This window comes from Talpa occidentalis, unplaced genomic scaffold, assembly GCF_014898055.3.
Source record: "Talpa occidentalis isolate TD23 unplaced genomic scaffold, MPIMG_talOcc4v2.1 talOcc4.9, whole genome shotgun sequence".
In the NCBI taxonomy this organism is placed as follows: Eukaryota; Metazoa; Chordata; class Mammalia; order Eulipotyphla; family Talpidae; genus Talpa; species Talpa occidentalis.
In genome coordinates, this window is record NW_023605305.1 from 73,644,541 (window position 1) to 73,716,629 (window position 72,089).

Sequence of the window (72,089 nt, forward strand, 5' to 3'; positions counted from 1 at the left end):
ATGAACAGTGGAGTGAGAGACCAAACGCTGCCCCTTGATGCCCAGACCTCACATTGGGTATAGGGTAGTGGTCTGAACTCTGCCCTGATATACTGAGTGTGGGGGTCTCTGGGAAGCAGGAAGAACAGAACGGCCATTTTGAGGGGAGCTCTTTAAATGTAGTAAGTCACACTGTCTTCTTTTCTTATCAGAGTGGCTGTAAAAAATAGGACAGCAACGCTGTTGGCCAAATGGTCAAGGGACCTTTGCCTTTCCCAGGATGGGGGTGCTGACTTCAGTGGAGCAGGCCTCTATCACATCCTGCCAGTGATGGCAGGAATTGGTAAGACTTTGTCCCTTGGTGTTGTAGACCCCAGCTCATGACATAGCAGACCTTACTTCAGCTACGAGTTCCTATAGCTGCAACTCCACCATACACTATTAGTTGGTAAAAGGACCTTCTCCCTTTCCCTCTACCCAGTAGTTTTCCCTCTCCCTCTACACTGTTGGTTAGAATAAATTGTTTTTTCTTCTTTTTTGCTGCACCAAAGTCCTTTTATTTTTTTTGTTTGTTTGTATTTGTGATGACTAGATCCAGAACTAGTGAGAGAGGTTCTGACCCACTAATAATTTTTAGACCTTTTGCCTGGTAATAAAATGGCAAGGTACTAGATAATAACTTGAAATTATATGACAAAATAAAGAGTTCTGGGAAAAGGATATAAAATATAAAAGATCATATTATTATATTTTTGAAGTAACTTTTTACTTCCTACATGATTTAAATATAAATACAATAAACAATAATTATAAACCTAAATTAATTGGCACACAGTATATAAACACAAATATTTTTATTACTTGTTTTTTATTTTTTTGGTTTTTTTTTTAGAGTAGCTTATTTATTTTTTTTTAAATAATAAATTTTATTTTTATATTCCCCATACAATTGCAGCCCCCCCATTCTGACCCCAATCCCTCCCCTCCGCCCGCCCCCCCCTAAAAGTGTCTCTGGTTCATAGTTTTTTGTTGATTTGATTTTCACTTTCTTATACTTATTCATTTTCCTGGTCCCTTATTTAAGTTTTCTAGATTCCTGCTATGAGTGAGACCATCCGGTATTTTTTTTCTTTTCTGGCTTATTTCGCTGAGCATGATCCCTTCCAGCGCCATCCATGTTGCTGCAAATTGCATGTGTTTATCTTTTTTGAATGCTGAGTAATATTCCATGGTATATATGTACCACATCTTCTTGATCCAGTCATCGATTTTTGGGCATTTGGGTTGTTTCCAAAGCTTAGCTATTGTAAACAGTGCTGCTATAAACATAGGAGTGCAGGTGTTCTTTGGAATTGATGTTTCTGTGTCCTTTGGGTAAATACCTAGGAGTGGAATTGCTGGATCATATGGAAGCTCTATGTTTAGTAGGTCCAAATCTCCACACAGCTCTCCACAGTGGTTGGACCAGTTTGCACTCCCACCAACAGTGCAGAAGAGTTCCTTTTCTCCACACCCTCGCCAACATATGTTGTTGCTAGTTTTTTTAATATGTGCCATTCTCACTGGTGTAAGATGGTATCTCATGGTAGTTTTGATTTGCATTTCCCTGATGACAAGTGAGTTTGAACATTTTTTCATATGCCTGTTGGCCATTTGCATTTCCTCTTCAGAGAAGTTTCTTTTAGCTCTTCTGCCCATCTTTTGACTGGATTATTTTCTTTGTTGTTGAGTCTCCTCAGCTCTTTGCAGATATTTGTGATCAGTCCTTTATCATTAGTGTTGGGTGCAAAAATGTTCTCCCAGTGGTGGGGTTTCTCTTTGTTTTTGTTATTGTCTCTTTTGCTGTGCAGAAGCTCTTTAATTTGATGTAGTCCCATATGTTTATCTTTGCCTCCACTATCACTGCTTTGGGTGATGTGTCTGTAAAGATGTCTTTGATGTGCAAATCACGTAGTGTTCGCAATATTTCCTTCTATATATTTTATGGTTTCAGGTCTTATGTCTAGTTCTTTAATCCATTTTGAGTTGATTTTTGTGTATAGTGTGAGGTAGTGGTCAAGCTTCATTCTTTTGCATGTAGCGACCCAGTTTTCCCAGCACCATTTATTGAACAAACTTTCTTTGCTCCAATGCATAGTCTTTTCTCCTTTGTCAAAGATTAGTTGACCATAAATCCGTGGGTTTTTTTCTGGATTTTCTATTCGATTCCATTGGTCTGTATGTCTGTTCTTGTTCCAATACCATGCAGTTTTGATTATGGCTTTGTAGTAGAGTTTGAAGTCTGGGAGTGTGATGCCTCCATTCCCTTCTTTTTTTTCAGGAGAGCTTTGGCTATTCGGGGTTTTTTGTGATTCCATATGAATTTCATCAATAATTGTTCTATTTCTTTGAAGAATGACATAGAAATTTTGATTGGAATAGCATTGAATCTGTATATTGCTTTTGGAAGGATGGCCATTTTAATAATGTTTATTCTTCCAATCCATGAGGCAGGGGATGTCTTTCCATTTCTTTGTGTCTTCTTCTATTTCTTTTCAGTTTTATAGTTTTCTTTGTATAGGTCCTTTACCTCTTTTGTTAGATTTATTCCCCAAATATTTGATTTTTTTTTTTCAATAAAAAGGGATGGTTTTTTTTGATTTCTTCTTCTTCAGATTTATTGTTTGTGTATAGGAAGGCTACTGACTTTTGCATGTTGATTTTGTATCCTGCCACTTTACTGAACTGATTGATGAGTTGAATTAGTTTTTCTGTGGACTTTTTGGAGTTCTCTAAGTATATTATCATATCATCTGCAAATAGTGATAGTTTGACTTCTTTCTTTCCTATTTGGATTCCTTGGATGTCTTTCTCTTGTTCTTATTTGCTCTGGCTAGGACTTCCAGTATTATATTGAAAAGCCAGTGGTGAGAGTGGACAGCCTTGTCTTGTTCCAGATCATCTTAATGGAATTGCTTTCGCTTTTCACCATTGAGAATGATACTGGCTGTTGCTTGTCATAGATGGCCTTTATGATGTTGAGGTATGTTCCTGTATCCCAGAATTTCAAGGCTTTTATCATGAATGGGTGTTGCACTTTGTCGAAAGCTTTCTCAGCATCTATTGTATTTCATATGGTTTTTATATTTCTTTTTGTTGATGTGTTGGATAATGTTGATTGATTTTCGGATGTTAAACCATCCTTGTGTCCCTGGAATGAATCCTACTTGGTCGTGGTGAATTATCTCATGGGTTCATTGTTGGATTCTGATAGCTAAAATTTTATTGAGGATTTTTGTTCAGTTGTTCATTAGGGAGATTGGCCTGTAGTTTTCCTTTTTGTGTTGTCCTTGTTCAGTTTTGGTATTAGTGTAATGTTGGGCTTCATAAGAACGTGTTTTGGTATTGTCCCTTCCTTCTCAATTTTTTGGAAGAGTTTGTGAAGGGATAGGCACTAATTCGTCTCTGAATGTTTGGTAGAATTCATTTGTAAATCCATCAGGTCCTGGGCTTTGTTTTTGGGAGGTTTTTGATTACCATTTCAATTTCGCTGCTTGTAATTGGTCTGTTTAGGTTTCTATTTCTTCTTTATCTAGCTTTGGGTGATTGTAGAGTTGTAGGAATTTGGTCCATCTCCTCTAGATTGTTAAACTTGTTTCCATATAACTGTTCATACAGTTACTGATATATTCTTTTGATTTCTGCTGTGTCCGTTGTGATTTCTCCTCTTTCATTGATGATCCTGTTTATTTTTGCTTTCTCCCTTTTTTCCTTTGTGAGCCGGGCTAGGGGTTTGTCTTTATTGATTTTTCAAAGAACCAGCTCTTGGTTTCATTGATCTTTTGGATTTTTTTTTAGTTTCAATTTCATTTATTTCTGCTTTGGTTTTATTATTCTTTTCTTCTACTGGTTTTGGGGTTTTTTTGTTGTTCTTTTTCTAGATCTTTGAGCTTCGAGATTAGGTTGTTTCTCTTGAGTTCTTTCTTGTTTCTTGATGTGAGCTTCTATTGCTATATAATTTTCCTCTTATTACTGCTTTTGCTGCATCCCATACAATTTAGGTATTGGTGTCCTCCCTTGTCATTCAAAGAATTTTTTAATTTCTTCTTTGATCTCCTCATTAGTCCAGTGGTCTTCCAGTAGTGTGGTTTTTAATCTCCATGAGGTAGGAAAGTTCCTTGCCTTCTTTTTATGGTTTATTTCTAGTTTTGATGCCTTCATGGTCAGAAAAGATGGTTGATATGATTTCAATCTTTGGTGTATCTGTTGATGTTTTCTTGTGCCCCAGTATGTGATCGATCCTGGAGAATGATCCGTGTGCGCTTGAGAAAAATGTGTACTCTTTTTTTTGGGGTTTTAGTGTTCTATAGATGTCTGTTAAGCCCAATTGCTCTAGTCCTTATTTAGAGCTTTGGTTTCTTTACTTATTTTTTGTCTTGTTGATCTATCCATTGTTGATAGTGGTGTGTTGAAGTCTCCCACTACGTATGTGTTTTCTCTGATGTCTGTTTTCAGAGAGGACAACAGTTGTCTGATATATTTTGGTGCTCCTTCGTTTGGTGAGTATATGTTAATGAGTGTTATTTCTTCTTGAAGTATTGTCCCCTTGATCATAATGTAGTGACCATTGGGTCTCTTTTTATCTTTTTGAGTTTGAAATCTGTTTTATCTGATATAAGTATAGCTGTTCCTGCTTTCCTTTTTGGTCCATTTGCTTGTAGGATTGTTTTCCATCCTTTAACTTTGAGCCTATTTTTATCTTTTGTAGCTAAATGTGTTTCCTGGAGACAGCAAAGGTTGGGTTTTGTTTCTTAATCCAGGCTGCAACTCTGTGTCTTTTTATTGAAGAGTTTAGTCCATTTACATTTAGAGTTAATATTGATATGTTAGCATCTGTATTTGCCATTGTGATTGTCTTTCCTTTGATTTTATTTATTTATTCTTTTAATAACTTTTTTTTGGCCTTCTTTCATTGTTATTCGTCCCTCTGAGGTTCTGGCTTTAGGACTCCTTGTAGTATTTTTTGGAGTGGGGGTTTAGTTGTAATGAAATTCCGGAGTTTCTGTTTTTCTGGGAAGGTCCATATTCTTTCTTCAAAGAGGAAGGAGAGCTTTGCGGTATAGAGTATTCTTGGTTGGCATCTGTTTTCTTGGAGTCTGTTGACTATGTCCCTCCACTCTCTCCTTGCCCGTAGTGTTTCTTTGGAGAAGTCTGATGTCAGCCTGATTGGCTTTCCTTTGAATGTTATCTGTTTCTTCCCTCTTGCCAGCTTCATTATTTTTTCCTTGTCCTGGATTCTTGGGAGCTTTACTATTATGTGTCTTGCTGTATTTTTCCTTTCGTCGTGGAAGTTTGGTGTTCTTCTTGCTTCTTGTATATCAGTTTTCAGCTCCTTCTTTACATTTGGGAAGTTCTCTTCAATTATCTTTTTGAATATTTTCTCTGTTCCTCTCCTCTCCTTCTGGTATTCCTATAACTCTTATATTTCCTTTCCTCATGGAGTCAGATAGTTCCCAAAGTCTTTCTTCGTTCTTTTTCCTTCGTACTTCTCTTTCCTTTTCTGTTTTGGTTCTTTTTATTTCTGTGTCTTCAAGATTACTTATTCGTTCTTCCATTTCATCTATTCTGCTTTCATTGCTTTTCCCAGAATTCTTTAGTTCTTCCATTAATTCTTTGATCTCCTGCATTTCTTTTACTTCCCTCTTTAGGGACTCAATTTCATTCTTCTGAACATTGTTTTCCCTCTCTAGGGACTCAGTTGCATTCTTCTGATCGTTGATTACTTTTCCCTTATCATTGTTTTCCTTTATGACTTCTGTCAGTTTTTTAATCATGGCAATTTTAAATTCTCTTTCTGGAAGGCTCAGAAGTTCTTCCAAGTTACTGTCGTTGCAATCTGGGGGCTGGTTTTTTTTTTGTGGTGTGCTTTTTCCCTGGGGAGTTGCTAGGTTGTGTGTGGTTCTTCTACTCCCTACTGTCTGTTTTCTAATTTGCCATATGCGTTGGGACACTGTGTTGTTGGGACTGGCCAGCATCTTGGGTGAGCTTCTCTGCTCCCCTCTGGTTCCTCTGGGAGCCATATGTCAGTTTCAAGCAGTCTTTACTGGAGAAAGGTCCCTGTTCTAAAATGCCAATGTGGGGACACACTCCCCTGTGCACCTGGTCTGCCCCGGCGGTGGGTTCCTGCTCCCCCTCTGGGCTTGGACTGCAGGCCAGAGGGGGTCTGGCATGGGCAAACTTCCCCCGCTCACCTCTGGCTCCCAAGGAAGCCTTCTGCAGGTAGTCTTTACTGAAGAAATGTCCCTGTTCTAAAATGGTGATGTGGGACACACTCCCTTCGCGTCCGGTCTCAGGCACACTCTTCTGCGCACCTGGTCTGCCCCAGCTGTGGGTGCTCGCTCCCCCTGAGGGCTCAGACTACTGGTCGGAAGGGGCCCGGCGTGGGCTAACTCCCCAGCTGGCCACTGGCTCCTCCAGGAGCCTCTGCTGGCTTCAAGTCGCTAGGAGGCGCCAGAGATCTCTCCTAGAGCCCTTGGGGAGCTGATTTTCCACCCTGTGGGACAGGGAACAGAGCGGGAATGGTAGGGTACACCTCAACAGCTTTGGGGTGCTGTGTCTGCCTTGTGCCCCACCGTCGTGGGGAACCCACGCCCCTAATTTCATGCCCCGGGTCTCAGTTCCAAAGCCCTCAGTTCCAGGGCGCGGGCTATAGCCCAGTTCAGTGGTGCGGGAATGGCGTCTTTTGAATCCCGCTCCCCTGCCTGGGCGCCTGGTTCCTGCTCACTCGGTGAGGGCCTCCGCGCGTCTCCCCACAAGCCTAGGTCGCAGGCGCGGGGACCTGGGCAGCTGCGATCTGGATCCGCGTTTGCTTTTCAACCGCACTGCTTTTCAGCGCGATCCTGATTCCGGTCCGCGTCTGCTTTTCCAGCGCGCTTTTCCGTGCAAGCTTACCAGGCTGCCCGGGGCTGTGTGCTGGTCCTGGCCTCCTCCTGGGGGGCAGGGTCTCTCTTTAATGGCGCCTGGAGCTCACCTCTGTGGCGGATCCTGCAGGATTCTCTGCAGCTCCCGTTCACGGGGTGTGGTGGCTGAAATAGTTCCTTTCCACGCACAGTCCCGCTTGCTGCGTAGTTTGTTCTTGTTGGTCCTTTTAGTTTGTTTTTTTTTGTTTTTTTCCTTTTTCTTTTTCCTCCTCTCTGCTGGTCGGAGAGTGCCGACTTTGTGGGTGGGGGAGGGGAGCAGGGTTCTGCTCTTTCCTCCCTTCTGGTCCTCTTTTATGGCAACTTTCTTTTCCGGCAGTTTGCTGGAGTCACCCGTTTATCTTCCGTGTCCCAGTTCTCACTGGGACCTGCCGCTTTTCCTCCCTATTAACTTTTTTTTAATGGGAGATCTTACTCGCAGTGTCTCCTCGCCGCCATGTTGCTCTAGAGTAGCTCTATTACTTGTTTTTTAATTTAAATTTTATTTTTATATTCCCCATACAATTACACCCCCCTTATTTTGACCACTTTCCCTCCTTTCCCTGCCACCCACCCCCCACAGAGTGTCTCTGGTTCATAGTTGTTTGTTGATTTTGATATTTTCTTTCTTATAGTTATTCTTTTTCCTGGTCCCTTCTTTAAGTTTTCTAGATTCCTGCTTTGAGTGAAACCATCTGGTATTTTTCTTTTTCTTTCTGGCTTATTTCGCTGAGCATGAGCTCTTCCAGCTCCATCCATGTTGCTGCAAATTGCATGTGTTTATCTTTTTTGAATGCTGAGTAATATTCCATGGTGTATATGTACCACATCTTCTTGATCCAGTCATCTATTTTTGGGCATTTGGTTGTTTCCAAAGCTTAGCTATTGTAAACAGTGCTGCTATAAACATAGGGGTGCAGGTGCTCTTGGGAATTGATGTTTCTGTGTCATTTGGGTAAACACCTAAGAGTGGAATTGCTGGATCATGTGGAAGCTCTATCTTTAGTAGGTTGAGGAATCTCCACACGGCTCTCCATAGTGGTTGGACCAGTTTGCATTCCCACCAACAGTGCAGGAGAGTTCCTTTTTCTCCACACCCTCGCCAACATTTGTTGTTGCTAGTTTTTTTAATATGTGCCATTCTCACTGGTGTAAAATGGTATCTCATTGTAGTTTTGTTTTGCATTTCCCTCATTACATTTACAAGTGATGTTGAACATTTTTTCATATGCCTGTTGGCCATTTCCATTTCCTCTTCAGAGAAGTTTCTTTTTAGCTCTTCTGCCCATTTTTTGACTGGATTATTTTCTTTTTTGTTGTTGAGTCTCATCAGTTCTTTGTAGATTTTTGGGATCAGTCCTTTATCATTAGTGCTGTGTGCAAAAAATGTTCTCCCATTCGGTGGGGTTTCTCTTTGTTTTGGTTATTGTCTCTTTTGCTGTGCAGAAGCTCTTTAATTTGATGTAGTCCCATATGTTTATCTTTGTCTTCACTATCACTGCTTTGGGTGATGTGTCTGTAAAGATATCTTTGAGGTGCATATCATGTAGTGTTTTGCCTATATTTTCATCTATGTATTTTATGGTTTCAGGTCTTATGTCTAGTTCTTTAATCCATTTTGAGTAGGTTTTTGTGCATGGTGTGAGGTAGTAGTCAAGCTTCATTCTTTTGCATGTAGCAACCCAGTTTTCCCAGCACCATTTATTGAACAAAATTTCTTTGCTCCAATGCGTATTCTTTGCTCCTTTGTCAAAGATTAGTTGATCATAAATCTGTGGGTTTATTTCTGGATTTTCTATTTGATTCCATTGGTCTGTGTGTCTGTTCTTGTTCCAATACCAGGCAGTTTAGATGATTGTGGCTTTGTAGTATAGTTTGAGGTCTGGGACTGGGATGCCTCCTTTCCTTTCTCTTTTTTTCTGGAGAGCTTTGGCTATTTGGGGTTTTTGGTGATTCCATATGAATTTCATCAATAATTGTTCTATATCTTTGAAGAATGACATTGAAATTTTTATTGGAATAGCATTGAATCTGTATATTGTTTTTGGTAGGATGGCCATTTTAATAATGTTTATTCTTCCAATCCATGAGCAGGGGATGTCTTTCCATTTCTTTGTGTCTTCTTCTATTTCTTTTAACAGTGTTTTATAGTTTTCTTTGTATAGGTCCTTTACCTCTTTTGTTAGATTTATTCCCAAGTATTTGATTGTTTTTGTTTCAATAATAAAAGGGATGATTTTTTTTATTTCTTCTTCTTCAGATTTATTGTTTGTGTATAGGAAGGTTACTGACTTTTGCATGTTGATTTTGTATCCTGCCACTTTACTGAACTGATTGATGAGTTGAATTAGTTTTTCTGTGGAGTTTTTGGGGTTCTCTATGTATATTATCATATCATCTGCAAATAGTGATAGTTTGACTTCTTTTCCTGTTTGGATTCATTGTATGTCTTTCTCTTGTCTTATTGCTCTGGCTAGGACTTCCAGTAGTATATTGAAAAGCAGTGGTGAGAGTGGACAGCCTTGTCTTGTTCCAGACCTTAATGGAAATGCTTTCAGCTTTTCACCATTGAGAATGATACTGGCTGTTGGCTTGTCGTATATGGCCTTTATGATGTTGAGGTATGTTCCTTGTATGCCAAGAATTTCAAGGGCTTTTATCATGAATGGGTGTTGCACTTTGTCAAAAGCTTTCTCAGCATCTATTGATGTTATCATATGGTTTTTATATTTCTTTTTGTTGATGTGTTGGATAATGTTGATTGATTTTCGGATGTGGAACCATCCTTGTGTCCCTGAAATGAATCCTACTTGGTCGTGGTGAATTATCTTATGGATACATTGTTGGATTCTGATAGCTAAAATTTTATTGAGGGTTTTGCATCAATGTTCATTAGTGAGATTGGCCTGTAGTTTTCTTTTTGTGTGTTGTCCTTGTTCGGTTTTGGTATTAGTGTAATGTTGGCTTCATAGAACGTGTTTGGTATTATCCCTTCCTTCTCAATTTTTTGGAAGAGTTTGTGAAGTATAGGCACTAATTCATTTCTGAATATTTGGTAGAATTCATTTGTAAATCCATCAGGTTCTGGGCTTTTGTTTCTGGGGAGGTTTTTGATTACCATTTCACTTTCGCTGCTTGTAATTGGTCTGTTTAGGTGTTCTATTCCTTCTTTATCTAGTTGGGTGATTGTAGAGTTGTAGGAATTTGTCCATCTCCTCTAGATTGTTGAACTTGTTTCCATATAACTGTTCATAGTAGTTTCTGATTATTCTTTTGATTTCTGCTGTGTCTGTTGTGATTTCTTCTCTTTCATTTGTGATCCTGTTTATTTGTGCTTTCTCCCATTTTTCCTTTGTGAGCCTGGATAGGGGTTTGTCTATTTAATTTATTTTTTCGAAGAACCGGCTCTTGGTTTCATTGATCCTTTGGATTGTTTTTTAGTTTCAATTTCATTTATTTCTGCTTTGGTTTTTATTATTTCTTTTCTTCTACTGGTTTTGGGGGTGGTTTTGTTGTTTTTCTAGTTCTTTGAGCTTCAAGATTAGGTTGTTTCTTTGAGTTCTTTCTTGTTTCTTGATGTGAGCCTCTATTGCTATTTATTTTCCTCTTATTACTACTTTTGCTGCATCCCATACATTTAGAAGATTGGTGTCCTCCTTGTCATATAAAGACAAATATTCATGAAAAACAAAAACATAAAGGGGAATAGATTTAAGTAGAGCAATTTTGTATACTATAAAAGTTACTTTTATATTATTTCAAGCTATAGTAATATAAATTTGGAACATTATTTGCAATTGCTGTGGCAAACACTAAGAAAATAATATTTAAAATATACATAGGAAATTAGAAGGGAAGCAAAATAGTATGCTACCCAAAAAAAAAATCAATTATACATAAATGAAAGTATAGTAATGGAAGAAATAAGAAACTAAAAATGTATATAAGACATTCAAAAATTAAACAAAAATATGGGAGAAATCTGTCTTTATCAGTGATTACTTTAAATGTCAATGAATTAAGGTCTTCAATTAAAAGTCAAAGATTGGCTAGATAATTTTTAAAATATGATTAAATTATATCCTGTCTGTAAGAGATTCACTTAGATCCAAAGACTAAGGATGAAAATGAAAATGAAGATTATATTGAAAATGAAAGGGTGGAAAAGGATGCTTCATGAAAATATAACTCAAAAAGAGTCGGGATAGCAATACTAATATATGAAAAAAATTTAGTTTAAGAAAAAAAATGTTATGAGACAAAGTGCACTATATATTGATAAGAGGGTCAATTCATCAAGAAGATATAGCAGGGCCTCCCTGGTGGCCCAAGAGGTTAAGATGCAACCTATGAAGCTGTCCACAGCCACTGCAGCACAAGTTTGATCCCCAGACAGGGAGCAACCCACTTGGTGCTGCAGACCTCTCCTGTCTCACCCGCTGCTTCCCTCAGCAGTCTATTTCATTCAATCTGTCTGTTTTGTTCCCTACTCTGTCTCTGGTGAATCCTCTCACCCCCCACACCTCTGGCCTGTACCCCAGTTCTTGTATGCATAAATAAATAAATCTTTTTTAAAAAGAAGATATAGCAATTATAAACACATGCATGAGACAGGGACCCAAAATATATGAAGTAAACTCTGACAGAATTGAAAGGAAAACAATTCTATACTAATCATTTGAGACATAATCCTCCACTTTCAGTAATGGATTACATCTGGACACGAATGAAGTATTGATACATGCTACAATGAGAAACATTATGGCAAGAGAAGCTAGAAAAAAAGGGCATGTATTCTATGATTCAACCTATATAAATTTAAAATACAATACAGGTAAATTCGTAGAGACAAAAGGCAGGCTTGTGGTTGCCAAGTGCTGAGGGGTCTAAGGAATGAAGATTATCTGCTTAATGAGTATAGGATTTCCCTTGGGGGTGATAAAAATGTGTTGGGAATAGATAGAGGCCGTGGTTACACATCTATACTAAATGCCACTGAATTATTTACTTTAAAATAATTAATATTATGATACATGAATTTCACCTTAATAAAAAAAAAGTGAACACGGACTATGGCAGAACCATCTGGATGAATACAGGAAATAATTTAAAGTTTTGAGAAGAGCCTGTAATAAGTTGTCTTGCCAGGAAATGCCTATTCATCTTTAGATCCACCCAGATCACTCGAGTCTGTCTCTGTCTGAGTCCAGAGTTGTCTCTAAATACTTAACTAGTAACTAGTATCAGATCTTAGCATATTTCAAGGAGAAAACAGGAGACCCAGGAAAAAACAGTTTATACTTGAAAAGACCATAAGATTTTGCTAATCTGTGCTTACAAAAAGAATAAGAAACATATTGTGGAATTGTATTCTAAGAGTATTAGACCAAGGAGAAAAGAAAGTAACTGTGAAGTTACTCACTGTATGAGTATGGACAAAATGTGTAAATTCAAGTGACCAGAAATCCCATTAAGTTTACTTAATTAGCCAGAATTTGGACTCAATTGTGGCCAACAATCAATTAATTTTGAAGCTAAAATTTCCATGAAAATATGAGAAACAGAAATACAGAGTACATGAAGTAGGAATGTTGGAACAGATTTACAATATGCAACCAACATCACACTACATTCTCTGAAAAGTTCCAAAGGATTCTGTAAGGCATTGAGAAATATGTTAGAACTTCCAGAGTTCCTGTCCACTGGCCCCACCCACTGGGACAGACTGCCCACGTGGGAGTCACTGGAGTTCCCTCCCACCAACCCCAGCCATCTTGATGAACTATACCCAAGATAGAGTCAACTAAATGCTCTGCCCACTGACCAAGAAGCCCCCACAGCACAGACTGCCAGCCCACCACACACCTGGACAGGTATCATGGAAGGCTCTAGCTACTGTATACACCACCAAGTAAATACCAAGAACAGCAGGAGAGGGAGACCCATGCCCAACAGAAGCACCATCTATTGCAGAGAAAACCCAAAAGCAAACAATGGGGAGAAGGAAAAGTACAAATGGCCAAGCAAGCCTTCAGGGCAACAAACAATACACCACAGAGAGGACATCAATCTCCAGAACTCAACAACACTGACACAGGATTCTTCTTCCTGTCAGATGAAGAATTCAAAGTTGACATAATTAAGAAAGTAAAAGATATAATTAAGAAAATAAAAGAACAACACAAAATTCAGAAAAACAAATCAGAGATATACAAGAAAATGCAGAAAATAAAAAGAATTCTATGAGAAACATAATCAATGAACAAAAGGTTGAGATTGAAACTTTAAATCAGAAAACAAAGGCACTGCAGGATATAAAAATCTCAATGAAGGAAGTTGAAAAAAATCTGGAAAAAAGCAATGGAAATAGAATAAATAATATGGAAGAGTGAATCAGTAATCTCAGAGACGCAGATGCAAAATGAATCAAGATAGAAAATGACAGCTACACAAAGGAAAAAGAATGAAGAAACATTTAGAGAATTATCTTGCACCACGGTGAAAGGAAATATGAGTCATAGGAATCCCTGAAGGAAAAGAAAGTGAGAAGGGAGATGAAAGCTATTCAAGGAAATAATTGAAGAAAATTTCAAATGTGAAGAAGAAAATGAAAATAGACATACAGGAAGCTAAAAGAAAACTAACTAGCTTAGTGAAAGGAAATTTACAGCAAGACACATAGTAGTAGAGCTGCCAAAAGTCCAAGACAAATCAAAAATAATGAAGCTGATAAGGGGGAAGAAACAAATAATCTACAAAGTAACGTCAGTTAGGTTAACATCAGACTTCTCTGAAGAAACATACAGGCAAGAAGAGAATTGAGTGACATGTTCAAAAAACTCCAGGACAAAAAATGCCAACCAAGAATAGTTAAACCCTTCCTACAGGAGGGAAAAATAAGAACATTTTCAGATAAACAAAACCTCTTATCCAAGAAATATTACAAGGAGCTTTAAGATCTAAACCAACAGAGGAATGAACACAAAGAACTGAACAAAAAATTAAATAATGCCATGAACCAATGAACATAATTGCAGTAACAGACTTCCATGTATCAACAATCACCCTAATTGTTAATGGATTGAAATCACAAATAAAAAGACATAAAGTAGCATGTTGGACTAGAAAACAGAATCCAACCTTCTGCTGCCTCCAGGAAATAAATCTAAGTTCCAAAGCCAACATAGTTGGAAAATAATTTTACAAAAATGGCATGTGAAAGAAGGGGCAGCCATACTTATACCAGATAAAATAGACTTCAAGCTAAAAAAGGTGGTGAGACACTAATGGACATCATATAATGATCAAGGAGACAATACACCAGAAATGCATGATACTCATCAATAAATAATTTTCAAATGAGGAAACACAAAAATACATTAGATAATTACTATCATCTTTGAAAACAGACATTGGAGAAAATACATATGTAGTAGGAGACTTCAATATCTCACTCTCATCAATGGACAAATAATCAGTGAGACAGAAAATAAACAAGAACAACAGTAGCCCTAAACAAAGATCTAGACTTCATGGTCCTAACAGACATTTATAGGAAACTGCACCCCCCAAAACTGAAAAACACTTTTCTCAAGTGCGCAGGAGTCATTCTCAAGTATTGACTACATACTGAGTGACAAGATAAGTGTCAACAAATTTATGCAGATTGAAATCATGCCAAGCATCTTCTCTGACCATAAAGGTATCAAATTAGAAATCAACTAAAAGAAGAAAGCAAGGAGATTCCCACATTACATGGATACTGAGCAATACATTACTGAAACATCACTGAATTAATGAGGAAACCAAAAAGTATCTTCACACAAATGATAATGAGGACACAACCTTCCAGAACATATAGGACACAACAAGAGCAATATTAAGAGGGAAGCGTATAGAATACAGGCCCACATCAAGAAACAAAAAAGAGTCCAAAGAAACAACTTAGTATCCCAACTTGAGGAACTAGAAAACAAAAAACAAAAAATCCCAAAATCCAGTAGAAGAAAGGAAATAATAAAAATTAAAGGAGACATAAATGAATTTTTTAAAGTCAAGAAAATCAATGAAGCCAAAAGCTGGTTCTTTGGGAAAAATAAACAAAATAAGTAAACCTATAGTTAGGCTCACAAAGAAAAACAGGGAGGAAAAAAAAAACAAATAAATGGAGACATAAATGAAAAAGGAGAAATTACAATAAACATAGCAGAAATCCAGAAGATAATTAGAGATTACTATGAACATTTAAAGGCTAAAAAGTTCAACAATCTAGATGAGATGGACAAATGCTTAGAATTATACAATCAGTCAAGGCAGAATGAAGAAGAAATAGAAAACTTGAACAAATGAATCACACGCAAGGAAATTGAAACAGGAATCAAAACCTTTCCAAAAAACAAAAGCCCAGAGAGAAGAGAGTAGAAGAAGGAGGGAAGCAGCATGGAGATCCAGGAGACCTGGAGGAGGCACATGGAGCAGAGAGACATGTGAAGAAGCTGCACTTGATTCTTGGTCTTGTTCAGGTTGAAAAAGATATGGCTTCTTATAAGAATGGGGACCAAAAATGATATGAGAGAAAAACAAAAGGGTTACCTGGTTCTGAAAGTGAGACCCTAAAACAAAGAAAAACACAAATCATGTCCCGAGCACTTCCAAAGCAGAAACCAATAGACGGTGTTAAACAAGTCATAGTTGTGGTTTCTGGATAGGGTGGAATTGGAAAGTCTACTAGAGCAATGAACCTTGCTCTTGCACTCTAAGCAAATGATTCGTCAAAGGTTGTTGGTTTGTTGGATGTGGATATGGATGGCCCTTCAGTGCCAAAGATGATGAATCTGAGAGGAAATCCAGAGTTATCACAGAGTAACCTAATGAGGCCTCTTTTGAATTATGGTATTGCTTGCATGTCTATGGACTTTCTGGTTGAAGAGACTGCACCAGTGGTTTAGAGAGGCCTTATGGTAATGTCAGCCATTGAGAAATTGTTGAGGCAGATTGGGGTCAGCTGGACTATTTAGTTGTTGACATGCCACCAGGAACTGGAGATGTGCAATTATCAGTCTCACAGAATATTCCCATTTCAGGTGCTGTGATTGTCTCCACACCCCAAGACATTGCATTGATGGATGCACGCAAGGGTGCTGAGATGTTTTGAATAGTTCACGTGCCTGTTCTGGGCCTTGTCCAAAATATGAGCATTTTCCAGTGTCCAAAATGTAAACACAGAACTCATATTTTTGGTGCTGATAGTGCAAGGAAACTAGCACAGACCCTTGATCTGGATGTACTAGGAGATATTCCCTTACACCTTAATATAAGGAAAGCATCAGATACAGGCCAGCTGATTGTGTTTTTCACAACCTGAAAGTAAAGATGCCAAAGATTATCTAAGGATTGCTGCAGAAGTGGTTAAAATATTACCTCCACCTCTAGAGTGATTCCCCAAGTATTCTGGAAATTTGTCTGGTGGTTGACACTAAGAAGATCTTTGGTAATAAGCAGTCTTGTGGTGACACCTACAAATGTAATAGCAATTATAGTTGTTTTCCTAAAGAAATGTTTTATTTTCAGATTTGATTTGCTAAGCAATGACTTACAAATAAGATTTTTATATATCAATAGTAATTACTACATTTAGGAATTTTTTTTTTTTTTTGGAAGATGATGTGTCCCAGCTCTACAGATCTGCATTTAATTGTACTGAACTACCAAAGAATCATGAGTTTATATTCTAAGCCCAACCTCGAATTCAGTAGAGAACTGCACTCTTTGCAAGGCTACAGAGCTAGTAATTTAAAGGATTTACTAATTTGTGTAAGAACACATTTCTATCAGGCATTTTATTCTGGATTTGAATCCTTCCTCAAGTATTGTTTTAGACACATTCTATTTTTTTTAGTTGATTTGCCAAACTGTATAAATTTTGGTGTACATCTTTACCTCTTTGTTAACACAAGACTCACCTCCCCTGCAAAAAAATAAATAAATAAATAACCCAGGATCAAATGGTTTCACAAGCAACTTCCACCAAACGTTCAAAGATGTACTAATAATTATCCTCCTATAACTCACCAAAAATTGAGAAAGAAGGAATACTACCAAATACATTTTACAATACCAACATTACACTAATATCAAAACCAAATACAACATGGAAAAGAAAATATAGGCTAAACTCCCCAATGAACACAGGTGCTAAAATCCTCAGTAAAATCTTAGCCACACAAATCCAACAATACATTGGATTTATTGACCAAACGGGATGTATTTTAGGGACACAGGATGGTTCAATATCCAAAAATCAATTAACATAATTCACCACATCAATAAATAGAAAAAGAAAAATCCTATGATCATATCAATAGATGCCAAGAAAGCATGTAATAAAGTTCAACAACCATTTATGATGAAGGCCCTTGCAAAAGTTGGGATAAAAGTAACATATCTTAACATAATAAAGGCCATATATGCCAAACCCACAGCTAACATTCTCAATGGTAAAAAAATGAGACTTTCAAGTAAGATCTGGGACAAGAAAAAGATGTCCTCTCACACCACAGCTATTCAATATAATAATGGAAGTCCTAGCTAGAGCAAATTAGCAAGAGAAAGACAAAATTAATCCAAGCTGGGAAAAAAGAAGTAAAGATATCACTGTTTGCAGATGATATGACAATATGTAAAAAGAACCATAAAAAAAATCCACAGGAAAACTAATTAAAACAATAAACCAGTTCAGTAAAGGAGCAGTTTACAAAATCAATACTCAAAAATCATTAGCCTTCCTATATGTAAACAATTAGTCTGAAGAGACAGAAACTAAGAAAACCATCCCATTTATACTTACACCAAAAAATAATTGAATACGTGGAATAAGCCTAACAAAGGAAATGAAAGACTTATACTGGGAAAATTATAAAATATTGTGCAAAGAAATACTAAGAGTATTACACACCCGCAGTACAAACTATACTAAAAAGTCATAATAATAAAAATAGCGTGGTGTTGGAACAAAAACAGTCACACAGACCAGTGGATCTAACCTTGAAACCCAGAAATAAAACCACACATATTTGCTAAACTAATCTATGACAAAGGAGCAAAATATATACACTGAAACAAGGAAAGTCTCTTTGATAAATGATGCTGGGAAAATTGGACTGCTACCTACAAAAGAATGAAACTAGACCATTATCTCACATCATACACGAAAATCAGCTCAAAAATGGATGAAACTCTTGAATGTAAGATCTGAAACTATAACAACACACAGCCAAAACACTACATGACATAGGATTCAGTGATGACTTTGTGGATTTGTCTCCAAGAAAACAGAAGAGAATATAAACATTAAGCTGAAAAGCTTCTGCACACTGAAAGAAACTATCACACAAAGAAAAAACAACCTGCTGAATGGAAGAAATATTAACACACCATGACTCTGACATGGGACTAATATCCAAGATCTACAAAGAATTCATACAAATCAACAAAAAGAAAACAATAACGCTATTAAAACACAGGCAGAAGAACTAAATAGACACTTAAGTAGATGACTTACACATGGCCAGTAGGCTCATTAAAAAAAATGTTCCTCATAATTTATCATTGGGAAATGCAAATCAAGACCACAATGCGATACCATCTCACATATTTGAGTTGAGGCCTATGAAAAAGAACAGAAACAACAAATGCTGGGCAATGCAGAAAATGAGCCCTCCTATACCACTGGTATGACTGTAAACTAGTGGTTTATCCCCACTGGAAAAAGAGTATGAAGTTTTCACAACATTTTAAAAATGGATCTACAACTCAAAATGGATTAAAGAACTAGACATAAGATCTGAAACCATAAAATACATAGAAGAAAATATAGGCGAAACACTACATTACATGCACCTCAAAGACATCTTTACAGACACATCACCCAAAGCAGTGATAGTGAAGGCAAAGATAAACATATGGGACTACATCAAATTAAAGAGCTTCTGCACAGCAAAAGAGACAATAACAAAAACAAAGAGAAACCCCACCGAATGGGAGAACATTTTTTTGCACACAACACTAATGATAAAGGACTGATCACAAAAATCTACAAAGAGCTGATGAGACTCAACAACAACAAAGAAAATAATCCAGTCAAAAAATGGGCAGAAGAGCTACAAAGAAACTACTCTGAAGAAGAAATGCAAATGGCCAACAGGCATATGAAAAAATGTTCAACATCACTTGTAATCAGGGAAATGCAAATCAAAACTACCATGAGATACCATCTCACACCAGTGAGAATGGCACATATTAAAAAAACTAGCAACAACAAATGTTGGTGAGGATGTGGAAAAAAAGGAACTCTCCTGAACTGCTGGTAGGAGTGCAAACTTGTCCAACCACTATGGAGAGCTGTGTGGAGATTTCTTGACCTACTAAAGATAGAGCTTCCATATGATCCAGCAATTCCACTCCTAGGTATTTACCCAAATGACACAGAAACATCAATTCCCAAGAGCACCTGCACCCCTATGTTCATAGCAGCACTATTTACAATAGCTAAGCTATGGAAGCAACCCAAATGCCCAAAAATAAATGACTGTATCAAGAAGATGTGGTACATATGCACAATGGAATATTACTCAGCAATCAAAAAAGATAAACACATGCAGTTTGCAGCAACATGGATGGAGCTAGAAGGGATCATGCTCAGAGAAATAAGCCAGAAAGAAAAAGAAAAATACTGGATGGTCTCACTCATAGCAGGAATTTAGAAAACCTAAATAAGAGACCAGGAAAAAGACTAATCAATGCAAAGTAAAAATCAAAATCAACAAGCAGCTATAAACCAGAGACACACTTTGGGGGCAAGGGGGAGGGAGGGTTGGGGAAAGGAAGGACTAGAGTCAAAATAAGGGGGAGGTGCAATTGTATGGGGAATATAACCAAAATGAAAATGCATACATTGTGCAAAGATGAAAAAAGACATAAGAATTATATAAAATAAAATAAACAAATAAATAAATAAATAAAAATGGATCTACCATGATCCAGCAATTCCACTCCTAGGCATATACCTGAAGCATACAAAAACACAAATTCTAATTGACATAAGTATGCCTACATTCATTGCAGGCCTATTCACAGTTGCTTAGCTATTTCCATAATCTAAATGCCCAAGGATAGATGAATGGATCAGGAAGATGTGCTATATATAAGCAATGGAATGTTACTCACTGATCAAAAAAGATAAGCTCTTGATTTTTGTAACTACATGGATGGAACTAGAGGGGATAATGATAAGGCATGTAAGTCATAAGGAGAAAGACAAATACTGAATTGTGTCCCTTATATATGGAATATAGGAAACAAACTAAGAAATAAGGGTCAAATAAAATCAAATAACAATCCATAGGAATATGACTGTAGAACTAAGGCTACCAGAGGATAAGGGTGAGGGGAAAGAGCAAAGTGGGGAGGGAACAAAAAGGACTATGGTGCAGGAATTTTGTTGCCTTGGTGGGTGTGATGTGATCCTATACCTCTAAATCATATACAGTGTAAGCAAATATTTTCTCAGTAAAATAATAATAAATAATTCTTCACTTTTTAATTGAATTAATTGAAATTTTATTCTATTGAAATTAGAAGGTCCTTCTTTTTGGCAGCATCTTGTATTATCATATGTGATCTAGAGAACAGTCAGTTATCCAAGACATTTTTCTGGAAGCTGGGTGTCCTTTACCATAACATTTGTCTTTTTTTTTTTTAATGGTATATGTGTGTATATATATGTACATGAATTTTATTTACATGTAAATAATTTTAGCACTTTTTACATTTCAAAATATTTTAACTATTATTTGTAAATATTCACGTATTTATTGATTTACTTAAAAAATAAAATCAGGTCATGTACTGCTATACCTAATTCCATAACCAGTCTAAAATCATTGTAATGACTACTGAATTCTCTTCTAATTTATCAGTTCTCTCATGTTGGACAATCAGATCATACCCAACATTCTATTCTTTTTTTAAGTACTTCTTTGTCTTACATCATTGCTAATTTTTGGACACTATTTGATTTCTCCTCTCAGGTATAGTTCCCATAGTTCTCCCACCATCATAGCACCCATGATCCAACACCACAGACCCTTGTGCTCTTCCCTCCATCATGATCCCTTCCCCTCCCCTTTTGGATGCCTCAGATACATGAAACTGCATGGCCAAGACTGAGGTGTGTGCTGGCTCCTGAAACTATTGGTTGGGCTCAGGTTCAGGGCTGCTTCTCAAGGGGTGGCATAGGGTTGTTTGGAAAGGACAAGTCCCTGTGAGGCCCAGAATGGAGCCTGGTCCCAAGGAGCTAGAGGTTGGGCCCAGAGTCAGAGGTGCTTCCAGGAGTGTGGCTAGGGGACACTGGTGATGGGCAGGTCCCTGCACTGTCCAGTCTTCTGTGTGTGTCAGCTCCTGCTGATATCGCTCCTGTTTTTTCATGTGGGCCTGTATTACCATACACTTCCCTCTTAGAACTGATTTTGCTATGTCCCATAGGTTTTGTTAGATTGTGTCCTCATTTTCATTTGTTCAAGATATTCTTAAATTCCTTCTTTGATTCTTTTGTTTATCCACTAGTCATTCAGTAGTGTTTTGTTCAGTTTCCACATTATAGTGTTTTTCCTGCTTTTTGTTGTTGATTTCTAGTTTGATACCATTATAAACAGTGAAGATGCTTGATATAATTTCAATCTTTATGATTTTATTGACACTTGTTTTGTGACCCAATAAGTGATCTCTCCTGGAGATTGTCCCATGTGCACTTGAGAATATATGTAGCTTTTTTATTGGGGGGGGTTACAGTGCCCTATAAATGTCTGTTAAACCCTGTGATCTAAATCTTAAGCTAATTCTAATGTTTCCTTGTTTATTTTCTCTGGCTGATCTTCCCATGCATGATAGTGGTGTGTTCAAGTCCACAACCACTGTGGTGTTGTTGTCAATGTCTGTTTTCAGATTTGATAATTGTCTGATATATTTTGATGCTTCTTAATTTGATAAATATATATTGATGAGTGTTATTTCTTCCTGATGTATTGTTCCCTTAATTATTATATTGTGTTCATCCCTCTCTCTTGTTAACTTTTTTTAATTGGAAATCTATTGTATCTAACATTAACTGTGGCTGCCCTGTTTTTCTTTGGGTCCCATTTCCTTACACTTTATTCTGAATCTCTATTTACCTTTGGAGCTCATGCCTATTTCCTGGAGACAGCAGACGGTTGGATTAATCCAGCCGTCTGCTGTATGTCTTTTGATTGGTGAATTCAGATCATTTGTGTTTAGAGTGATTATTGGCATATAGAGGTCTGTATAACATTTTACTCTCAGTTTTCTAGTTCTAGCTATTCTATTTTTGTGGATATTTTGTCTTTGATAAAGAAATGAGGGTTCCTTTCAACATTTCTTGAAAGGAAGTGCTAGTGTTTGCAAATTCTGTTTATCTAAGAAGAACTTAGCTTTTTCTATTGTATGAGCTTTTAAAAATTATTTATATACTTTTACATCATTGTTCATTTTTGAGCAATGTTTGATTTCTTCTCTCAGGTGTTGCCCCTATAAAATTACCACTATAAAGTGTCTCCAATTTATAGTTTGCCTGATAGTTTTGTCTTCTTTTTCCTGATCCCTTGCATGGTTTCCCTCTGTTCCTCCTATAAGTGAAATCATCCAATATTTTTCTTTTTCCTTCTAACTTATTTCACTGAGCATAATCCCCTCCATCTCCATCCATGTTGCTGCAAATGGCATGAGCTAATCTTTTTTTAATTGCTAAGTAGTATTCCATATTGTATATATACCACATATTCCTGGTCCATTCATCTTCTTGCTCTATTTGGGCATTTAGGTTGTTTCCATATCTTCACTATTGTCATAGTGCTGCAATGAACATAGGAGTGCAAATTTCCTTTTGAATTAATGTTTTATGTCCTTTGGGTATATTCCTTGGAGTGGAATTTCTGGGTCATATGATAGATTCATTTTTAGTAATGTGAGGGTCCTCCACACAGCTTTCCACAGTGGTTGGATCAGTTTGCATTCCCAACAACAATGTAATTTAATGTGAGCCATTCTTACAGGTGTGAGGTGATATCTCGTTGTGGTTTTGATTTGTATTTTCCTGATGATAAGTGATGTTGAGCATTTTTTCATATACCTGTTGGCCATTTGCATTTTCTCTTTGGAGAAGTGTCTTTTTAGCTTTTCTTCCCACTTTGTGACTGGATTCTTTATTTTGTATTTGTTGAGTTGTGTAAGCTTTTCTTAGATCTTTGATATCAGTCCCTTATAAGTTCTGCAAATATTTTCTCCCAATATGCAGGGTATCTCTTCATTTTGGTTATTATCTCTTCTGCAGTACAGAAGTTTTTAGTTTGATGTAGCCTCAGCTGTTTTTCTTTTCCTTCATTTTCTTTGCTTTGGGAGATGCATCTTTAAAGATATTTCTGAGATCCATGTCATGGAGTGTTTTGCCTATGTTTTCTTCTATATATTGTATGGTATCGAGTCTTACATTCAGGTGTTTTATTCATTTTGAGTTGATCTTTGTGTATGGTGTGAGTTAGTAGTCTAGTTTCATTCTTTTGCATATAGTGGTCCAGTTTTCCCACCACCATTTATTGAAGAGACTGTCTTTGTTCCAGTGCATGTTCTTTGCTCCTTTGTCATAGATTAATTGTCCACATATGTGTGGCTTTATGTTGGGGCTTTCAATTCTTTTCTATTGGTCTGTGTGTCTGTTTTTGTTCCACTACCATGATATTTTAATTATTATGGATTGTAGAATAGTTTGAAGTCTGGGAGCGTAAACCTCCTTTAGAGACCTTTGTCTCTCCCTCATATCTGAAGGATGGTCTTGCAGGATAGAGTACTTTTGGCTGATAGTTTTTATCTTTAGGTATTTTGAATACTTAATTCCATTCTCTCCTTGTCCTTAGTGTTTCTTCAAAGAAGTCATATGTGGGCCTCTCTTTTGTCCTAGGGATTAAGTCTTAGTGCTACCACCATGAAGGCCCACCACAAAGGCTTGAGTTCAATCCCCAGCCAGAGAGATAACCCACATGGCCCAGCAGCCCTCTCTTTTCTTGCCCATGCTCCCCTTAGCAGTGTGTTTCAGTAGATCTGCCTATTCTACTCCCCACTCTATCTCTGACCAATCCTCTCACTCCCCACGCCTCTGGCCTATACCCCAGTTCTATGCAAAAATAAATAAATAGAAACTAAAAAAAAAAAAACTTTTAAAAATAGCCTGATGGGGGTGTCTTTATAGGTTATCTGCTTCATCTCTCTAGTCAGCTTCAATATTTTTCCTATTTCTTGAACTCCTGGAAGTTTCACAACTATGTATCTTTCTGTAGGTCTCATTTTATTTAGTTCTCATAGTTTCATAAACGTTTATATTTAGTTTCTTCCTCAGGTTTGAGAAGTTTTCCTGTAGTATTTCTTTGAGTGTGTTCTCTGTTTTCTTCTCTCTCTCTCTCTTCCATTTTGGAATACCCATTATTCTTATATTGCCTTTATCTATGGAGTTAGATAATCTCAAAGTTTGTCTTCTTTTTTATCTTTGTATTTCTCTTTCTTCTTCCACCTGGATTCTTTGTACATTCCAATTTTGAGAAAATGATTCAAAATTTGGTCTATTCTATTTCCATAGTTTACTTCAAAACTTTTTAGGTCATCTATTGATCTCTTTTACATCCCGCATCTCCATCATTTTCTCTCTTTTTGGGTCCAAATGAATATTTGTTAAAATGAGAAATACATTGTAGTGGTTTAAAATTAGAAAATATAAAAATTAGATTAAGAACTATAAATCAATATAATGGAGCTTCCAAAGGCAGCTAACATGAATCAATTACAGTTTCCTTTTGGATTCCATTTCATCCATACAAGCAAAAATTTCTCAAAATTTTTTGAAATATGGCCTCCCCAGTGGCGCAGCGGTTGAGCGCTGGGTTGCGAAGCTGCCCGCGGCCTCTGCAGCACCGGTTCGATCCCCAGCTGCTCCCCGGCCACCGGAGGAGGGTCCCACATGGCGCGCAGACCTCTCCTGCCGCCCACTGCTCCCCTCAGCAGTGTACTTCGGTCCTTCTGCCTGCTCTGTTCCCCGCTCTGGCTCTGGTGAATTCTCTCACCCTCCGGCATTTCTGACTGTACCCAGTGCATGTATAAACAAAAAACAAACAAATAAATAAATAAATAAATAAATAAAAACATGCCTCTATTTAAAAAAAAAATTTTTTTTTTGAAATATTGCATGATTTAGAGCTCATGACACATTTTGAGAATTTTTGCTTCTCCACAGAATAAGACATTTTTAGGATCATTGTAGGTACTTACTTATTGTTTGATGTGAGATTTAATTTTCTAGGAAAAAAATTAGTTCAAGTTCATCTTGAGAAATAAATGAACTATGCAATTTGGATAATGTGTGTGACATACACATCCTGATTTGATGAAGAGGTAATTGCTACAGAAATCCATCCTTTGAACCAACCAGGGAAAGAAAATTCAGGCTCTCAAGCTTGGTTTTTCCATTATCAGTGAACTCTCTGGAGGCTTTGCACAGTAAAATCTGGGCTGGGCCCATTGGAATCTCAGACACCAGAGACATGATGGTTTTCATCTGCAATATTCAAAAACCTAGTTTGACCACAAATGTGATAGTTCAGGGAAGAAGAGGAATCCTTTCATTCAAAAGATTCCAGTATCTGGTTTGTCTTTTTTCTCAGGTAGTTATGGGCAATGCCTACCACTCCACAGCTCCCATCACCAGTGCACTCAACAATTGCTCATCCACCTCCCCCCCAAAATAATGCAAGTTCTCACTGGTGAGTCTGATCAGCACACTGTCTGAAGTCTGTGTCACTGAATTTCAGTCCCTGGAATGTGGGGATCTTATGCTGAATCCCATCCAATAACTCCTCAGCTCAAACCTTTACCTCTGTTAGGCAGAAATATGATTGCAATAAAATGGCAATACAGGGGAAATAACATCCACCTCCTTTGAGAAATTAATCAGAATATCTTTGTTCCATGGCTTGAGAAAGAAAGGTGCAATGACCCCTATGTTTATTACAGCACTATTTACAATACGTAAGGTATGGAAACAACCCAAATGGCCAAAAAGAGATGACTGGATCAAGAAGATGTGGTATATATACAAAATGGAATATTACTCAGCAATCAAAAAAGATAAACTCATGCCACTCACAGCAACATGGATGGGGCTGGAAGGGATCATGCTCAGTGAAATAAGCCAGAAAGAAAAAGAAAAATACCAGATGGTCTCACTTATACCAGGAATGTAAAGGATCCAAATAAGGATCAGGAAAAAACTAATTATAATAAAATCAAAATCAACAGGCAACTATAAACCAGAAACATTCTGCAGGGAGGGGGAGAAGGGAGTAGGATCAAAACAAGGGTGGGAAGAGCACAAGAGACCATGGTGATAGTTCACAGGTGATTGGGTGGTGGGAATTTCACAGGGACTATAACCAAGATGAAAATGCATACATTGTACAAAAATGATGTAAAAAATATATAAAATTTAAAAAATTAAAAGCAAAAAAGAAAGAAAAGTGCAAGGACAGTGATGCTACTATTTTGGCTACGTGTTGAGCCTGTTCTTGTGATTCCTTTAAACTTAGTGCACCTATATGAATTACCACTTGATCCAACTTGTTCCTCCATTTGCCACCTACTCCCCACACAATACTGTGTGATGCTCAGAGATAGGCCTTCTCCTGTGATGCCATTCGCATTATTTACTCCCTGTTCTTCCACAAGATAATCCCATGCTGACAAATGACTGAAAGCTGACTTCTCCATGTGCTATCATTGGCATGAGGGTGGCAGCCACAGGAACTTGAAGTTTCTTGCTTGAGGAGCCATCGAGCTGCTGAGACCTGGGATCTGCTTCATGGCCTCAGCCACCATCACCACTCTTCAGATCAGTCCTGCACTCTGCTCCCCACTGTTTTTGTATTCAAAGCTTCAGTTTCTATCTTCTGTTCATTAATTTCATATCTTAGGAAAAGCATATGTTTTTTCTGAGTTTTTAATATATCTTTGATCTGCTTTTCTGTGTTTTCTATTTCTGTTAATTTTTTATACAATAATTTTGAACTCTGTACCTGATAGGGAAACATGATCTTCCATGCCTTTGTGGTTGCATTTTGCAGGTTTTTGCTCTCTGTGGTGAAATATTTCCTTAAGGAAGATGTGGCATATATACACAATGGAATATTATTCAGCAATCAAAAAAGATAAGCTCATGCCATTCACAGCAACGTGGATGGAACTAGAAGGAATTATGCTCAGTGAAATAAGCCAGAAGGAAAAAGAAAAATATCAGATGGTTTTACTTATAGCAGGAATATATGGGAACCAAATAAGACATCAGTATGAAAAATAATAACAGTACAAAACACAACAAAGCAAAAATGGACAATTACAAATCAGAGACATACTGCAGGGGAGGAGGAGGAAGAGAGTTCAGAGGGAGGGAGGGAGGAGCACAGGGGACTGAGGTGATGGTGCACGGGTGCATTGGTGAAAAAAACTCTATGGGGACTACACCTGAGGGGGTGGGGGGAAACAAATATTGTTTAAAAATGAACAATGGTGTAAAAAATTAAAAAAAATAGAAAAAATAAAATGTGTTTGGATGAACTTCAAAAAAAAAGGAAAGAAATGTTTCCTTGAGGACTCAAGGTACCCTGCGTGGTATTTTCTACCTGCCTATTCTAGGGGTGTGTGTGTGTGTGTGTGTGTGTGTGTGTGTGTGTGTGTGTGTGTGTCCCCTGAGGGTGCAGAACTTCATGTTTCCAGCAGATGGTGCTGTGGGATTTTTTGGTTTGGTTTGGTTTTTGGTTTTTTAGCTTTTCCTGGCTTGACGTTCCAGTATGTTGTATAATATAAGTTGGTGAGAACTGATCTGCAGCTGCTGAGTCAGGAGGTGGTAAAGGGCCTAGAGGGGTCCAGTTACTGGTAAAAGTGGTGTTCGGGGGGTGTCTCATGTTTGTGACACTGCCTATAGTCATCCCTTCTGGGTATGTACACCTAGTCTGCTGGCTGGACTTTCAGCACCCCTCACAGAATCAGCTTGATACCATGAGTGAAAGGAGTGCTACTCTGCACCCTACCCTGGTCACCCTAGCACCTTTTACATATATCTCCCCTCAGTTAAGGGTGTAGCACCACACTAATCAGCTCTCCCTTTCCCAGGATTGCCAGACAAACACAGGAGCACAGATTTGCACATCAGCTCCTGACCCTGCTGTAGTCTCTAGGTACCTCTCTCCACCCACATTTTGTTGTATAGAGTTGAATTTCCTCAGTGGCTCTTCTGTTGTGATCAGTATTGGTATCTCATCTCTAGGAAGTGTGCCGGTTTTGTACCAAATCATGGGATCCCCTGAGTTCAGTGCCTCTCTTTATATTATCTTCCAGGCAGTGAAACTGGGAAACTCCTCTGATACCATCTTCCCAACGTTTTTGCAGATTCTGGATTATTGAAGTAGTAGGAGCCAAGTGATAGTGGACTGCCAGATGGTAAGTCAAATGCTTTGATACCAAGAAACTTTGTTGGTAATTAATTGACCACAGTGTCTCTCAGAATGAAATGGAAATTCTTGATCTATGTATTTGGAAAAAGTTAAGGTATGGTATGCAGAAACTTGGTGCTAGTCTTTAAAATGGTAAGTCATGGCCTATTACCTAGCCAAGCCAATTCACAGACTAAGAACCCCCTGATTCAACTGGGTTCTATTAAGGAAGAGCTGCACAACTCTACCAAATATATATAGTGCAAGTCTTCTAAACCACCACCCAGAAGTATCTATTGACATTTACTATAACAAATATTCATGTAAAGAAAGTTAAAACTAGTCTTTTAGGAGTAAAAGTGTTGTCTGCCGACTTCCCCCATATATAACCAGCAGAATAATATACCTGCTGATCAAACAAATACTACTTACATAGTAAAGGTAAACATCATTTTTTTTTATTTTTTAAAAAGATTTATTTATTTATGCATACAAGAGCTGGGGTACAGGCCAGAGGTGTGGGATGGGGGTGAGAGGACTCACCAGAGACAGAGTAGGGAACAGAACAGGCAGATTGACCAAAGTACACCACTGAGGGGAGCAGCAGGCGAGTCAGGAGAGGTCTGCTGCACCATGTGGGTTGCTCCCTGGCTGGCCAGGGGATCAAACTGGTGCTGCAATGGCTGCAGACAACTTCATAGGTTGCGTCTCAATGCCTTGCGCCACCAGGGAGGCCCTAAAGGTAAACATCATTTTGACAGAATTTTAGTAGTGTTTCAGAGAGGTAAATGTGTATAAAATTTAAGATTTTGGGCCTCCCCAGTGGCGCAGGCGGTTAAGCGCTGCGCTGTGATGCTGTCTGCAGCCTCTGCAGCGCCGGTTGGATCCCGGCCAGTGGGCTTGGGTCCCACATGGCGCAGCAGACCTCTCCTGTGGTGCTCGCTGCTCCCCTCAACAGTGTATTTCATCAGTCTGCCTGTTGTGTTCCCCACTCTGTCTCTGGTGAATCTTCTCACCCTCCCACGTATCTGGCCTATACCCCGGTTCTTGTATAAATAAAACATAAATAAATCTTTAAAAAAAATTAAGATAGATTTCAGTAGTGTGACTGGCTCTTGCAATGCAATGATCTGTTGTGATACAACAGAAATGGTGGATAGTGTAAGCATGAGTTGTGGCAGTCTTGATGAGAAAATGTTTGAGAGGCAATTGAATTCAACCAATTGAATCATATCTTGTTCTGAAAAGATGCTCATTGAACAGTGTATTACTCATATTAATCTAACAATGAATTTATGTTCTGATTTGCAGCCTTATTTCCCTGGGCAAGAATTTTCTGTAATAAATTTTAAAGTTTTAATAGTGTAGTGGTCATAATTTTGAGTACTGCTAACAAGCAATATGAATATAAATTGTCTTACTTCTCTCTAAATATTGGCTCTAATTGATACTACTTCCTTAGGCCCCAAACACCACTTTGGTCTATCAGTCAAGGTGGGGGTTTATTGTGATGAGGACGTAAGTGGTATTTAGGCCTAAGTACATTTGGAAACCTACTATATGGCTATTCTTGGACACTTAATGTGTATTTGGGGTAGACATATTCAGAGACTGGTACAGCCATACATTGAGTCTCTAAACCATAGAATGAGTTCCATTAAGGTAGAAAAGCAAGTGGAAGCTCAGGAATTTGTATTCCTTATTGGGATGATAAACCAAAATCAATGCCACACCCCTGGGGAACTATAGGTATTTAGGGCCAACATATACCTGGAAAAAAAGAAATATATATACATATGTATATATGTATGTATATATTTATATATGTGTGTATGTATGTATGTATATATATATACATATGTATGTATGTATGTACTGGCCTTTACATAAGTTGAATAGATATTAGAAAATCACTGTTGATTATTGTAAAGTTAATTGGACTCCAATCACAGTGGCTGTTACAGATCTAGTCATCTTTACTGGAAAAAACCTGCTTCACTTTTTTTTTTTTTTTAATAATAAATTTTATTTTTATATTCCCCATACAATTGCAACCCCCTTATTTTGACCCCAATCCCTCCCCTCCCGCCCTCTACCCACCATAGAGTGTCTCTGGTTCATAGTTCCTTGTTGATTTTCTTTTCATTTTTTTAATTTAATTTAAATTTTATTTGATATTCCCCATACAATTACAACCCCCTTATTTTGATCCCAATCCCTCCCCGCCCCCCCAACCCCATAGAGTGTCTCTGGTTCATAGTTGTTTGTTGATTTTGATATTTTCTTTCTTATAGATATTCTTTTTCCTGGTCCCTTATTTAAGTTTTCTGGATTCCTGCTATGAGTGAGACCATCTGGTATTTTTCTTTTTCTTTCTGGCTTATTTCGCTGAGCATGATCCCTTCTAGCTCCATCCATGTTGCTGCAAATTGCATGTGTTTGTCTTTTTTGAATGCTGAGTAATATTCCATGGTATATATGTACCACATCTTCTTTTTTTTTTTTGTTATCTTTTTTTTTTTAATATTAAATTTTATTTTTATATTCCCCCATACAATTGCAAACGCCCCATTCTGACCCCAATCCTTCCCCTCCCGCCCCCCACCCCCAAAAAGTGTCTCTGGTTCATAGTTTTTTGTTGATTTTGATTTTCACTTTCTTATATTCATTTTCCTGGTCCCTTATTTAAGTTTTCTAGATTCCTGCTATGAGTGAGACCATCCGGTATTTTTCTTTTTCTTTTTGGCTTATTTCGCTGAGCATGATCCCTTCCACCGCCATCCATGTTGCTGCAAATTGCATGTGTTTATCTTTTTTGAATGCTGAGTAATATTCCATGGTATATATGTACCACATCTTCTTGATCCAGTCATCTATTTTTGGGCATTTGGGTTGTTTCCAAAGCTTAGCTATTGTAAACAGTGCTGCTATAAACATAGGGGTGCAGGTGCTCTTTGGAATTGATGTTTCTGTGTCCTTTGGGTAAATCCCTAGGAGTGGAATTGCTGGATCATATGGAAGCTCTATGTTTAGTAGGTCCAGAAATCTCCACACAGCTCTCCATAGTGGTTGGACCAGTTTGCACTCCCACCAACAGTGCAGAAGAGTTCCTTTTTCTCCACACCCTCGCCAACATTTGTTGTTGCTAGTTTTTTAATATGTGCCATTCTCACTGGTGTGAGATGGTATCTCATGGTAGTTTTGATTTGCATTTCCCTGATTGCAAGTGATGTTGAACATTTTTTCATATTCCTGTTGGCCATTTGCATTTCCTCTTCAGAGAAGTTTCTTTTTAGCTCTTCTGCCCATTTTTTGACTGGATTATTTTCTTTGTTGTTGCTGAGTCTCATCAGCTCTTTGCAGATTTTTGTGATCAGTCCTTTATCATTAGTGTTGGGTGCAAAAATGTTCTCCCAGTTGGTGGGGTTTCTCTTTGTTTTTGTTATTGTCTCTTTTGCTGTGCAGAAGCTCTTTAATTTGATGTAGTCCCAGCTTTTATCTTTGTCTTCACTATCACTGCTTTGGGTGATGTGTCTGTAAAGATGTCTTTGATGTGCAAATCCCGTAGTGTTTCGCCTATATTTCCTTCTATGTATTTTATGGTTTCAGGTCTTATGTCTAGTTCTTTAATCCATTTTGAGTTGATTTTTGTGTATGGTGTGAGGTAGTGGTCAAGCTTCATTCTTTTGCATGTAGCGACCCAGTTTTCCCAGCACCATTTATTGAACAAACTTTCTTTGCTCCAATGCATAGTCTTTGCTCCTTTGTCAAAGATTAGTTGACCATAAATCTGTGGGTTTATTTCTGGATTTTCTATTCGATTCCATTGGTCTGTATGTCTGTTCTTGTTCCAATACCATGCAGTTTTGATGATTATGGCTTTGTAGTATAGTTTGAAGTCTGGGAGTGTGATGCCTCCATTTCCTTCTTTTTTTTTCAGTAGAGCTTTGGCTATTCGGGGTTTTTGGTGATTCCATATGAATTTCATCAATAATTGTTCTATTTCTTTGAAGAACGCCATTGAGATTTTGATTGGAATAGCATTGAATCTGTATATTGCTTTTGGTAGGATGGCCATTTTAATAATGTTTATTCTTCCAATCCATGAGCAGGGGATGTCTTTCCATTTCTTTGTGTCTTCTTCTATTTCTTTTAACAGTGTTTTATAGTTTTCTTTGTATAGGTCCTTTACCTCTTTTGTTAGATTTATTCCCAAATATTTGATTTTTTTGTTTCAATAAAAAAAGGATGGTTTTTTTGATTTCTTCTTCTTCAGATTTAATGTTTGTGTATAGGAAGGCTACTGACTTTTGCATGTTGATTTTGTATCCTGCCACTTTACTGAACTGATTGATGAGTTGAATTAGTTTTTCTGTGGACTTTTTGGGGTTCTCTAAGTATATTATCATATCATCTGCAAATAGTGATAGTTTGACTTCTTCTTTTCCTATTTGGATTCCTTGGATGTCTTTCTCTTGTCTTATTGCTCTGGCTAGGACTTCCAGTATTATATTGAAAAGCAGTGGTGAGAGTGGACAGCCTTGTCTTGTTCCAGATCTTAATGGAATTGCTTTCAGCTTTTCACCATTGAGAATGATACTGGCTGTTGGCTTGTCATAGATGGCCTTTATGATGTTGAGGTATGTTCCTTGTATCCCAAGAATTTCAAGGGCTTTTATCATGAATGGGTGTTGCACTTTGTCGAAAGCTTTCTCAGCATCTATTGATATTATCATATGGTTTTTATATTTCTTTTTGTTGATGTGTTGGATAACGTTGATTGATTTTCGGATGTTAAACCATCCTTGTGCCCCTGGAATGAATCCAACTTGGTCGTGGTGAATTATCTTATGGATACATTGTTGGATTCTGATAGCTAAAATTTTATTGAGGATTTTTGCATCAGTGTTCATTAGGGAGATTGGCCTGTAGTTTTCCTTTTTTGTGTTGTCCTTATTCGGTTTTGGTATTAGGGTAATATTGGCTTCATAGAACGTGTTTGGTATTGTCCCTTCCTTCTCAATTTTTTGGAAGAGTTTGTGAAGGATAGGCACTAATTCGTCTCTGAATGTTTGGTAGAATTCATTTGTAAATCCATCAGGCCCTGGGCTTTTGTTTTTGGGGAGGTTTTTGATTACTATTTCAATTTCGCTGCTTGTAATTGGTCTGTTTAGGTGTTCTATTTCTTCTTTATCTAGCTTTGGGTGATTGTAGAGTTGTAGGAATTTGTCCATCTCCTCTAGATTGTTGAACTTGTTTCCATATAACTGTTCATAGTAGTTACTGATTATTCTTTTGATTTCTGCTGTGTCCGTTGTGATTTCTCCTCTTTCATTTATGATCCTGTGTATTTGTGCTTTCTCCCTTTTTTCCTTTGTGAGCCTGGCTAGGGGTTTGTCTATTTTATTGATTTTTTCAAAGAACCAGCTCTTGGTTTCATTGATCTTTTGGATTTTTTTTTTAGTTTCAATTTCATTTATTTCTGCTTTGGTTTTTATTATTTCTTTTCTTCTACTGGTTTTGGGGTTTTTTGTTGTTCTTTTTCTAGATCTTTGAGCTTCGAGATTAGGTTGTTTCTTTGAGTTCTTTCTTGTTTTTTGATGTGAGCTTCTATTGCTATATATTTTCCTCTTATTACTGCTTTTGCTGCATCCCATACATTTAGGATATTGGTGTCCTCCTTGTCATTCAATTCAAAGAATTTTTTAATTTCTTCTTTGATCTCCTCATTAGTCCAGTGGTCTTCCAGTAGTGTGGCTTTTAATCTCCATGAGGTAGGATAGTTCCTTGCCTTCTTTTTATGATTTATTTCTAGTTTGATGCCTTCGTGGTCAGAAAAGATGGTTGGTATGATTTCAATCTTGGTGTATCTGTTGATGTTTGTCTTGTGCCCCAGTATGTGATCGATCCTGGAGAATGATCCGTGTGCGCTTGAGAAAAATGTGTACTCCGTTTTTTGGGGGTTTAGTGTTCTATAGATGTCTGTTAAGCCCAAATGCTCTAGGTCCTTATTTAGAGCTTTAGTTTCTTTACTTATTTTTTGTCTTGTTGATCTATCCATTGTTGATAGTGGTGTGTTGAAGTCTCCCACTACGTATGTGTTTTCTCTATGTGATGTCTGTTTTCAGAGAGGACAACAGTTGTCTGATATATTTTGGTGCTCTTTCGTTTGGTGAGTATATGTTGATGAGTGTTATTTCTTCTTGAAGTATTGTCCCCTTGATCATAATGTAGTGACCATTGGGGTCTCTTTTTATTTTTTTGAGTTTGAAGTCTGTTTTATCTGATATAAGTATAGCTGTTCCTGCTTTCTTTTTTGGCCCATTTGCTTGTAGGATTGTTTTCCATCCTTTGACTTTGAGCCTATTTTTATCTTTTGTAGCTAAATGTGTTTCCTGGAGACAGCAAAAGGTTGGGTTTTGTTTCTTAATCCAGGCTGCAACTCTGTGTCTTTTTATTGAACAGTTTAGTCCATTTATATTTAGAGTTAATATTGATATGTTAGCATCTGTATTTGCCATTATGTTTGTCTTTCCTTTGATTTTATTTATTCTTTTAATAACTTTTTTTTTTTGGTCTTCTTTCGTTGTTATTCGTCCCTCTGAGGTTCTGGCTTTAGGATTCCTTGTAGTATTTTTTGGAGTGGGGGTTTATTCGTAATGAAATTCCGGAGTTTCTCTTTGTCTGGGAAGGTCCATATTCTTTCTTCATGGAGGAAAGAGAGCTTTGCGGGATAGAGTATTCTTGGTTGGCATCTGTTTTCTTGGAGTCTGTTGACTATGTCCCTCCACTCTCTCCTTGCCCGTAGTGTTTCTTCAGAGAAGTCTGATGTCAGCCTGATTGGTTTTCCTTTGAATGTTATCTGTTTCTTCCCTCTTGTCAGCTTCATTATTTTTTCCTTGTCCTGGATTCTTGGGAGCTTTACTATTATGTGTCTTGCTGTGCTTTTCCTTTCATCGTGGAAGTTTGGTGTTCTTCTTGCTTCTTGTATATCAATTTTCAGCTCCTTCTTCGCATTTGGGAAGTTCTCTTCAATTATCTCCTGGAATATTTTCTCTGTTCCTACATCTCTCTCCTCTCCTTCTGGGATTCCTATAACTCTTATATTTCCTTTCCTCATGGAGTCAGATAGTTCCCGAAGTCTTTCTTCATTCTTTTTCCTTCGTACTTCTCTTTCCTTTTCTGTTTTGGTTCTTTTTATTTCTGTGTCTTCAAGAGAACTTATTTGTTCTTCCATTTCATCTATTCTGCTTTCCTTGCTTTTCCCGGAGTTCTTTAGTTCCTCCATTAATTCTTTGATCTCCTGCATTTCTTTTACTTCCCTCTTTAGGGACTCAATTTCCTTCTTCTGATCTATCACTTTTTTAATCATGGCAATTTTTAATTCTCTTTCTGGAAGGCTCAGAAGTTCTTCCAAGTTGCTGTCGTTGCAATCTGGGGAGTGGTTTTCTTTTTGTGGTGTGTTTCTTTCCTGAGGAGTTGTTAGGTTGCGTGTGGTTCTTCTACTCCCTACTGTCTGTTTTCTAATTTGTCGTATGCGTTGGGACACTGTGTTGCTCGGACTGACTGACATCTTGGGTGAACTTCTCCGCTCCCCTCTGGCTCTTCCAGGAGCCATCTCTGTCTTCTGGGGGAGCTTTCTGCTGGTTTTAGGCAGTTTTTACTGAAGAAATGTCCCTGTTCTCAAATGGCGAAGCGGGATGCAGTCCCTGCGCCTCCGGTTTCAGGCACACTCTTCTGCGCACCCGGTCTGCCCCGGACGTGGGTGCCTGCTCCCTCTGTGGGCTCAGACTGCTGGTCGGAAGGGGCCTGGCGTGGAATGACTTCCTGGCTGGCCACTGGGTCCTACAGAAGCCTTCTGCCCTTTTCAAGCAGTCTTAAGAAATTTCCTGTTCTATGGGGTGTTAGTGACTTTTTTTTCCTGGTCGCTAGGTGGCGCCAGAGATCTCTCCTATTGTCCTTGGGGGGCTGTTTTTCGCCTCCCCCCACCCCGTAGGACAGGGAACAGAGCGGGAATGGTAGGGTACACCTCAACAGCTTTGGGGTGCTGTGTCTGCCTTGTGCCCCACCGTCGTGGAGAACCCACGCCCCGAATTTTCGTGCCCCGGGTCTCAGTTCAAAGCCCTCAGTTCCAGGACGCGGGCTGTAGCCCAGTTCAGTGGCGCGGGAATGGCGCCTTTTGCACCGCTCCCGTGCCTGGGCGCCTGGTTCCTGCTCACTCAGGGAGGGACCTTCACGTCAGTGAGGACCTCCGCGCGTCTCCCCGCAAGCCTAGGTCGTCTCCCCGCAAGCCTAGGTCGCAGGCGCGGGGACCTGGGCAGCCGCAATCCCGGTCTGCACTTGCTTTTCAAGCGCGCTGAGCGCGCCGCTTTCCCGCGCAAGCTTACCGGCAGCCCGGGCTGTGTGCGCGTCTCCCGGGGTCTTTGTTCTTCTCTAATGGCGCCCGGAGCCGTTCGCTCACCGCCGCGGCGAATCCTGCAGGGTTCGCCTCAGCTCCCGTTCACGGGGTGTGGTGGCTGCAATAGTTCCTTTCCACTCCCAGTCCCGCTTGCTGCGTCGTTTGTTCTTGTTGGTCGTTTTGGTTGTTTTCCTCCTCTCTGCCGGTCAGAGAGTGCCGCCTCTGTGGGCGGGGGAGGGGAGCAGGGTTCTGCGCTTCCCTCCCTTCTAGTCCTCTTTTATGGCCACTTTCTTCTTCGGGTAGTTTGCTGGAGTCACCCGTTTATCTTCCGTGTCCCAGTTCTCACTGGGACCTGCCGCTTTTCCTCCCTATTAACTTTTTTTAATGGGAGATCTTACTCGCAGCGTCTCCTCACCGCCATGTTGCTCCGCCCCCTCTTCTTGTTGATTTTGATTTTCACTTTCTTATAGTTATTCATTTTCCTGGTCCCTTATTTAAGTTTTCTAGATTCCTGCTATGAGTGAGACCATCCGGTATTTTTCTTTTTCTTTCTGGCTTATTTCGCTGAGCATGATCCCTTCCAGCGCCATCCATGTTGCTGCAAATTGCATGTGTTTATTTTTTTTTGAATGCTGAGTAATATTCCATGGTGTATATGTACCACATCTTCTTGATCCAGTCATCTATTTTTGGGCATTTGGGTTGTTTCCAAAGCTTAGCTATTGTAAACAGTGCTGCTATAAACATAGGGGTGCAGGTGCTTTTTGGAATTGATGTTTCTGTGTCCTTTGGGTAAATACCTAGGAGTGGAATTGCTGGATCATATGGAAGCTCTATGTTTAGTAGGTCCAGAAATCTCCACACAGCTCTCCATAGTGGTTGGACCAGTTTGCACTCCCACCAACAGTGCAGGAGAGTTCCTTTTTCTCCACACCCTCGCCAACATTTGTTGTTGCTAGTTTTTTTAATATGTGCCATTCTCACTGGTGTAAGATGGTATCTCATGGTAGTTTTGATTTGCATTTCCCTGATTACAAGTGATGTTGAACATTTTTTCATATGCCTGTTGGCCATTTGCATTTCTTCTTCAGAGTAGTTTCTTTTTAGCTCTTCTGACCATTTTTTGACTGGATTATTTTCTTTGTTGTTGTTGAGTCTCATCAGCTCTTTGTAGATTTTTGTGATCAGTCCTTTATCATTAGTGTTGTGTGCAAAAATGTTCTCCCAGTTGGTGGGGTTTCTCTTTGTTTTTGCTGCTTCACTTTTGGCATTTGGTATGCTGTTTATTGAACTGGAAAAGCTTTTTTTTGTATGTAACAACATGTAAGTACTACTGAGTGCAGGTTGTTTACCTTCCCAGGACAGCAGTACATCTTGACAGCTTGTCCTAGGTCCACATCAATTCTCCTGCTCCATAATACAGCCTACAGAGATCTTGACTATTTTAACATTCCATAGAACATTGTGTTCTATGGCCCGCAATTCTCGCGTTTGTTCAATAACCTAGGTACAAAGAGATTGTGGTGGGGGCAGAGGCAGGCTTAGCAACTTGTATTTATCCTCATCAGGCTGACCTGGTTATTACCATCATTGAGTTCATAACCTTCCATCAATAAAAATTACTTTTGAGCCCTAACATGGAAACTTTCCTTTGGGAAATCAGCTAGGCACCTGGTTAGCAGGTTGATTATACTGGATCTCTTTCATCATGAACAGGGTATCAATTTGATGTCATTGGAATAAACATCTATTCTAGATATAAATTTGCTTTTCTTGCCAATAATGTTTATTTCGCCAACATCTATATACTTATAGAATGCCTCAGACAGTATCAAATGTCCAATAGTAAAAGATAATGGAAAAGCAACCAACCCAAAACAGTAATATTGAGGATTCATATATTTTGGGATGAAGATATAGATTAAGGTTATAGCTGTAGGTGACAGAAATAAGGAATGGTAAGTGGAAGAAGAAAATAAATATCCAAAATGACTTCATGATGAGTTGGCATGTTTATGTTAGACTAGGCATGTGTGTACATGTTTATAAATTAATTTGTTCTTTCTCTGTCCTCCTTCCTATTTATATACCAATTGTTGGTGGTGGCTAATATTCAGACGAGATTGTAACCAAATACAAGGCATAACTATCATTACCAACATCTGGACACTGTAACTAATTAGGGATACCATGTGTATGAAGAATAATTAAGCTTTGTTGTGTTGTTTTTCCTGTTAACAGCAGTTAAAATATGGGAAAACGGTGTGTATGGATGCTGATTAGCCAAAGGAATGGACTATATCACATACTGAACTCTTTCCTAAGTATTAAATCCATACTTCTGCTCTCTGATTTGTGTTTCTGGAGCTGCTTTGTCATCAAAGTTTTCATTAGAAACTGCCAATAGGGGCAATGGTTGCGAAGAGGGGAGAAGAAACTGAGTCCTCACACTTTAATGTTTTTCCTGTCAAAGTCATCACATAAATGTTTCTCACTCTGGCGGTTGTTTCCACATCGCAGATTTTATTTTCACATTCCCAGAACCAGTCTTACCCTGCCTTTCAGGTGACTAAACATTCACTAATAAGTGCCATTCCCCAGTCTGATGCCAGAAACTCTCCTCTGAACTCTTCAGGTTTTCCACCCAACTGTACAGTAGCCATTTATCAGAAGTTTAGATCCCAGTCTTGCAAACCCTTCCTCCTCCTCTGGGTTCTGGAAGTTCCACCATACATCAGGACAGAGGAGATTTCTCAGAAGTCTGAGAAATGGAAACTTGGGGCCCTTCTGAGGTATCAATACTAGGTAGTTAGTGTCCATTCCCGAGATGTTTGTGCTCCAAGACTCCAGGTTGTAGTAACCCAAACCTTCTCCTTTTCCTCTCCAGGCCTAAGGAAACTTGCTTTTTACTGTAGACTTGTAGGTATTTTCTTCCTCTGCTGTCCTTTCTGTTCTTGTTTTGCCACTGCTGTTCTCAAATATTTGGTTAGCAACTCTTTGCATTACATTTTCTCTGCTAAAATAACTAGTGTGGATTTATTTCTGACTGGACCATGACTGATACATAAATTTTAGAATAATGGCTTAAATTTTGAATTTAGCTCTAATCTTCATCCTTCAAAACTGTTTTGTGCCACTCCCAGCCTATGATAACAAATATTGTAACTGGACTGAAGTTTCCCTGTAGCATTAACCATCAGAAAACTCTAAAAGAGACAGGATTTATTATTTAAAGGTTCTGGAAGTAATGGCATGCATGTGAGACACACAGTGAAGTTGGGGTAGAGAGATAATGAGTTTTTATAATCTAGGATCCTAGGATTCTACTTTTTTTGAAGGCAAGCATGGGGGTTCAAGGTCTCTTGTGCTCATTCTTTATTAATGCATTTAAACATAAGATTGGGAATTTAAGGCACTGGAAGAGAAAAAAAAGTTACTCAAATGGTCAGTTGCAGAAATCAAGCAGGATTTCTAAAACAAAGCAATCTCATGGCAAGGGGAACTTGGCTCTTTACCTAGCTGTGTGGCTGTCAGTGTTGTTTCTGAGATAACCCTTTTGTAAGCAGATGCCTGTTTGAAGTGGATGTCTCCACAATCAATTTTTTTTTTTTTTTTGCATGTGTTGTCCTAGTGCCTTTATTTTTTTTTTTTCCATGAATATCTTTTTTTTTTTTAATAAATTTTATTGTTATATTCCCCATACAATTGCAGCCCCCCCATTCTGACCCCAATCCCTCCCCTCCCACCCCCGCCCCCTAAAAGTGTCTCTGGTTCATAGTTTTTTGTTGATTTTGATTTTCACTTTCTTATAGTTATTCATTTTCCTGGTCCCTTATTTAAGTTTTCTAGATTCCTGCTATGAGTGAGACCATCCGGTATTTTTCTTTTTCTTTTTGGCTTATTTCGCTGAGCATGATCCCTTCCAGCGCCATCCATGTTGCTGCAAATTGCATGTGTTTATCTTTTTTGAATGCTGAGTAATATTCCATGGTATATATGTACCACATCTTCTTGATCCAGTCATCTATTTTTGGGCATTTGGGTTGTTTCCAAAGCTTAGCTATTGTAAACAGTGCTGCTATAAACATAGGGGTGCAGGTGTTCTTTGGAATTGATGTTTCTGTGTCCTTTGGGTAAATACCTAGGAGTGGAATTGCTGGATCGTATGGAAGCTCTATGTTTAGTAGGTCCAGAAATCTCCATACAGCTTTCCACAGTGGTTGGACCAGTTTGCACTCCCACCAACAGTGCAGAAGAGTTCCTTTTTCTCCACACCCTCGCCAACATTTGTTGTTGCTAGTTTTTTTAATATGTGCCATTCTCACTGGTGTAAGATGGTATCTCATGGTAGTTTTGATTTGCATTTCCCTGATGACCCTCGCCGGCAGCCAGGGAACGAACAGGCGCTGCAGAGGCTGCGGGCAGCCTCGCAGCCCAGAGCTCAAGTGCTGCGCCACCAGGGGAGGCCCTCCACAATCAAAATTTTAGTGAGCACTTGTATTACAAAAAGAAAAACACAGAAACTCTCAGGGCTTATACTACAAAAACAGATAACTTTACCATTGCAGATCTTGAAGTACTAAAATGAATTACAGCTGACACAGAAATTTTGGCAGTGAATAGTGTTTTAAAAAAAGTTTTTATATATTATCACATTTGATGATTTCTTCTTACATTCATTCAATAAGGTTTTAGTAAGTGAACAACTGCTATTTATAAGGAACAGTACCAGGTGCTGGTATCGTGTAAATAAATGAGATATTAGCGCTTTGGAGATAACTTCTAAACAACAGGGACATACTTTTATTACTTGAAGGAAGCTTATTAAAGCCCCTAATGGGATGTGGGAAAGGGCTAAGAGTTATCCAAGACTATCTATGGAGACTCAATTTCTGCTGAATCATCAATTATATGACATAGAAGATATTTAAGGGGAATGGGACAGTAGCCAGCATTTGCTAAGCATTTAATGGAAGATAATTATAACATAGAATAATTAAGAAATAGAGTGAATTTACTTTAAGGACTTTATAAATTATGTTAATGACAATAATAGAAATGTACATACTCCTTCTTCACAGAACTTTAGATTTACATATAGTGATTACCATGGAATTCTTGTGAGTTAAGGCAGGTGTCATACTTACAAAGAGCAGCTTAACAGTATAACTCACACAACAAAGAAGTGACAGAATCAGGCACCAGGGGCCCAAGCCCATCAGTGCTGGCTGCCAATCTTGCAACGGTCCAGCCCCTTCCGCAGGGCCCCCATCACCTCCCGATTCCTCAGGCTATAAATGAGGGGGTTGAGCATAGGAGTAAGGACCGTGTAGAAGAGAGAGACCACCTTGTCATGGCTTGGGGCTCGGTAGCGCCTGGGCCGCAGGTATATGAACATGGCCGCTCCGTAGAAGAGGGACACAGCTGACAGGTGGGAGGAGCAGGTGGCCAGAGCCTTTTTACGAGCCTGAGCAGAGCGCATTCGGAGCACGGCTCCCAGGATGCGAGCATAGGAGGCCACAATGATGGAGAAGGGCAGGAGCAGCATGAAGACACAGCAAGCAAAAAGAAGGGTGTCAAAAAGTGATGTGTCTGCACAGGCCAACTTCAACAGAGCTGGCACCTCACAGAAGAAGTGGTCCACTTTCCTTGAGCCACAGTAGGGAAAACTCATGGCTGCCACCATCTGGATCACACCATCCAGTATCCCAAAGGCCCAGGAACTCCCAACGATCTGGAGACAGACCTTCTGACTCATGAGGATGGGATAGTGAAGTGGATGACTAATGGCCACATAGCGATCATAAGCCATGAGTCCCAGTAAGAGCCCCTCAGATCCCACAAGAGAGACAAAAAAGCCAATTTGTATGCCACAGCCCACAAAGGAAATGTTCTTCCTGCCAGACAGGAAGTTGGCTGCCATCTTAGGCACAATGTTACAGACCAACATGAGGTCCATGAAGGAGAGCTGACTGAGGAAGAAGTACATGGGTGTATGAAGTCGAGCATCTGTGTAGATGAGGAAGATGAGAAGGACATTCCCACACAAGGCCACCGTGAAGACTATCATGACCAGTGAGAAGAGAATAAGATCAGTCTGCTTACGGGAAAAGATGCCCAAGAGTATGAAGCCATCTATAGATGATTGGTTCAACCACATTCCCATGGCTCAGTTGTCCACAGTTACCTGAGAACATGGACAGAGAAATCCTGAGATTTATCTTATGCCTTATTTACCCATTTATTTTTCTTCAGTAAACTGTATCTTTCACAATTCATCAGAACTCAATAACATGTGCTGTAGGACAAACAGGAGAATGTAATTTCATATTCTCCTGACACAGATGATAGGATCTTCAGTGGCTCAGAGAACTGAGCCATATACATACAGCAAGGAAGAGAGAGGGAGGAGGGTCAAAGCAGGGGAGGGAAGAGCACAAATGAATATGGTGATGGTTCATGGGTGATGTGGTGGCAAGAGAACCACGGGGACTACCCCTGAAAACAATTACTATACAAAAATCAATAATGTAAAAAAAAATGAAATAAAATAAAATAAAAATTTAGGAAAAAATCGAGCCACATATCTATATTTGCATATATATACATCAAGAATAATAATTGAATTATTTCATGTGTTTCACATACCTACTGAACAACCTTCTTCAAAAGACAAAATACTGGCTTTCCCATATGAAACTGACTTTTCTTAGCTTGGATTCCATGGATTTAGTAAACTTTCTCTCATAGACCATTGCATACCACAAAGATCATTTATACGTGTTACAAAAATGGAGATAATGGAGACTTGAGATATTTTTTTTTCAGGCCAAATATTCTTGTAATTATTTTTAATTCCTCTATCTTTATTTCCTAGATCCAAGGTATGAGAAAAGCCTCTTCACTCTACATTCAGAATATCTCAAAATCCAATTCAGTCATATCATTCTCATGCTATTGCTCTTGTTAAAGCTACCAAATGGTTTCTCATAGGTGCCTGCCCAGTCTCCTTGCTTCTATCCTTGAATTCCTTGTGTCTTTTCAAAACAGTTCAAATGATTCTGCTAAAGTGTGTCATAAGGTATAATACTTTTGCTGAAAGTATGTCAATAGCTTCCGAAATAATTCCAAATAAAACTTAAATCCTTGCAGCACCACACACAAGGCTCTTTATCACACACACACACACACACACACACACACACACACACACACACACATAAACACTGGTACCTTTGACCTCATCTCCTGTCTTTTCTCACTGTGCTTCCTAGAATTTCCTCAGATAAATTGGATACACTCTCACTTTTGGGTCTTTGCATTTTCTCCTCTTTGTAATGCTATTACCTCATCTTCATATATCTACTCAAAGCCAGCCTCTGTAAGGATGACTTCTGTGAAAGCTATATTAAAACTGGAAATGTCTTGCACTCTCAAGCCCTTCCCTGCTTTTGTTTCCCCCATAGCACTTACACCATTTAAAACATGCATATATCTAGAAGGAAATATAGGCGAAACACTACATGACATGCACATCAAAGACATCTTTACAGACACATCACCCAAAGCAGTGATAGTGAAGGCAAAGATCAACAGCTGGGACTACATCAAATTAAAGAGCTTCTGCACAGCAAAAGAGACAATAACAAAAACAAAGAGAAACCCCAATGACTGGGAGAACATTTTTGCACACAACACTAATGATAAAGGACTGATCACAAAAATCTGCAAAGAGCTGATGAGACTCAACAAAAACAAAGAAAATAATCCAGTCAAAAAATAGGCAGAAGAGCTAAAAAGTAATTTCTCTGAAGAGGAAATGCAAATGACCAACAGGCATGTGAAAAAATGTTCAGCATCACTTGTAATCAGGGAAATGCAAATCAAAACTACCATGAGATACCATCTTACACCAGTGAGAATGGCACATATTAAAAAAACTAGCAACAACAAATGTTGGCGAGGGTGTGGAGAAAAAGGAATTCTCCTGCACTGTTGGTGGGAGTGCAAACTGGTCCAACCACTATGGAGATCTGTGTGGAGATTTCTGGACCTACTAAACATAGAGCTTCCATATGATCCATCCATTCCACTCCTAGGTATTTACCCAGAGGACACAGAAACATCAATTCCAAAGAGCACCTGCACGCCCATGTTTATAGCAGCAGTATTTACAATAGCTAAGATTTGGAAACAACTCAAATGCCCAAAAATAGATGACCGGATCAAGAAGATGTGGTACATTTATACTATGGAATATTACTCAGCATTCAAAAAAGATAAACACATGCAATTTGCAGCAACATGGATGGCGCTGGAAGGGAGTAACACCAGTAACACCCAGGTGTCATTTGGGGGAGAGGGCTCTACCGAAGAAAGTCACTGTCCTATCATCTTAAGTTCTTTTTTGTTTATGTTAGGGCTCAACCAGCCAGAAAAACAAACCCAGACCTCACTGCAGAAAACCCTCCTCCTACTACCTGTGTGCAGAGGCACTGGCTTGCAGCCCCTTCGCGGACATGCTTTCCCTCCCGCTCTTATGTTCCTCATCTCACAGTTCAGACTATATTGTTAGCTAATGGCATTTTTCTCCCTACTTTGGACAGTTCTCTTGAATTCTAATTCTTCCACCCAAACTGAGCCCTGGAGAAACATCTGTCCTCACCTCCTTCAGATCACAACGAAAGGCAGGTACACCCGGTTGCTCTGGGCATCACTAATGGGCCAGCTTTGACTTCTCTCCTTTGAAACACTCTAAACATCAGAAAACCCTGCTAGCTTTTCCTCCACAACATATCTACCTCTAACCACTTCTTATGTCTGTCAGTTCTCATCTGACACACCATTGTTGCTGCTTCCATGGATGAGAGAAACGGTCCTTAACTGACCTTATCTCTCCATTTCACACTTGCATTCATCCCAGTCTATTTGCCACATACGACTGGAGTAAACCCATCTACAGGATAAAAGTCAAAAGACTTTGAGAATAAAGCAAGGCTTTTATCAACTGGTAAGCAGCCTCCCTGTTGTCTCTCCCAGAGAAGGCAGACACCAGTCCAGGGCTTTGTGGAAAGTTCACTCCAGATATGCTCAACCTTGTTCTTTCACCACCTCCTCATCTTCTCAGCCAGACCTTCCTCAACACTTAATTAAATGTGAAAGATTTCTTTCCTTCACCTTTCTTTAATTTCTTATTCCCATGTACTCAGTAGCATCTGGTTTGCTGTATTTAATTCATATGAATTTAATCTACTTCTGCTTTCCAAATCGATCCTATCTGTGTTCTCTGCTCACCTGGGGGCCCCTGATTTCTACAACAGTCCTGGAAAATAATAAGTTTTCAGTAAACAGTTCTTAAATGATTGATCAATTTATGCAAAAACTCAATATTCTTTCTCAAGTTCCATATCAGCTCTTCCTCCCTGCTCTTTCACCCACATCTCTCCCCACTTGCCCTTTGTCTCCCTGCTTCAGCCCACCCTTCAACCCAGGAACCCATTTCTGAGCCTCCCAACCCAGATAAAGGAAAGATGAAAGGAAAATGTTACAATAAAGAAATAAAATGGGAGAAGCAGAAAAAAAGGAAGAGGTACAAGAAAGTGAGGAAAGTCTTGATAGTAAAAGATGAAAACTCCTTACTCCTGAAGAGAAAAAAAATCTTAATAAAGGCCTGAATATGAGGGAAAGGAAATGCTGGCAAATAGAAATGGGGTAGGCCCATCAATCAGTAACAGAAACTGCAGAGAAGAATGAAGAGGGTGACAGGAAAAAGACCTCACTCACCTTTGAGTGGATGCCTTGGACAAAAACAAATTCAGCACATACCCTGCAGAGGAGTTTCTAACATCATCATTTCATCATTCTTCTCCTGTGTTTGCACTTACTGGTCAGAGGGCGCAGGGAGGAACCCACAGTTCTGACCTTCCTCAGTCCCCCACGAGCCCCTCGCTAGACTCTCTAGTTCAGACAAAGGGGCCCAGACAGGCAGTGATGGCCTCTCAGTAAATCGGGGAAGAAAGGGGTCTCAGTCAAGGAGCTCGCGCCAGGCAGATGGGGTGAGAAGCAGGACCTGTGTATCCATGCCCACCCAAGGAGCTCAGCCACCTGCCGCAGAGTCCCAGTCACTCAGCCTGGGCGGCAGACTGACTCCCACTGCCCGTGCAGGTACTTAACACAGGGCCTGAGGGAAGAGGGAGAAGCTGATGACTCCCAGGGGAACCCACAAATACTAGCCTACAATAGAAGCTCCCAAGCTTACAATTAAAGAGAGTCACGCAGGGAGCTTGGGAACAAGACCAGAAGCAGGACCGATGGGACACTGTGAGGAGACCTGGTCAGGGGAGCACCATAGGCAGCCAGGCCCAGGAAAGGGGACAAATTTCTTTATGTTCTACTCCCCACCACAGACATTCCACACCTCCTCAGGAACCCCAAAGTTCGCATAGGGTCTCCAATATGACTGCATGTGTAAGCTTATTCCTGCCCCCCAGTCACCGAAACCCAGACCTGTCCTTTGCCTGCCCATAAAAAAAGCACACATGAACTCTGGGCTCATGACACACAGAGCACTGGGTGAGATGTTGTGCTTGAACCAAAGATGGATACTGAGCACAATCCTGGCCTCTAGGAGTTATAACCCAGTGGGCGGGAAAATCACTCACCTTCAGGAGAGTCCGTTGCTGGCTAGGACTTGGATGTCATCCCAAATGCTATCAAACATTTCTATATGGTCAGTGCCTTTCTCAGTTTGCTGTGGTTAATCCCATGGTCTACAATTGTTATGTTTGTCATCTCAGTGTAATTGTGGATAACATTCCATTTCATTCTCAAGAATGTCCCAGGTGGTATGACAAAGTTATGATCCATGAATTTTATCTGTACATTCCATGAAAGGAAGTTAACTTTTGAACTGGATAATTCACTGGGAACCAAATACCAAAAAAATCACCTATTTATCTTTTTCTTTTAATTCTTTCATTTTTCCTTTTACTGGTTTTCATCTTATTGTCACAGCAGCAATAAAATGTCTTTACTTCTTTACAAAGCTTTGAAGGACTTCAGATGGTAGGTGATGTACAGAAAAGAGAAGAAATCAGAAGACTGAGAGAAAGAGGATTGAAGGGAAAGGAGAGACACAAGAAGGTAAAGACAAGAGACTAGGAATTATGGGACTTCTATAAAACTGTTTCCAATATCATCAATATGGCCTTCAGTGAAACTCCCTTCAGCCATTTCACACTCTACTTCAGCCATTTTCCGCTTACCTTCCACTACCTGTTATCTACTCTGTTCCCCACAGGTTACCTGAAGTTCCCTCCTCTGCAGTGTCATTCAAATAATTATTTTGGAACATCTTTGCCTGCTTTGTCCTTTCCTGTTAAAACATAATTCACTCTGTAAAGACCCATCTACAGTTACTGGTATTAGTTTTATTCACACCCATTTCTATCTCTGTGAACTCCTTCAGACTTCTGGTCTATACTACTGGCAAATTACTTTGTTCTGTCATGAGAAACCTGGTATATTATCATTAATCTAACTTACCTGTTGATTGAGTAAAATTTTGATTGCGTACAATCAAGAAACAGCTTTCCCCTATTTAGGATCACTTTCATACTTAGAATCTTCTTTCCTACCTCCCAGTGGGGAGCAGGCTGAACCCAGATTTCTTTGGTCAACATCAGATACACATCTTATCCCATTTAGCTAAACAAGACAGAGTTTCGGGTAGATTATGACCCAACCTCATTCAAATAGAATGCCTAACCTAGAGTCAGATGTGATAGAGTCTTGGGGACTTACCTTAGGGAAGATGGAAAGAGTGTTTCCCTTTATTCATTCTCCTGTTTATTTCATTCTGATACTTGCCATCTCTCTTCCTTCTTGGTTTCCTGGGGTTGGAGGAAAGATCATGGATATAGAGCAATAGAACACCGTCTTAAGACATCCAAAGTCCAGGTCCAGTGTGTCCTGTGTGTCCTCTGTCTTTCTACCTGCTCATCTGTGTGTTTGTGTGTGTGTGTGTGTGTGTGTGTGTGTGTGTGTAACCTTCATATGGGTATTGAATGTTCTCCCCACCCTCTGAGAAAACTGACATGGGTGAACACTCTCCAGTTTACCTCTTTAGACCCCCCTCTCTTTCCGGTCCTTGAATTTGCTTTTAGCACTTCACACAGACCAATCTCAAGTGAGATTTTTCCAATGTGGCATGAGGTGGTGATCTTTCAAAACATTTAATTGGCAAACAGGCAACCTAGTCATCTTGGCTTTATATTGCCGCATTTTGTTCTCCTCTTGCCAGTGTGAACTACTCCAAATCTCTCACAAATTCAGAATTCTCCAAGCGCTAGTTCTACATTTCCATATTCACAGTCCCCCTGGAAATCACATTCCAGGCTACCCCTGGGGATTTCTCTTTGTCTCAACTCCATGGAATCAGTCATGAGTGTCTATACTCAAGGAGCATCCATACAGGATTCTTCCTCATGGATCAGAGGAGGGAAATGCCATTGCAGTCAGAGTTGAGATTCTTAATGTTTGTAGCAGCATATGGAGAGAGATGAGTAAGAGGGTGTTAGAGGTGCTTGTTAGAGGATTAGTTATTTAACTACTATACAAGGTAACTTCTAATTTGTTACTATCGTTTTTGTTTTACTGTTAACTTGAGGCAAAATTTTCTTTTTTTTTTTAACTAATTCAAAACAGGAATTATAGGAACATTTATTAAGGTTCAATATTCAATGAATAAAGCTCTCATCAAATAACAAAAATTCAGTAATTCTGACAAATTAACTTCATTACCTTCATAAATCCAAATTAATGTCTTTCTTTATATATATTTTACATCATTCTTCCTTTTTGTACAATGTTTGCTTTCTCCTCTCAGGTGTAGTCCCATAAAATTCCCACCACTAATTTATCCATGCACCATCACCAGAGTCCCTTGTGTTCTTCTGAACCCTGTTTTGATCTTTCTCCCTTCCCTTCCCATGTAGAATGTCTCTGATTTATAGTTGCCTGCTAATTTTGTTTATTTATTTATTTATTATTTTGTTTATTTATTATTATTTTTTTCCTTGATCCCTTATTTGGTTCCCCTATATTCCTCCTATAAGTGAAGCCATCCAATATTTTTCTTTTTCCTTCTGGCTTATTTCTCTAAGCTTAATTCCTTCCAGCGCCATCCATCTTGCTGTGAATGGCATGAGTTTATAACATTCCATTGTGTGATATACAACATCTTCATCCAGTCATCCATTTTTGGAAATTTGTGTTGTTTCCAAGTTTTACCTACTATAAATAGTGCTGCAACAAACATAGGGGTGAAGGTATTTTTTGAATTAATGTTTTCATGTCCTGTGGGTGGATTTAGGAGTGGAATTGCTGGTTCATATGGTAGCTCCATGTTTAGTAGTTTGAGGAACCTCCACACAGATTTCCGTAGTGCTTGGACCAGTTTGCATTCCCACCAACAGTTTAGGAGAGTTCCTTTTTCTCTATATTCTCACCATTTGTTGTTTCCTGTTTTTTTTTTAAATATGTGCCATTCTCACTGATATAAGATAGTATCTCATTATAGTTTTGATTTGCATTTCCCTGAGTAGGAGTGATGTTGAACATTGCTTCATATACTTGTTGACCATTTGTATTTCCTCCTTGGAGAAGTGTTTTTTGAGCTACTCTGCCCATTTTTTTAATTTTATGTAATTCTTACATCATTTTTCATTTTTGCAAAATGTATGCATTTTTATTTTGGTTATTTTCCCGATACAATGCTCACCCCCCCCTTATTTTGAACCTAATCCCTCTTTCCACCCCCCCCCAGTTAGTGTGTCCCTGGTTTATGGTTGCTTATTGATTTTGATTTTTTCTTTATTGTAATTAGTCTTTTTCCTGATCCCTTATTTAGGTTTTCTAAATTCCTGCTATGGAATTTAGGGTGTCTCTTTGTTATGAGTGAGATCATCCAATATTTTTCTTTTTCTTTCTGGCTTAATTCACTGAGCATGATCTCTTCCAGCCCCATCCATGTTGCTGCAAATTGCATGAATTTATCTTTTTTTAAAAGATTTATTTATTTATTTACACAAGCACTGGGTACAGTCAGAAGTGCAGGAGGGTGAGAGAATTCACCAGAGCCAGAGCAGGGAGCAGAACGGGGGGGTGAGTAATAGGGGCGCACGGGGCAGGTGACTTCTGCGCGCCATGTGGGACCCTCTCCGGGGATCGAACCGCTGCTGCAGAGGCTGTGGGCAGCTTCGCAGCCCAGCGCTCAACCGCTGTGCCACCAGGGGAGGCCCAAGTTTATCTTTTTTGATTGCTGAATAATATTCCATTGTGTATATATACCACATCTTCTTGATCCGATCATCTATTTCTGGGCATTTGGGTTGTTTCCAGATTTTACCTATCATAAATAGTGCTGCAATAAACATAGGAGTACAGGTGTTTTTTGAATCAATGCCAGACACATAAATTCTTATATTACCCTAATCCCCAATATAATGGTAATATTCTGACACCAACTCCAATGTGTCATCTTTTTACTCATATTAAGGAATTTCCTCACACTAGCTGAGTGTCCTGTAATTCAACTCAGTTCTGACACTGTCTAGCTGGAGAAAATGTTAGATTCCACAGGTTAAGGGCTGTTTCACAAGATTGTCCCCAATTCAGATGCCAATGTCCCCAATTCAGTTGCTACCTGTGCTTCTGACTTGTGGGTCAAATGTTCCTGATACTGAGTTGGGGGGCTTGCTGCCCCATTCACATAAGCTAATTTTATGACATCAGCATTTGAAAGAAGAAAAGGTTTCTTTTTGAGTCAACTGGCAAGAAGATAGGAGTTAAAACTCAAATCTGTCTTTCTGTCCAGGAAAAGGAAGGGGTTTATAGATACTGGAATTGGCATTTATGCATACTTAAAAATTATGGTAATTATTAGATATGCTTCCAGATCTTGTTGTTAAGTGAATAGAATTGGGTTCCATCTTAATCTTATGTATTTTGTGCATTTATAAGCATATTATTTTCATAAGAAGCCCACAACTTTCATCAAACTACTCAAAGAAGTCATGGCACCCCAAAGGTTGAGACTCTTGAAAATAGTGCAGAACTGTGGGTCAGTTTTGGGAAATCAGGGCCCAGAACAGAGGAGTTAAATGTTGTTGGCTAAGGAGAAAGATAGGGGCAGAGGAATGTAGACCTGGCTGAAGTTCACTGGATAGTTACAAATGGGCCCATACAGGGAGAGGTCCTTTTCAAATGACTGGGCCTTCCCAGTGGGTGTCCCTATTGTTTCTGAATGTGGACTAGTTGATTCCGTGTTAGTGATCTCTTAGTTCCAGTTTAGTTGAGGTCAGTACTCCTGTGCATGTGGGCTACATGACTCATAGCCACGTGGTACGCCCTGTTGCCTCTGTGAAACCGTAGTTAACCACGTGCAATTGTTTTTACTGACAGTGACTGGCTGTAGTTTCATTCCTACTACCCCTTCCTTGGGGGGTTCCATTAACTTGCAAGAGTGGCTCGTAGAACTCAGGAAATGAGCTTACTTACTGATTTACTGATTTATTACAAAGGATAATGAAAAAAATCAAGGGTCAGATGAGGAGATTTGTGGGGCAAGGAGTGGGGAAAGGGCAGAAAGCTTCCTTGCCCTCTCCAAGTAGCATACCATTTGCCAAATGACCACATGTTCACCAAACCAGAACGCTCTCTGAACCAGTTCTTTTGGATTTTTTAAAGATTTATTTTTATTTATTCACACAGGAACTGGGGTGTTGGCTGGAGGTGCAGGGAGTGAGAGGATTCACCAGAGACAGAGTGGGGAGCAGAACAAGCATATCTACTGAAATACACTGCTGAGGGGAACAGTGGGTGAGTCAGAGAGGTCTGCTGTGTCCTGTGGGTTAGTGCCTTAGGCCCTAGTGGTGATAGTGTCACAGGGCAACCACAATATTAAATGGGTTGCCTGACTGTGGGTCCTCACCTGTGCACTTAAAGGGGATTTATTAATGCTAAACTGCAGGCACACACAAAAGGTTAATAAAAAGTTCATTTACAAGGGAAGGGGAAATGAGGAAATGAATAACTCAGGGAGATAAATTCGTAAATGTGTCCTATCCATTCTGCTGATCTGGAATCCCAATGACCCGCCAAGCTGGCAAAAAGCCAAGCATGTTAGGCCAAGAGAGCGACCCCAGTCACATGACTGGTTATATACCCAAACAAAAACATGACTGCTTAACTGCACCCTCAGGTCCTCACAACATTCTCTTTGGTGATCATGTCGTTTCGTATTTCCCAGTGTCTTGGAGTGGGGGTGCAATCCACAAAGCCTGTATGTGGTTTGCTCAGGACATCCTCTCCCCACAACAATAGCACTGAGACTTAACCCCCTAGGTTATTGGTATTAGCTCTTTCTTCTTTCCTAATATATAAACCATTGTTACAGGTTTCCCTCTGAACACTGCTGTCACCGCATCCTCACAATCTCACAGTTGTTTTGTTTTGTTTTTTTTAAAGATTTATTTATTTATACAAGAACCGGGGTACAGGCCAGAAGAGCTGGAGGGTGAGAGGATTCACCAGACATAGAGCAGGGAACAGAACAGACAGACTGACAAAATACACTTCTGAGGGTAGCAGCGGGTGAGACAGGCGAGGTCTGCCTCGCCATGTGGGATTCTTGTCGGTCGGCCAGGATCAAACCCGCACTGAAGAGGCTGTGGACAGCTTCACAGTGCAGTGCTCAACTGCCTGTGCCACCATGGAGGCCCTCACAGTAGTTTTTAATTGACCTTCCAAGGGCATCCAGAGCTCAGTACTCCTTTTTAACAAGCTGTTTGCAGAGGGGTGGGGAAAAGTACTGTGGTACAAGCTTGTTATTTGTCCATCAAGGTGTGTGTACCCACATCTTTTTTATTTTTAATTTGCTGCCTAGGAGCCTGTCCAGGTCCTCTTCTTTTCCCAGTGACGCATCTGTTTGTTGGAGCTGCTCTTTATAGTGAGTTGTACAAAGACAGTTTAGCAGTTACTGGGCCTTTACTGCTGCCAGGAGATTGTGATGCCCAGCTCCTGGAGTTCTCATTGCCTTCCGAGACACCTGGCCTCAGGTTCATCCCACTGTGCTGAGTCTGGTCTTCAGATAGCAGTGGCTCCCCGCAATCCTCCAGACCTGTTCTTGGGATGGAAAAATTAACTCAGAGCAGACAGGCCACAGACAATTTTGTGTGCAGATTTCCTACTATACCAGCTTAGTGTCTCCCCGATCTTCTCCCTCTCCCTAGTCCCTATCAAGGCCACCCCACTTGACACCCTTTGGATTAGCAACCAGCTTCATTCTTTCTCCAAGCAGCTGTTGCCTACACCAGGGATCCCACTTCTTCTTCTCCTTCCAGCCCACTTCTCCCGGTCAAAGCTGGTTCATCCTGCTCATCCGGTCAGGTCCCCAAGCAGAGACTGGCCTATCACTCCAGAGCCATGGCAGAGCAGAGTGGAGGGTAACATGGAACTTCCCTGTGTCTAAGACTGATACAGGGCAGTGAGGGGCACTAAACCTGGCCAAGGACACTGCCCAAATAGTTCATCGGTCACTGTCTGAGCTCGTCACCCGTGTGCACAATTGCAAGACTACTCAGGCTCCAAGAACAACAACAATGGGATTTATGTAACAAACCAGGGAAAAACAAAGAAAGGAACTTTCTTTCTTTCTTTAAAGATTTATTTATTTATTTATTTATTTATTTATTTATGCATGTGAGAGCTGGGGCACAGACCAGAGACAGAGCGGGGAACAGAACAGGTAGACTGACTGAAATATCTGCTGAGGGGAGCAGCGGGCGAGACAGGAGGGGACTGCCTCGCCATGTGGGTTGCTCCCTGGTGGGGGAATCAAACTCATGCAGATTGCTTCATAGTGTGGTGCTTAACCCCTTGTGCCACTAGGGAGGCCCTGGAAAGGAACTTTAATACAATTGGTGTGCAATACAGAAAAGACAAAGTATAAAGTGTCCAAATCAAGTACCTGAAGTTACCCATCCCCTCGTGGGTAAATGTCCAGTCAAACAGGGTTGGCTCAAAGCAGGGCCACTGAGGCCAGAAAGCCTGCCACAAGTCTTAGGCACCTTCTGGTGGGAACCCATAGAAAAGGGTCAGAAATAGCCAGACAAGCCTGGGAGGAAAAGAGCAAAATCAAAATCAAGATAAAAGCTGCCATTGTTAACCTCCACACGTCTCTTCCAAGTGTCTTCTTCCATGTCCCCCAAGTCCCTGATGCAAGTCCAAGGCTGAGAAGCAAGCACAGGGACTTCTTTCCATATCTCTCTTGCTCCATATGCCTCCTCCAAATCTGCTCTCCAAGTCCTTTTTAGTTTCCTCTAGTGCTCAGCTCCACTCTTCATTAGGTAGGGCAGGAAACATGGGACACCCCCTCCATTTCTAGTTTACACTGTTGCACTTACTGTTTCACCTATAGGAACTGAAGCAGATCTGCATATTGGGAGAAAAGAGAAGGACAAAGTGACAAAGGCATGGGAGGGAGGTGGGCTCTTTGGACATTTTTGTCTTTTCCTAAGGACAGGGAATAAGGTGCAGAGAGGTCCGTTCTAACACCAGGAGGATCCTGGCCTCACTCTTCCAACATTCCAGTAATACTTGGGCAAGGACAGAAGGAAGTCTCAGATCAGTTATGCAACCCATGGAGATGGTCAGCAGTAGCCCCATCCCTACATTCCAGACAGGAGTTGTGTGGGTTCTGTATTTTATTTTATTTTTTTTTTACGATTTATTTATTTATTTATACAAGCACTGGGTACAGTCAGAAGTGCGGGAGGTTGAGAGGATTCACCAGAGGCAAAGCGGGGAACCGAACAGGCAGACTGATGAAATACACTGCTGAGGGGAGCAGCGGGCATGGCAGGAGAGGTCTGTGCACCATGTGGGACCCTCGCCGGTGGCCTGGGGATCAAACCAGCACTGCAGAGGCTGCGGGAAGCTTCACGGCCAGTGCTCAACCACTGTGCCACCAGGGGAGGCCCTTCTTTCTTTTTTTTTTTAAGATTTTATTTATTTTTACATAGAAGACCTGGGGTGGGGTTGGGGGTAGAGTGGATTCACCAGAGACACCCATGGGGACCAGAACAGGCTGATCTACTGAAATACACTGCTGAGGGTGTTGTAGAAATTCTGGTCTTTTACCCAGGCTGAGGAAGAACAAGTGGTGCTTCAGGAATAGTGAGGTCAGGAAAAGATTTATTGCTGATGCATGAGGTCCCAGACTTGGGTAACCGAGCACTGGTTTAAAGACAAAGCGTTCCTTTTATATATAACGCTCTCCATGTTTGTTACATTGATAGCATTGCTTTCATCAGGCACAACCATTTGCTGCAAAGTCCCCAGACAAGGTGGGGAGGACAGGCAAAGGGGGAAAGAGGCAGACAACCAGGATGGCCTTGGAGAGACAGACCAGCTTGACTGGCTACCCACCCTTTTGAAATGAAACTTTGTTTAGACAAGAGTGCTGAGACCCCGGCCATGAATCTTCAAAGGAAAGAGCTGTAAGTAAGCAAACTTGCTGATTATGCCTGCATTGGAGTGTTCACTACACGTGGGCTGGAAGTTCTGCTGGAATCTTTATTATATTCATTTGCTCAATTATATATTTTCTCATCAAAGGGAACAGCAATGAGACAAGAGAAGTCTGCTGCGCAACCCTGGCCCAGGTTCGAACACTGAGACTTAATCCCTAGGCCACCAGGGAGGCCTCTGTGTGGGTTCTTTTGTTACTGAACCCTCAACAGCAATTACAGCAATTAGATGAGTGAGAGAAAAGTCAAGGAAACATCTATGGGCAGACCCAGTGGAGACTGATAATTTCCAGCCACTGGCCAACTATCTTTTGCTAGGGTGAAATGGCCCGGTAGGTGTGACCCTGGGCTGGTCAGTTGTCTACTGCTAAGTCATGGTTACTTTGTAGTTGAATCTGAACCAAGGACAGTGACATGACCCTTGCCTTAGTCTTTAATCTAGAAGCACACTGAGCAACATTCCTCAGGGCCATGGAAATGGGTTGCTTTATGTTTAATGAAATATTTCTATTCCTCCTGAGGAGCTGATCATATCATAGCCTGACGATATGATCATCATATCATATAGAATGATCATGTTTTAAATTGACAACGAAGAATAGAGTAACTTCCGGGAATGTCATAATACTGCCCTATGCCCTCCTGGACCTGAGAATGAAGAAACCCTTTCCAAGCCCCCATAAGTCCCCACATTCCTTTCTTTCCTATGCAATCTTCCTTCACTCACCATTCAGAGAGATTTTCCTTTGTTTTTTAACTACCATTCTCCTGAAGTAGCATCACTGGCTAATAAAATGTTTCCTTCATGGAGACATTCTTGTAGTTCGGAGTCTAGCTTTCTCAGTGATAAGCAATGTGACCCAGTTAGGTTGGTAACATCAGGAGGGATTTTCCCACTTTTATGAGAACTGATTCTACCAGTTCCATTGTTCCTTTGCGTCACCCATTGTTCCTTCATCTCCTGGTTCGGCACAGAGCTGGTGTCCAAAGAGGATATTTTCAACCAAGAGCTGAGGATAGAGCTGGCATGTGCCCAAGAATCTGGGGCCTCTGCTACGAGGGCCTGAAGACACTGACAGGACCAGTAACCTCTGGAGGTGGGGGTGGTGCCAAGGTGGAGGCCTGGATGTTGGGCCTGTAGTTCTTCCTGACCAGGAGTGTTTTTACCATGGTGTCTGTCCATGTGTGGAGGCTCCTGCACAAGGGCCTCGACACAGAGCACCAACCTGAGAGCTGTGATGGTTGTGATCTGTCTAGGAGGGAGATCCAGGTTCTTGCCATCTACCTGTGACACTAGAGGTGTCCCTGTAGATGTTATCAAAGCCCCCTTTCTGCCCAATTTGGAGCTAAGGATGAAGAATGGGTGGCTATCCCAGTCTGGAAGGACAGGGCCCTAAAAGCAGGGCATGGAGGGAAAAGGAGCTCTGGCAGCCTTGGTTAATCCACTTATTAGGGGGAAAGGATGTCCTGAGCAAACTCCATACAGACATTATGGACTCCACCCCCACTCCATCAAGACACTGGGAACTACAAATCCTATGATCACCAAAGTGAAGGTTGCACGGACCTGAGGGTGGAGTTAAGCAGCCATGTTTTCTGTTTGGATACATAACCAGCCATGTGAGTGGGGGTGGGCCTGTTGGCCATGCGGCGCTCGGCTTTTCTGCCAGTTCAGCTGGTCATTGGGATTCCAGGTTAGCAGTGTGGATAGCACACATATATGAATTTATCTTCCTCTTTTTCTCCCTGAGTTATTCATTTCCTCATTTCCCCTTTTCTTGCAAATAAACATTTTATTATCATTTTGTGTGTGCCTACAGTTTAGCATTAATAAGTCCCCTCTAAGTGTGTGGGTGAGGACCCACAGTCAGGCAACCCGTTTCATATTGGGGTTGCCCTGTAACACACTGGGGCCTGTAAGGGGAAGGGGGCTACAGTGGAATTGGGGTGGGGAGAGAAGATGCCAACTCTGAGCAGTCTGTGGGAGGTCAACATCTGTAGACAAAAGTTCATCTCCCTGTGACTTCCTCAGGTCCTAGAGAATGATCCCACCAAGGAACATAGAGCCCCAGCTGGACTGTGACTGCTTGTTAGACTTGAGAACCCAGAGAATCGCTTTCAAAATGGGTTGGGCGGCCAGCAGGGGGAGCTCTCACACAGGCACTAGGCCCAGCTCACAAAGCTTGCAGATGGCAGCTCCGCTCCTCCCAGCACTAACCACTGCCCAGGGCATGAGAAACTGCCCCAGCTTTGAACTTGTGGTCTCCGTCAAGGAGCTTTTGTTGACAATTCACCTCCTCTCACCTCCTTCCCCCAAAGTTCCTCCTCAAACCAAACAAAGGCTGATCTTCCCTTGGTCTCTTTGGGCTCCACTGTAGCTCCTTACAGTTAGCTTGTCCTACACTGCAATCTGTTACACTCGTCTCTAATGCACTCACTTTGCTGATAGACTAACTGCCCATTTTATTTTATTTTTATTAAAGATTTATTTTTATTTGTTTATGCATACAAGAACTGGGGTGTAGGCCAGAGGTACAGGGGATGAGAGGTTTCACCAGAGACAGAGTGGGGAGCAGAATAGGTGGATCTGCTGAAATACACTGCTGAGGGGAGCAGGGGGGAGACAGGAGAGATCTGCTGTGCTATGTGGGTCAGCTCCCTGGCCGGGGATCAAACTCATGCCACAGTGGTTGGCAACAGCTTGATAGCACTGTGACTTTAACCCCTGTGACACCAGGGAGTTCCAAGCCCTTTTTATTTTTAAGGTTGGCAGACGCTTTGCTAAAGTGGGGACCCTGCTTCTGGCTCCCTCCCAAGTCCTAGAGGATGTGCAGGGGAACACCTGGGACTGGGGTTGGGCTTCAGGAAGCTGCAGGCCTTCGAGAGAGGAGTGCTGGGCAGAGCAGAGCTTGTGTCCAGCATGGGGAGGTGGCTGTGACCTGAGAGAGAGGGGAAGGGATGGGGAGAGCCACATGTACCTAAGATGTTCATGTTTTCTGGTAAATTAGTTTATGGAAATATCAATATCAACTGCTCTGGCCTACCTCCAAATCTGTCTGTTCATCAGCTCACTGAATTTATTTGGAAAATGTTCAAACATAAAAATAAAGTATTAAAGTGAACTTCAATGGTTTTGACATCTGGTTAGTCCTGCATTCTCTCTTTTTGTCCTCCTCAACCTTATTTATTTAAAATATATTTTCCTCAATATCTTTTTTAAAAAGGTTTATTCATTTATGCATAGAAGAAGTGGGGTGTAGGCCAAGGGTGTGGGTGAGGGGAGTTGAGAGGATTCATCAGAGACAAAGTGGGGAGCAGAGCAGGCAGATCGACTGAACTACACTGCTGAGGGAAGCAGTGGGTGACAGGAAAGGTCTGCTGCACCATATGTGGGTTGGCTGCTCTGTGGAGGAGGATCAAACTCAGGCTGGAGCATGATAGTGCTGAGACTTAACACCTACACCACCAGGGAGACCTCCCCTCCCCCTTTTATTAAAGCAAATCCCAGTCATACCATTTACTTATATCTACTTCAGTCCACATATCTAAGAGGAGAGAATTAAAAAATACCGAAAACTACACAATAATGCCGTGGTATCATTGCTAAATTAAAAAACCCAAGGCCCCATTCCTTGTCCAGCAGGCAGGTTTGGGAGGCTTGAATGGATAAAAGGAGTGATGGTTTTATGGCAGAATTCCATTAGTTAATTAGGCAGCACTCAGAGAGGAGGAGGGAAGGTCCTTATTTGTGCCAGTGGGCCCAGAGGAGCTCTCTCTCTCCAAAATCTCAGCCCCAATCAGTTAGGCAACAGAATATGTATTGCCTTAGCAGGGGTGCATTTGCACTTTAAAGCAAGCAGAGATTACAGAAGCAGGAGATTCCTAAACTGTTATCTGGGTTGCATAAATCAGGCATGTGGCCTTGAGAACATTTATCAGTTACTACCTAGATAGAACTTTTAGGGAGTAACTATTAAGGCTTTGTCTCAACATAATTTTGTTACAGGGCAGGGAGAGGGGCACCCGAGAACCCCCAAACCTGCCTGCTCTGCCATCCGCCGCATCAAGACAAAACATTTAAGACATTTAATGGAAAGGCACTTTAATACAATTAGTGAACAATAAAATTAGTCAACAATACAGAAAAGACAAAGACTATAGTTTCTAAATCAAACATCCAAAGTTACCCATTCCCTTGTAGGTAAAAGTTTACCCAAACAGGATTGGCCCAGAGCAAGGCCCTGAAGCCCACCACAAGTCTAAAGCACCTTCCACAGGGACCCATAGAAAAAGGTCAGAAACAGCCAGACAAGTGTGGGAGGAAAAGAGCAAAATCAAAATCAAGATAAAAGCTGCCATTGTTAACCTCCCCACCACGGGTCTCTCACCCACATCTGTTTTAACCAGTCTGGGACCAAAAACCAAGCACAGCTTCTTCACATGTCTCTCTCCTCCAGGTTTCCTTCTGGCTCTCCACCCTGTTTCCTTCGGTCTCAGTTTCCTCTCCAGCTTCCTTTTTCTCCCTGCTCAGCTCCACTCTCCTTTGGATGGGACAGGGAACCTGGAACCTCCCCTTTTCCTGGGCACCACCCTGTTACAACTTCAGTTAATTAACAGGGCAGTATGACATTTTTCACTTCAACGGAACTGCCATGATAACCTGGACATTAAGATGATGATCTGAAGTGCTGATGATCCCCTATGCTAATTCAGATCATCAGCCAGGACATACCCAAGACTAGTCATCTTAACCAGTCAATGATACCTTGAGTATAAAAAGAACCTGAGTACCCTCACTCCCTATGTAAAAGACCCCTCCTGTCTCTCCTGCTGCCTCTCTTAGCAGTGTACTTCAATAAATCTACCTGTTCTGCTCTCCACTAGGTCTCTAGCAGATTCTTTCACTCCTGTGCCTCCAGCCTACATCCAATTCTTTCCCACAACAAATACCAACCCCACACCTAAAGTCATTAACACTAATCCTTTAATATCAACTATATTGTGTTCAAATTCCACCAACTTGTTTGTAATTTTTTTTAACAATTTGTATTAGTCAAAAATTAAGTCCATAGACTGCAGTCAGTAAATTTGTCTCTAAAGCCTCTTAATTCATAGTTGCTCTTTCTCTTTTCTTGTAATTTGTCATAGAAACCTGGCTGTTTTCTATGTTCCCTATAATCCAGGTATTGCCACTCTTTGGAGTTATCTTATTAGAACATATGTGGGATCTTGTAATGATCCACATTTTAAATTAATTATGTGTGTATGTGTGTGTGTGTGGGTGTGTAGATGAGCTGGGGTGTAGAGGATTCACCAGAGACAGAGTGGGGAGTAGAACTGGCAGATTAACTGAAATACACTGCTAAGGGGAGCAGCAGGTAAGGCAGGAGAGGTCTGCTGCACCATATGTGGGTAAAATCCCTGACCGGACATGAAACTCAGGCTGTAGCAGTCAAAGCACTGAGACTTAATCCCAAGGCCACCAGGGAGGCCCTTAAACTAAATTTTATTAACTTAAGTTTTAATTTAATGATTTCTACATTTTAGAAAGCTGGCTGAACTGGGATTTCAAGGCCTTGCCTGCCCTCTGAACTTTCTCTTTTTGTCAGCCCCCACTTTCAGCCAAGAGGCCTTTACCTTCTAGAACAAGGCAAAGTCTTTCATCCCAGGCCTCTTTGTTCACTGTCTTGTGGCCCTGGAAAACTCCTCCTTTCTACCCCTTGGCTTCCTGTCAGCTTAAGTGCCCTCTGGGCAACCTGTCTGTCAGTTAGGGTTCTTTAAAGAAACATGTTGGAGTTTATGGGGTTGAAAGCCCAGTCTCTTGCTTGCCTGGCAGATAGGGAGGGGAAGTCTTGAACAGAAGAGGGGAACTGAAGCGTTACCTTGGGAACCGGCCTGGAGACCTTGGGCAGATAAAGGGAACCAAACGGTTTATACTGAAGCAGGGCCTTAAAGCCCACCTGTGGCCCTTAAAGGCTGATGTAAATTTTAAAACATGCAGGGACTAATCGCGGTCTGACTCCTTAGTAGACAGCAGCCAGCACACCTGTGTCCTAATGACATAGGGCAGCAAGGGACAGCAAACTAGGCCAAGGACACTGCCCAAATAGTTTACCAGTCACTGTCTGAGTTCTTTATCGGTGCGCACAACTGCAAGACTACTCAGGCTTAGAAAACAAGAAAGGAATTTATTTAATAAACCAGGAAAACAAAAAGAGTTACTGAGGGCAAAAAATGACCTTTATTTTACCCAAAGCCATGTCCAGTATGTTCCAGTCTTGTACAAATACAGCTTAAATGGCGTCTTCCCAATACCGAGGATGCGGAGCTCCTCTCCCGAAGAATAGGCCACATGTCTAAGATGGCGTCTTTCTGCCACTGCGGACACGTGACAGCCAGACTATAGGCTGGTTGTGGAGATACAACAGGCGATGCTCCATGAGCTGTTGGGATGCCCCACCACAGCATCAGACAAGCGACACTCAAAACAATAGCTGCAGTGGCCGAACCACCAAGCGGCCACACTCACGCATTTTAGCAATACACCTGCTCTGGGTCTCCCATCACCTTTTCTAGTCTTCCAGGCAGTGAGATGCCTGGCTTTTGGGTCTCCCATTTCCTTTTCCAGGTGTACCAAGACGGCTCCAAAACAACTGCTTCAACGCGACTGTTCGGACCAGGCAAAGTGCGATGGCCTCTGCCATGTAGCCGGCGCCCACAAAGCCCGCACGGAGCTGCCCGGCCTTTTGTCCACCGCCATCGCGTCTCTGCACTGCTGGGGCCCCTTTTGTAGTCCCTTATGTACCTTATCAGTCGCTCCACCCCACTTTTTAGCATTTTTCTGGGGCTCTCTATTTTTACCAGCAACCCCTTCCAGGGGGCACCACCTGTAACAGTTTGCGGCTTCGGCCATAGGTTACACTAAGTCCTTAAAAGTCCACAATCCAGAGTGCTTGGATGTCTCTTCGCCAGCACTGGTGTTTGACATAGAAACATGTCCTGGCCCCTGCTTCTGCAATCCTGGAGCTGGGTTGGCTTTTCTGGTTGTTTGGTGGTTGGTCTATGGCCTTGTCCCCAAGGCAGCCTTATCCATCCCTTATCTTTTCCCGCCTCCCAAACCTGCCTGCTGGGTCAGGAATGGGGCTTAGTTTTTAACGTTATTCAATTGTACCCCAACATTTCTCCCCACTACAGCTACCTAAAACAGAAACTCTACCTCATCCTGCCTGTGTTAGCTGTCAGAGAGCACTGCTTATTTAGGTCAAAATCATAGCCGCTACATTTCTGGCTTTATCATTTTTTCACTTATTCTTTCATTTGGTTTGTGATCTGTCTCTTACTCTGAGAGTGTGAGATTGGGACAACAGCATCTCAATCTGCCTTGCTCACTACTATACCCCCAAAGTGGCCTGTCCTAAGAGAAAGTCACCAAAAGTCCAGGAGCTGTGTTTTCTATCTACTCATTTATTTTTATTACTTATATTATGAAAAAATTATCCCCTTTCGATAACCCATTTTAGACTGAATTAAGGAGGTTAAGAGTAGGAAAATTGGAAAGGAGGCACCACAAGACCAGAAACCTGTAAGTTTCTGGCAGGGCCAGAAACTGGAGGTGGGGGTAGAAGTGATTAACATAGTCTTTAAAATAGCTACAGAAATGAAAAATCCTTAGGTGCCAATGACTACAGCCAGTATAAGACCCTTATATTTGTGCATACACCATCTGGGAGTAGGCCAGAGTACAGGGGGTGAGAGGATTCACCAGAGACAGAGTGGGGAGCAGAACAGGCAGAATGACTGAAATACACAGCTGAGGGGAGCAGTGAGTGTGACAGGAGAGGTCTGCTGCGCCATGTGGGTCAGCTCCTTGGCCAGGGATCTAACTCATACCGCAGTTGCTGTGGTTAGCTTGATAGCTCAGAGACTTTAACCTCTGCGCCACCAGGAAGGCCCTTTTTTTTTTAAGATTTATTGGTTTTTATCAGACCCTTATAAAATCATTGGTCTTTACAAATCAACCTAGTCACACACCCAGAAGTAATTAGGTTAGCAAAAGTTAACAATTACACAAAGGAGTGAGCCTACCCAAAGAGAAGATTATCAGTGCCATTTCTGCCCTGGTGCAGGGCAGCAGCCCTTCTGCTCACCTGTAGCCTATGCAGGTGGCCCTCATTACTCACCATACAGGCCTCTTAGAAAACTTGTCCCTTTCAGGGACAGCTCTTTCTACCCACTTGTGTCTATGCAAGTGCCCTTTATTCTTCTCTCCCTTTTAATAATAAACCTGTCCTTTTGGGTATGATAAATGCCTCTGTCCCGTGGAGAAAGTCGCTGGTGCCACTGAAAGTGGAGCTCTGGTGAAACTTTCCCCAGGTTACCCCAAGGACTCCATTCTCTGAAGCCAACATCTCCAGCACTGATTTCACTAGGATAACATTTTCTTCTAACCTTGTTTGTAGATGGTGTTGTGGGGAAGAATAGGGGTATAGGTTGGAGCCATGGAGGAGTTTTTATAAGTGTGTGTGAAAGAATTCATGGTAGACAGAATGGAGAACAGGAAAGGTGGATTAATTGAAATATACTGCTAGGAGAAGCAGCGGGCAAGATGGGAGAAGTCTGTGCTAAGTTTTAGTTGGGCCACCTGGAACTTTGAGCAGTGATCAGATCAGTGCATTCATGCATGCTCTAGTGGCCTTTATAGTCAGTGCTTGAGCTGATGAGGAAGGTGGTTGGTTTTCCTTTGTGTGGACTCCCTCAAGAAGAGTTGAGCTGACTGACATCTCCAGATGAACTAGAACCACAAAGAGGCACATGGGGTTATCTGGTGTCAACTTAAACATTTTGGAGGCAATTAAAAAGGAAAAGGTGAGTGGCCTTGAAAGATCAATGAAGTTGGAATATTAGTGATGAAAATCACCCAATCCAAAATTGCCAAAATGGAGAACTTGCCAAGGAATAGGTTGGAAAAAAAATGGAAATTGCATGTTGGGGAAAGGAAATGATGGCGCATAAAACGAACAATTTATGATGTCAGGGTACATGCCTGTGTACTAGTTTACACAGCGGACAGCCTTCTCAGTCACCATGAGCCCTCCCTTCAAAGGAGTTCACAGATAGCGCTCCTATTCTTCTTGGGCATCAACACCATGATGGCTGCGGCATCCAGCGGTGGAAAGCTCTTTCTTTTTGAATTACCAAAACTGAAGTTTTTGTTACGAGCACTCAGGGTTATAGTGTTAGGAGAAGTGCGTGTTCTCCCCTTCCTCCCACTTACATGCAGCCCCCTTGACTTGCTACTGGGAACTGTGGGAGGAGCTGAGTGGCCAGGTGAAGCAGGGGCATGAGGAGAGTCCTCCTGCTTCTGCAGTACCCTCGTACTGCTGGGAAGGGGACGTGGAGGATCCTCATGGGGGAGGATCACATAGAGACATTTGGAAGAGGCATGCGGTAAGAGAATGTGAGTCCTCGCCTGGTCCTGCAGGGACGATGGTAGCTGTTACCTGGCTTCATGGTGATTATTTGGTGCAGTTTGAATTCTGATTCTCCTTTCATCCCCGACTTACTTGACCTCTTTTGCCCCCTACCGTGGTTCCTGCCGCCTGGTACCTCAGACTCGTGTCAAGTGATCTCAGTGGTTCTACTCCAGGCTGACCCTGTTTGACTAGGCATTTGTCCACATAGGGAAGGGTAATTTTGGGTGTTTTGTTGATAAACTATTAGTAATCTCTTTCTCTTCCCTCTCTGTGCAAACTAAACTATTAAAGATCTATCACACTGAGTCTGCTACATTTCTTTATATGACAGAAGGCAGGGCCTCATTTTAGAGGGGAAGTCCCCTTTGTTTGGGGTCCTTGAGCACCCCTCAGTCACGCACTAATTGTAGAAGAGATGTGATGTTGATAGGGGCTAGGTAGGGGTAGGAGAGAGGGAAAGACACCATGCAGGGTATAATAGGAAATGTGCAGAGATATTGTTCATGGCCTGTCTACTGTGAGTTCATTGTGCAGCCAAAGAACACATTCGAGGATCACAGGGAATCAGCATCATCAGAAGATCAGACTCAGCACACTGGGACACGCTTGAGGCCAGGCAAACAGGACAGTGATAAAGAGCCTGTGGGGACCCACCGCCAGGGCAGACTGGGTGCACAAAGGAGCGCTTCTCTGCATCAGCATTTTAGAACAGGGACCTTTCTTCAGTAAAGACTGCTTGAAACCAGCAGAAGGCTCCCGGATGAGCCAGAGGTGAGCTGGGAAGTTCTCCCAAGATGCCCGGCCAGTACCAGCAACACAGTGTTCCAAGGAATACGGCAAATTAGAAAACAGGCTGTAGGGAGTACAAAAACCACATGCAACCCAGCAACTCCTCAGGAAAAAAGAACACCACAAAAAGAAAACCACCTACCAGATTGCAGCGACAATAACTTGGAAGAACTTCTGAGCCTTCCAGAAAGAGAATTTAAAACTGCCATGATTAAAAAACTGACAGAGTCATAAAGGAAAACAATGATAAGGGAAAAATAATTAACAATCAGAAGAATGAAATTGAGTCACTAAAGAGGGAAGTAAAAGAAATGCAGGAGATCAAAGAATTAATGGAGGCGCTAAAGAACTCTGGGAAAGGCAATGAAAGCAGAATAGACGAAATGGAAGAACGAATAAGTACTCTTGAAGACACAGAAATAAAAGAACTAAAACAGAAAAGGAAAGAGAAGTACGAAGGAAAAAGACCAAAGAAAGACTTTGGGAACTATATGACTCCATGAGGAAAGAAAATATAAGAGTTATAGGAATCCCAGAAGGAGAGGAGAGAGACGTAGGAACAGAGAAAATATTCAAGGAAGTAATTGAAGAGAACTTCTCAAAGGTGAAGAAGGAGCTGAAAATTGATAGACAAGAAGCAAGAAGAACACCAAACTTCCATGATGAAAGGAAAAATACAGCAAGATACATAATAGTAAAGCTCCCAAGAATCCAGGACAAGGAAAAAATAATGAAGCTGACAAGAGGGAAGAAACAGATAACATTCAAAGGAAAACCAATCAGACTGACATCAGACTTCTCTGAAGAAACACTACGGGCAAGGAGAGAGTGGAGGGACATAGTCAACAGACTCCAAGAAAACAGATGCCAACCAAGAATACTCTGTCCCACAAAGCTCTCCTTCCTCTATGAAGAAAGAATAAGGACCTTCCCAGACAAACAGAAACTCTGGAATTTCATTACGACTAAACCCCCACTCCAAAAAATACTACAAGGAGTCCTAAAGCCAGAACCTCAGAGGGATGAATAACAACAAAAGAAGGCCAAAAAAAAACCAAGTTATTGAAAGAATAAATAAATAAAATCAGAGGAAAGACAAACACAATGGCAATTACAGATGCTAACCTATCAATATTAACTCTAAATGTAAATGGACTAAACTCTTCAATAAAAAGACACAGAGGCAGGATTAAGAAACAAAACCCAATCTTTTGCTGTCTCCAGGAAACACATTTAACTACAAAAGATAAAAATAGACTCAAAGTTAAAGGATGGAAAACAATCCTACAAGAAAATGGACCAAAAAAGAAAGCAGGAACAGCTATACTTATATCAGATAAAACAGATTTCAAACTCAAAAAGGTAAAAAGACACCCCGACAGTCACTACATTATGATCAAGGGGACAATACTTCAAGAAGAAATAACACTCATTAACATATAGTCACCAAACGAAGGAGCACCAAAATATATCAGACAACTATTGGCATCTTTGAAAACAGACATCAGAGAAAACACATACGTAGTGGGAGACTTCAACACACCACTATCAACAATGGATAGATCAACGAGACAAAAAATAAGTAAAGATACTAAAGCTCTAATAAAGGATCTAGAGCGCTTGGGCTTAACAGACATCTACACAAGACTAAACCCCAAAAAATCTGAGTACACATTTTTCTCAAGCGCACACGGATCATTCTCCAGGATCGATCACATACTGGGACACAAGACAAACATCAACAGATACACCAAGACTGAAATCATACCAAACATCTTTTCTGACCATGAAAGCATCGAACTAGAAATAAACCATAAAAAGAAGGCAAGGAACTCTCCTATCTCATGGAGATTGAAAACCACACAAATGGAAGACCACTGGACTAACGAGGAGATCAAAGAAGAAATTAAAAAATTCTTTAAGGGCCTCCCTGGTGGCGCAGCGGTTGAGTACTGGATTGCGAAGCTGTACGCAGCCTCTGCAGCGTCAGTTCTATCCCCGGCTGCTCCCTGGCCACCAAAGAAGGGTCCCACATGATGCACAGACCTCTCCTGCCGCCCGCTGCTCCCCTCAGCAGTGTACTTTGGTCCTTCTGCCTGTTCTGTTCCTCACTCTGGCTCTGGTGAATTCTCTCACCCTCCAGAGCTTCTGACTGTACCCAGTGCTTGTACAAATAAATACATAAATAAATCTTTTCAAAAAAAATTCTTTGAATTGAATGACAAGGGGACACCAATTTCCTAAATATATGGGATATAACAAAAGCAGTAATAAGAGGGAAATATATAGCAATAGAGGCTCACATCAAGAAACAAGAAAGAACTCAAAGAAAAAACCTAATCTCAAAACTCAAAGATCTAGAAAAAGAACAACAAAAAAACCCCAAAACCAGTAGAAGAAAAGAAATAACAAAAACCAAAGCAGAAATAAATGAAATTGAAACTAAAAAAAATCCAAAAGATCAATGAATCCAAGAGCTTGTTCTTTGAAAAAATAAATAAAATAGACAAACCCCTAGCCAGGCTCACAAAGGAAAAAAGGGAGAAAGCACAAATAAACAGGATCATAAATGAAAGAGGAAAAATCTCAACGGACACAGCAGAAATCAAAAGAATAATCAGTAACTACTATGAACAGTTATATGGAAACAAGTTCAACAATCTAGAGGAGATGGACAAATTCCTACAACTCTACAATCACCCAAAGTTAGGTAAAGAAGAAATAGAACACCTAAACAGACCAATTACAAGCAGCGAAATTGAAATGGTAATCAAAAACCTTCCCAAAAACAAAAGCCCAGGACCTGATGGATTTACAAATGAATTCTACCAAACATTCAGAAATGAATTAGTGCCTATCCTTCACAAACTCTTCCAAAAAATTGAGAAGGAAGGGATAATATCAAACACGTTCTATGAAGCCAACATTACGCTAATATCAAACCTGAACAAGGACAACACAAGAAAAAGAAAACTACAGGCCAATCTCCCTAATGAACACTGATGCAAAAATCCTCAATAAAATTTTAGCTATCAGAATCCAACAGTGTATCCATAAGATAATTCACCACACCAAGTAGGATTCATTCCATGGACACAAGGATGGTTCCACATCCGAAAATCAATCAACGTTATCCAACACATCAACAAAAAGAAATATAAAAACCATATGATAACATCAATAGACGCTGAGAAAGCTTTCGACAAAGTGCAACACCCATTCATGAGAAAAGCCCTTGAAATTCTTGGCATACAAGGAACATGCCTCAACATCATAAAGGCCATCTATGACAAGCCAACAGCCAGTATCATTCTCAATGGTGAAAAGCTGAAAGCAATTCCATTAAGATCTGGAACAAGACAAGGATGTCCACTCTCACCACTGCTTTTCAATATAATACTGGAAGTCCTAGCTAGAGCAATAAGACAAGAGAAAGACATCCAAGGAATCCAAATAGGAAAAGAAGAAGTCAAACTATCACTATTTGCAGATGATATGATAATATACATAGAAACCCAAAAACTCCACAGAAAAACTAATTCAACTCATCAATCAGTTCAGTAAAGTGGCAGGAAACAAAATCAACATGCAAGTCAGCAGCCTTCCTATACACAAACAATAAATCTGAAGAAGAAGAAATCAAAAAAAACATCCCTTTTATTATCAAAACAAAAAAATCAAATACTTGGGAATAAATCTAACAAAAGAGGTAAAGGACCTATACAAAGAAAACTATAAAACACTGTTAAAAAAAATTGAAGAAGACACAAAGAAATGGAAAGACATACCCTGCTCATGGATTGGAAGAATAAACATTATTAAAATGGCCATCCAACCAAAAGCAATATACAGATTCAATGCTATTTCAATAAAAATTTCAATGTCATTCTTCAAAGAAATAGAACAATTATTGATGAAATTCATATGGAATCACCAAAAACCCTGAATAGCCAAAGCTCTCCTGAAGAAAAAAAAAGAAGGGAATGGAGGCATCCCACGCCCAGACTTCAAACTATACTACAAAGCCATAATCATCAAAACTGCATGGTATTGGAACAAGAACAGACACACGGAGCAATGGAATCGAATAGAAAATCCAGAAATAAACCCACAGATTTATGGTCAACTAATCTTTGACAAGGGAGCAAAGACTATGCATTGGAGCAAAGAAAGTTTGTTCAATAAATGGTTCTGGGAAAACTGGGTTGCTACATGCAAAAGAATGAAGCTTGACCACTACCTCACCCCATACACAAAAATCAACTCAAAATGGATTAAAGAACTAGACATAAGACCTGAAACCATAAAATACATAGAAGGAAATATAGGCGAAACACTACGTGATATGCACATCAAAGACATCTTTACAGACACATCACCCAAAGCAGTTGTTTCCAGGAAACGTTTTACATTTTCAAGGATTTTTACGGAGAAGATCTGGGCAGGTGTCCGGTTACTTTATCTATTTGATGTTGTCTATACATGGAGGAAAATAAATTTATTTAGAGCTTAATCTTCAGGGAACTGGGGGTTTTAGCAAAGCCATAAGGCTTGGAGTCTGTCTTTCTTTGAAGGCACTGATTTGCCTGGAGGCGACTTTCTGTTGTTGCAGATTCTTCAAAAATCAGTCCAGCTGTGCTTCAGCTCTTTGGCTTCACCCCCTTAGTTGAGAGCAGGGAGAGGGGTACCCTTTTATTTACTGATTTTAGTTTACAGTTTAGAGGAAGGAACAGGTGCAAAGCACAAATGGCTTGCTGACCCCGCAGGTGGGCAAGGAGGGCTCTGGTTTTGGCCCAGGGGTATAGCAGAAGGAAAGGAGAGGACCTAGTTCTTTACCTCTGAAGGTCAGAGGGGGCCTAGCTGGGGAGAGCACCCACAGGAAGAAAAGAAAGTGCAGTGTTAGCAGGAACTGGCAGTAGGAGATCAAGGTTTGACCCCAGGAAGCATCTGAAGGATCAGGAGGACAGTGAAAGACAAAAGGTGGATATGAGCGGTCAGCTGAGGTTGGGGGTGGAGATGGGGGAAGTGTAGTGTGTGGGGGGTCCTGGGCTGAGGTTCCTGTGTCTTATCAGCAATAATGATACTGAGGAAAAAATAAAAGTGTTGAAATTTGGCCGATTTCCTGCACTCTTAAGATTTCGTTTTTGTTGCTTTTTTTTTTTTTTTAAGATTTATTTATTTATTTATTTATACAAGCACTGGGTACAATCACAAGCTTGGGAGGATGGGAGAATTCACCAGAGCCAGAGCTGGAACAGAAGACGCAGAGCAACGAAATACACTGCTGAGGGGAGCAGCGGGCATGGCAGTAGAGGTCTGCACGCCATGTG

At 40.5% G+C, this 72,089-nt stretch overlaps 1 protein-coding gene and 2 pseudogenes across 1 annotated transcript; 1 reads left to right on the forward strand and 2 right to left on the reverse strand.

Annotated features, from left to right (window-relative positions):
* Positions 1 to 12,929: 12,929 nt before the first annotated feature.
* LOC119236822 (iron-sulfur protein NUBPL-like) lies at positions 12,930 to 16,351 on the forward strand (annotated as a pseudogene).
* A 9,077-nt stretch (positions 16,352 to 25,428) lies between these two features.
* LOC119236824 (N-acetylneuraminate lyase-like) lies at positions 25,429 to 27,122 on the reverse strand (annotated as a pseudogene).
* A 15,004-nt stretch (positions 27,123 to 42,126) lies between these two features.
* On the reverse strand, positions 42,127 to 43,095 carry LOC119236590 (olfactory receptor 56). The gene has a single exon (XM_037500523.2). It carries the CDS (start codon positions 43,072 to 43,074, stop codon positions 42,127 to 42,129), a length of 948 nt encoding a protein of 315 aa, XP_037356420.1. The 5' UTR covers positions 43,075 to 43,095.
* Positions 43,096 to 72,089: the final 28,994 nt, after the last annotated feature.

Coding starts and splice junctions, on each gene's coding strand:
- LOC119236590 (XM_037500523.2), bottom strand. CDS start 43,074: ATGGGAATGTGGTTGAACCAATCATCTATAGATGGCTTCATACTCTTG.